Here is a 72,089-nt window from a genome sequence, read left to right as displayed (position 1 = left end):
ATCCAACTCAGTAGACAACATCTTCAGAACTTGGAGTCCATGGAAGAAAAATCACAAAACAAAATTTTGGTGGTGAAGAGGAGGAAGCTCTGTTTTATTTTCTTTTTTTCTTTTCTTTTCTTTTCTTTTTTTTTTTTGAGATGGAGTTTTGCTCTTGTTACCCAGGCTGGAGTGCAATGGCGCGATCTCGGCTCACCGCAACCTCCGCCTCCTGGGTTCAAGCAATTCTCCTGCCTCAGCCTCCTGAGTAGCTGGGATTACAGGCACGCGCCACCATGCCCAGCTAATGTTTTGTATTTTTAGTAGAGACGGGGTTTCACCATGTTGACCAGGATGGTCTCGATCTCTTGACCGCGTGATCCACCGCCTCAGCCTCCCAAAGTGCTGGGATTACAGGCTTGAGCCACCGCGCCCAGCATGGTTTATTTTCAATTAGAGGGTGTGACTCACTTCCTGACCAGAAGCTTATCAGTTACTTACTAAGATAAATAGAAAAATTATTACTAAGTGTAGTTGATTTATTGACAGTATGTTTAAACATATGAATATGACTTTATGAGAAAAATAAGGTAAGATAACCTTGGTGATGAAGAGCTGAGGATTTTCTTTTTTTATTTTCTATCAGAAGGCACAAGTCTTTCCTTCAGTCTCCTCATGGCTGATTTCATTTCATGGTTCCTCAGAGTGTAGATCAAGGGGTTGAGCAGAGGGGAGATGACAGTGAAGGTGACAGAGATGGCCTTATCTGTGGGGAGGGCAGTGAAGGGCCGGGCATAGACATAGATGCAGGGCACGAAATGCAGGGTCACCACAGTGATGTGGGAGGTGCAGGTGGAGATGGCTTTCCGCCTGCCCTCCCCTGCTTGAGACTTAAGTAATGATAATATGACCATGTAGGACACCAAGAGCAGGAAAAACCACAGTGTGGTGAGCAGTCCATTGTTGGAAATCATTAGTAGTTCAAGTATGAAAACGTCTGTACTGGCGAGTTTGAGGAGCTGGGGGACATCGCAGTAGAAAGTGTCGAGAACATTGGGTCCACAGAAAGGGAGAGGGAGCAACAGGGAGATCTGCACGACGGAGTGGACAAAGCCCCCCACCCAGGCAGCCACTGTTAGCCCAATGCAACGGTCTCTACTCATGATGGTCACATAGTGCAGGGGCTTGGTGATGGCCACATAACGATCCAATGCCATCACAGACAGGGAAAATACATCTACCCCTCCAATAAGATGGAAGAGAAACATCTGAGTGAAGCAACCATTGAAGGAGATGGTCTTTGTCTCAGATAGAAGGTCCACCAGAACCTGATGGAGGAGAAGCAGATATCAGCAACAGATAAATTATGGAGCAAAAAATACATGGGCGTGTGAAGGCGAGATTCACAGGTGACAGTGACCATGATGAGGAGGTTTCCCAGCAGAGTCGTCACATACACCAAGAGTAGAAAAAGAAATAGGACCAAGTTTGCTTCCTGATTCTGGGTTAGGCCAAAGAAAATAAATTCTTTTACTCTGGTGCAGTTTTTCATCTCCATTCAATCATCCTCTTTTTTTCTCTTTTGTTTGAAGCCATGTCATATGAAAGCACTGAGATATTTATTTTGTTGTCTTCCTAAGCATAAAAAATGCAGTGCAGTAATTCCCCATGTGGTTGTAGTTTTGGCAATTTGTTGCATTGTTCACGTTTTTCAAATTACAGTTAGTTTGGTGATAAAATCAAATTATCACATGTAGAGTCATTCAATAAGTCTTCTCCTATAGAACTATTTTGGGAAAGAAAATATGTTAAGTAGTGACGTAGTGCATTAAAAAATCAATTACCCGAGTTTAATTTGATGTTTTTGGTACAAAACTCCCAATGTAATAAATCTTTTTTTCTCTTTATTCTGCTTTAAGGACATCTTTTCATCTTTTCTTGCCACTTATACTGCTTTGGAGGTTAAAAAGTTCTGGCTTTGCCAAAAGACATAAGTGAAAGTATCATCATCCAGGTTTTTGTTTATGTTGTGGCTACTCCTGGTTCATGGTCACTATTATTATTATCAGTTTTAATTTTTTTGCCCTGCACAGGAATACATTTTGCTAGAAACCAACAGAAGTTTTGAAAATCAGAAAGGTGATTTTTTTTTTCCCCAAAGGAAGAATTTCCTTGCTGAGAGAGGAAGTGGGATGTAGTGAAGAGAACTCTGGATTGAGAAGACTGGAGCATTGGTTCCACCTGGTTTTGATTCTGCCATCAACTAGCTGAATACTGTGGCTCTGACTCCTCAACTCTGCCTTGTGTTAGATAGATCCTGCATAGGTAATATTAGTTTGAGTCAGCAGAGAGGCAGGAATCTGATTCAAGGGAAAGATTCACTTGAGAGAATACAAGATTGAGTGAGGCAACATAGGGAGACTCTATCACTACAAAAAAAAAAAAAAAAAAAAAAATAGCCATGCCTGGTGGCACACACCTGTGGTCCCAGCTACTTAGGAAGCTGAAGTGGCAGGATCCCTTGAGCCCCAGAAGTCCAGGCTGCAGTGAGCTGTGATTGCATCTCGTACTCCAGCCTGGGCGACAGAGTGAGACCCTGTCTAAGAAAACAAAAAAGCATACTGAGTGAGGGATAGACCCTGGGATCTGAATGTTGATGCTGAATTTCAGGCTCTGTTAAAAGGTCTGACCTCCTGTCCTGTTTTTCTACCCCCTTTCCTGTCTTTGCTGACAGTAGATCCAACTGCATGTGGTTGGGAAAAAACCACCCAGAGAGCCTTGATGTCCCTGCAATCCCCATACCCCAAGAGATAAACTGTTTTGTGAATTATTCTCTTATGTATCCCTGTAAAGAAGGTTTCTTTAAAAATTTCCCCGTACAGATAAAGAAATGATCTTCAGAAAGGTGGGCTCATTTTCTCAAACTCACAGCAGTAGTAAGGGGTGGAACCGGACTTCAGATGTGATTCTGTTTACCTCCAAAGCTTACAACATTGCATGTGTTACAACGTATGATCATTGTTTAAGAATTCAGTTGATCAGTTATTTCTTTCTATTTACTTTAGTGTAAAGGCGGAAGAAAAACAACCTCAGATGCACTGCTCACTTAAAATTATAAAATTTTCAGGTAAGTTTGGATCGGTATAGGTTCCGCCCAGTGTTCCACATCTCTGCAGCACTTTCAATAAGATTGTGCTGCAGAAATTGATGTTATTAACATGGAACCTGACTTCTTTTTTTTTTTTTTTTTAGAAAGAGAAAAAGAATAATAAGAAAAAGAATAAAGAAGAGGAAGAAAGAGAAAGAGGAAGAGGGAGAGAGAATAGAGGTATTGCTTTGTTGCCCGGGCTAGAATGCAGTCTAAATATGGGTATGCCTATAATTATCCTTAATAATGGAGACATGAAAGAAAATGAGGGAAGAGAGTAACAAACAAGGAGCCAACCAACATTTCGTTTAAACTTCTAAGTTGATATGATGTGGTACTGATAAGAGTGTATATTTTGTGTAAAGTGGAGAGTTCTATAAATGTTAATTACGTTTACTTGTTCCAGATCTGAGTTCAAGTCCTGGATATCGTTGTTAATTTTCTGTCTCATTGATCTGTCTAATATTAATGTTGAAGTCTCCCACTATTATTGTGTGGGAGTCTAAGTCTCTTTATAAGTCTTGTATGTCTGGGTATTCCTGTATTGGGTGCATATATATTTAGGACCTTTAACTCTTCTTGTTGTTGCATTGATTCTTTTATCATTATGTAATGTTCTTCTTTGCTTCTTTTGATCTTTGTTGCTTTAAATACTATTTTATCAGAGGCAAAAATTGTAACTTCTGCTTTTTATTTATTTATTTTTGCTCTCTGGTTAGTTGGTAAGTCTCTCTCCATCCTTTGTTTTGAGTCTTTGTGTATCCTTGAATGTGGGATGGGTCTGGATGCAGCATACAGTTTTAGTTTTTTGTCCAAATTGGCTGTCTGTCTTTGAATTGGGGAATTTAGTCAATTTAAATTTAGAATTAATAATAATATATGTGAGTTTAATACTGCCATTTGCCCATTAGTTGATATAAATTCTTCATTATATTAATGTTCTTTACTTTTTGGTATTTTTTAGAAAGGCTGATACTGTTTGTTCCTTTCTATGTGTAGTGGTTCTTTCAGAAGCTCTTGTAAAGCAGGCCTGGTGGTGATGAATTCTCTGAGTGCTTGCTTGTTCACAAAAAACTTTATTTTTCCTTCACTTATGAAGCTTAGTTTGGCTGGATGTGAAATTCTTGGTTGAAAATTCTTTTCTTTAAGGATGTTGAATATTGGTCCCCACTCTCTTCTGGCTTGTAGGGTTTCTGGTGAGAGATCTGCTGTAAGTCTGATAGGCTTCCCTTTGTGGGTAACCTGACCTTTCTCTCTGGCTGCCCTTAGTATTTTCTCCTTCATTTCAACCCTGGTGAATCTGACGATTATGTGCCTTGGAGTTGCTCTTCTTGAGGAATATCTTTGTGGTGTTCTCTGTATTACCTGGAGTTGAATATTGTCCTGCCTTACTAAGTTGGGAAAATTTTCCTGAATAATATCCTGAAGCATATTTTCCAGCTTGGATTCATTCTCTTCGTCACATTCAGGTACACCTATCAAGCGTAGATTATGTCTTTTCACATAGTCCCATATTTCTTGGAGACTTTGCTCGTTCCTTTTTATCCTTTTTTCTCTAATCTTGTCTTCTAGTTTTATTTCATTAAGTTGGTCTTCAACCTCTGATATCCTTTCTTCTGCTTGATCAGTTCGGCTGTTAAAACTTGTGCATACTTCACGTAGTTCTCATATTGTGTTTTTCAGCTCCATCAATTCACTTATTTTCCTCTCTAAATTTTGTATTCTTGTTGACATTTCGTCAAACCTTTTTTCAAAGTTCTTAGTTTCTTTAGATTGTGTTAGAACAAGTTCTTTTAATTCACAGAAGTTTCTTATTATCCACGTTTTGAAGCCTGCTTCTGTAATTGGAACACACTCGTTCTCCATCAAGCCTTGTTTCGTTGCTGATGAGGAACTGGGATCCCCTGCTGAGGAAGCAGCGTTCTGATCTTGGGTATTCTCAGCCTTTTTTGACTGTTTTCTTCCCTTCGTTGTAGATTTATCCATCTGTGGTCTTTATAATTACCGTCTTTGTAATTGGGTTTCTGAGTGGACGTCCAACTTACTGATTCTCAGCGCCGAAATCTGAGCAACCCACTGCACCGACTAAATCAGCGGCGTTAAGATTGATGGTGCTTTTCTGACTCTGCACCGAGAACCGACGTTCTGAGGCGCCGGCAAAACCGCCTCGCCGGTCACAAGAGTTGCGCTGGCGACTCGTGGGGCTCCTCCGCTGGGAATCTCCTGGTGCCTGAGCAACAAGAATTCATGTGAAGGTGTGGCGTCCTCTCGTTCTTTGCGTTTTCACTGGGAGCTACATTCCCGAGCTGCTAGTGATCAGCCATCTTGGATCTCTCTCCGAACCTGACTTCTTAATGTTGGATTTGATTACATTCCTGACCCTCCATTTATTAGGCCAGTGAGAAGTCTTTTGTTTAGCCGGTGAATCCTTCAGTCTTTTGGCACACATTTTGTAATCCCTAGAGTGTGGCTAGGATTCTGCTAGTACTAGCAATATACACATCGGCATAGCAAAGGTCTTACTCTGGAGCAATTTCCACTCTGATGGAAAATATAAACACGTAAGTACATAATCACACATCGGAGATGATGCTGGTACCAATATAGTGCTGTGGAAACACACAGTGCTCTAGCTGGGACTAGTGCAGGAAGGCTTCCTAGAGGAGGGGAAACTTTCCCTCAATTTAGATGAATTTTCAGGAAATAGAAGCAGGATGTATATGCAAAGGAAACAGCCTAAAAAATGTGTCAGTGGTGAAGATGACATGCTTATATAGAGAACACTGGAAAATTCAGTGTAGTTGGCACAGAAGGATTAAGTGTGGAATGGAAGGAGATTTTTGTTAGTAATAGAAACTTCATTAATAAAAGATTTATATTACATTCAGTGGTGCCTAGGTATTGTTTGTTTAGTGAATAAATGGTCTAAGCCTACTGATCTCCGTGTTCTCCTAATCAGAATAGGAAAGCCTGAAATGTTCATCCATGGCAGGTGGGGACAATGCCCTTTGACTTCTTTACTCTCAACTCTGATCGATGAACTAGTATTAAATGCAGTGGGGTGTTCTGGAAAATGGTGATGGAAGGTTATGGATCCTGCTTGAGTGTTGGGGTGAGAAAAATACAGTGACTCCCTTCTGGGAGGCCACCGATACTGTGTCATCACACTTTCTTCTGCTCTATCCCTCTTTGGATCAAAGCTTAGTAGGTGGAGGGGGTCACACAGCAATGAGAGTCATTGTCATCTTTAGAATAATGCCTATGTTTATCAGCTGTCATCGATCATTTGAAAGCAAATTTATAATTATTATTACTTGTGCCACCTTATACATAACTAGTGGACATTTATCGCAATCTTCAAATGTATAAGGATAAGTTGGGCCACATTTCTAAAGTGTTTACAGACCAACAGAAATGGAAGATTTATGCAAATAAGTGAACATGACATATGATAAAAAGTGAGATGTATTGTAAGAGAAGATTTGGGTGACATAGCACATATGGTAGGAGATAACATTTTCGGCAGAAACAAAATCCGCTATTTGAGCCTTTTGTACATGTGCGGTGGTATAAAAACTTTATTTAATTCTCATCACCACTCATTAGATAAGTCTACACTAGTGGGTTTTTTTTTTTTTTTTGAGACGGAGTTTTGCTCTTGCTACCCAGGTTGGAGTGCAATGGCGCGATCTCGGCTCACCGCAACCTCCGCCTCCTGGGTTCTGGCAATTCTCCTGCCTCAGCCTCCTGAGTAGCTGGGATTACAGGCATGCACCACCATGCCCAGCTAATCTTTTGTATTTTTAGTAGAGACGGGGTTTCACCGTGTTGACCAGGATGGTCTCGATCTCCTGACCTCGTGATCCACCCGCCTCAGCCTCCCAAAGTGCTGGGATTACAGGCTTGAGCCACCGCGCCTGGCATTTTTTTTTTTTTTTTTTTCACTAGTGTTAATCTGGTCTTTCATATGGAATATAGCATGAATCTTTGTTGGGTGAAGAAAGGATGTATGAAATGGAAGGTATGGAAACAGGTTGGAAGATACAATATTTTATTTCTTCCCCAAGTTCAGTCATTATAGGTCGTAACTTTGTATTGCAAAAACATTTGAAAAAGTCTTTCTGAAAGTAAGCGTTTGGCAGAAAATGGCTCTGGAAGCCCTTTTTGCATTGACCTTAGGTTGAGGTGACCTCACATGTAAGCAACTCAGGGTCACAAGTGAATGCGTGGTGCCTCCTCTCACACCAAATAGATCACATTTCTGGCATCTCTCTGAACACAATATCAATTTTTCCAATATTTAACACCCACCTTTGTTGTTTCTGTCACTGAGATGATTATTTTTACTCTGAAGCATTTGATATACCTGGAAAATATTCAAAGTGAAATTAGTCACACATAATCAATAACATCTCAATTTCACTATGCATAACCTTAACCTTAGCTAGATGTTTGTCTTTACCTAGTTCCTTTGATCATAAAACTCCAACTACATATTGGATGCTATTAGTTACAGTGCATAACAGAAGACTACTGACATTAATTCTTGAAAATCTTGTCTAAAGGTTAAGCCCTTTGCAATGCTAAGTATCTTAGTGTCTTTGCTTCACTCTTGGAAAGAAAAGTCAGACTCAAGGAATCACATCTTTAAAAGTTCTTCCATTGTGTCCTTGACTTATGTTAAAATCTCTGAGGCTCATGCTTAATTTATGAAGTGGAAAGAATATTATTGAAAGACAGAGTAGAAGTCAAGTGGCTGATTTCGCTGTTGGTGATGGAGTTTCAATGGGAGTTATTAAAATATTACCAAAACATGAGCGTGTATACACAGACGCATACGGGTACATTTTGGTTGGTGTCCAAATCCTCTAGAGGCAATATCTCCTTAACCACAGTTCAATAAGAACTTTGTTAATACATGCCAAATGCTATGCCAGAGAGACTTTGAGTCCAATTTTTACAGCTTGCAAGGCTCAGAGGACATCATTTACCTGTGGGTTTCAATTAGATTGCCAAAAAACTAGGAGAACTGGACCTCAAGTAATTTGCTACTAGTCCAGTTTCTAATTAAACACAGAATGAATCTAGCCCCATGATGCATGTTTTTGCTTTTTTCACACATGCAACACACACAACATACACACACACCCCACACACACACTACTGTTCATCTCACTTGAGTATGACCATGATGTTTTAATAAATGTTCATATAAACAGAAACAACTTAAGTGATATTTGGGGAATATATATTTTTCTGTTTCCAACACTCTACTTTTGTGAACTCTTTCAATTTGGACACAGATGAGTCAGTGTAAGATAATAAAACATGCACATAAATGCAATACTTACTTTAGTCTAACTCAATTTATTGAAAGGTTTAATTTTACATAGAACCCACACCTGCTCTTTCCAGAATGACAAACAACCTTTTGATCCAGCAGTTCCACAGCTGGGTATATAGCCAAAAGAGAGGAAATCAATATATTGAAGAGGTAACTGTACTCTCATGTTTATTGCAGCACTATTCATAAAAGCCAAAATATGGAATTGATATAATTGTCTATTAATGGATGAATGGATAAAGAAAATATGGTAAATATACACAGTGAAATATTATTCGACCATAGAAAGAATAAAATCCTGTCATTTGCAGCGACATAGAAAGAACTGGACATCATTAGATGAAATAAGACAATCACAGAAAGATAAGTATCACATATCTCACTAATACGTGGGAGCTAAAAATGTGGATCTCATGAAGATAGAGAGTAGATTAATGGTTATCAGAGGCAGGGAAAAATAGGGGGAAGAACGTTTGATTAATGAGGACAGATATGCAGTTTTACAGAAGAAATAAGACCTAGTGTTAGATCAGTAGAGTGACTATATTTTACAATAATCTATTGTGTATTTCAAAATAGCTGAAAGAGAAAAATCCAAATGGTTGCAGCATAAAGACAAATATTTAAGGTGACAGATATTCCAAGTATACTTTTTAAATCTTTATAAATTATATAAATATATTAAATTATCACATATGCCCTAAAACTATGTTCATATATTATGTATAAATTACAAAGTTAAGATAAATAAAAATCAATTTTTTGAATAGATATAGAGCTGTTTAGACAAAATAATCTTATGTCAGCTTTGATAATTTGTGTCTTATGAAGAATTTGCCCAATTTATTAATTAATTTATTTAATTTTTTCATAAGTTATTGGGGTACAGGAGGTATTTGGTTATATGAGTAAGTTCCTTAGTGGCGATTTGTGAGATTTTGGTGCACCCACCACCCAAGCAGTATACATTGCATCATATTTGTAGTCTTTTATCCCTCACCCCATCCCACTCTTCCCCCCAAGTCCCCAAAGTCCATTGTATCATTCTTTTTTTAAAAAAATGTATATTTTATTACACTTTAGGTTCTGGGGTACATGTGCAGAACATGCAGGATTGTTGCATAGGTATATACATGGCAGTGTGGTTTTGCTGCCTCCATCCCCTCGCCACCTATATCTGGCATTTCTCCCCATGTTATCCCTCCCCAACTTCCTATTCCCTGCTGTCCCTCCCCTAGTCCCCTACAACAGACCCCAGTGTGTAATGCTCCCCTCCCTGTGTCCGTGTGTTCTCATTGTTCAGCACCCACCTATGAGTGAGAAAATGCAGTGTTTGATTTTCTGTTCTTGTTTCAGTTTGCTGAGAATGATGGTTTCCAGCTTCAGCCATATCCCTACAGAGGACATGAACTCATCATTTTTTATGGCTGTATAGTATTCCACAGTGTATATGTGCCATATATTCCTTGTCCAGTCTATCATTGATGGGCATTTGGGTTGGTTCCAGGTCTTTGTTACTGTAAACAGTGCCACATGAACATACATGTGCATGTGTCTTTATATAGAACAATATATAATCCTTTGGATATATACCCAGTAATGGGATTGCTGGGTCAAATGGAATTTCTACTTCTAGGTCCTTAAGGAATTGCCACACTGTCTTCCACAAGGGTTGAACTAATTTACACCCCAGTCAACAGTGTAAAAGTGTTCCTATTTCTCCACATCCTCTCCAGCATCTGTTGTTTCCAGATATTTTAATGATTGCCATTCTAACTGGCGTGTGATGGTATCCCAAATGTGGTTTTGATTTGCATTTATCTAATGACCAGTGATGATGAGCATTTTTTCATATGCTTGTTAGCCTCATATATGTCTTCTTTTGCAAAGTGTCTGTTCATGTCGTTCACCTGCTTTTGAATGGGTTTGTTTGTTTGTTTTTCTTGTAAACTGTTTTAGTTGTTTGTAGATTCTGGATATTAGCCCTTTGTCATATGGGTAGATTGCAAATTTTTTTCCCATTCTGTTGGTTGCTGGTTCACTCTAATAATTGTTTCTTCTGCTGTGCAGAAATTCTGGAGTTTAATTAGATGTCATTTGTCTATTTTGGCTTTTGTTGTCAATGCTTTTGGTGTTTTAGTCATGAAGTCTTTGCCTATGCTTATGTACTGAATGGTTTTGCCTAGATTTTCTTCTAGGGTTTTTATGGTATTAGGTCTTATGTTTAAGTCTTTAATCCATCTGGAGTTAATTTTAGTGTAAGGTGTCAGAAAGGGGTCCAGTTTCTGCTTTCTGCACATGGCTGGCCAGTTTTCCCAACACCATTTATGAAACAGGTGTTCCTTTTCCCATTGCTTATTTTTGTCAGGTTTGTCAAATATCAGTTGGTATAATACTGATACTTTGTTAGGCAGCATAAGGAGTAAATGTGGTCATGTTTGTAAACAGTAGTAGACATTCAGTTAACTTGGTTTCCTTCCCTTTCTCCTAAAACCGAATCTTTCCTGCCTATCACGAAAGGTTATTTATAAAGATATTTGCAAAATATAAAATGCTATTCTGTGAAAGAACAGCTTCTCTTTGAATCAGCTTGCTTATTTTTGTTTCAGTGAACATGTGTGAACTGACCAAGTGGAACCAAGGCTTCAGCACTGGGTGAATGGTTTTGGGAATAGTCTGTCTTAGAATCAAAGAGAAACGACACCTAGTGAATCATGGTCAAAGTCTGCATATGGAGCTGACTTTGAAACCTTCACAGTTGTTAAGGGACTTTGAGGTTAAAGTCGTGTTTTTGTAAGGAAGCACCTATTTTTTAGAAAGAGCTGCATGATCCTCATGGACAAACCATAAACAGAAACAAAACCTGCTCTTTTCTTTTTCTTTTTTCTTTTATTTTTACTTTAATTTGTTTTTGGAGACAGAGTCTTATTCTGCTGCTCAGGCTGGAATGCAGTGGCATGATCTCTGCTTACTACAACCTCTGCCTCCTGGGTTCAAGTGATTCTTGTGCCTCAGCCTCCTGAGTAGCTGGGACTACAGGGGTATGCCACTATACTTGGCTGCTTTTTTGTGTCTTTTTAATAGAGATGGGGTTTCACTATGTTGGCCAAGCTGGTCTTGAACTCTCAGCTGAGTTCAGGCAATCCACTCATCTTAGTCTCCCAAAGTGCTAGGATCACAGGCATGAGCCATCACCTGGTCTTTTTTTAAAAAAATCAAATACAAACTGCCTTCTCTTTTATCATGCTGACCCATTACAGTGGTTTTTTGTGAAGACATTTTCATTTCTCAATATTTAACATCCATTTTTTTGGTTTCCTGTTGCTAAAGTTTTCAACTATTTTTGCCATATCTTATACACTTGACACATTTTTCATGCTCATCATATTCATGTATAATCCATAATATCTCATACTCTGACAGTTTAATATTCTTACCTAAATCCTTCAGTGTCCAACCATCAATTTACACCATCTGAGACTGGGTAGCTGGGCCTCAGCCTGTATAACGGTGGGGAAATATGGTGCTTGAAGATAAAGTCCTTCTGAAGATAAATTATACCAGATTTCAATGTCTTCTCTTCAGCCTTCATGTTGGAAAGGCAGACTAAGAGAATTACATAATTGTTGGCTCTTCTGCCTGGCTCAAATGTCCTTGCTGCGTGCACTAATCTCTCAGGCTCAGGCCTAATATGAGAATTAGCAAAGGAAATTTTATCGGATATAAGTGTTGAAATAGAATGGGCATTCTTCTTGTAGTGTCAGAATTCCAGTGGGAGTTATTAAACAGTTTCCAAGTTATTACTGCAAGCAAGTTCACACATACGCGCATACACTGCCACTCCCCTCCCCCAAATAAAGGTGCCCATATTTCTCTGCTTTCCAAATTCTTTCAAGGTCCCAGAAGACATGGACATGAATCTGCCTATTCTATGTTTCTCTGAGTTTTGGGAAAATATTGGTATCTGGAAACATCTAATGTCATATAATCATTCATACTCAGTGAAAGCCTGGCATGCCCAAAGAGACAACAATTCGTTCTCAGGGGAGTAACAAAACTTGTATATTACAATAATGTATGGCTCTTCAAAAGGCCTCAGTACATAGAAATATATACTGCATGTTTTTGTTTTGAATTTCCTTGTAAGGGAGCAATTAGGAAAAATGCTAAGAAAGTTCCCTGAAGGGGCCAATAACTCTGTGTGTGTGTGTGTGTGTGTGTGTGTGTGTGTGTGTGTGTGTATGTAAATAAGGTCTTGCTGTGTTGTCCCAGCTAGTCGCCAATGCCTGGGCTCAAACGATCCTCCTGCCATGAGTAGCTGTGACTCTAGGCCCTTGGGGCTACAGGGGAAGCTGATTAGGAGTCTTGGTTCGATATCTCTGTCTTGTAGGACTCAGGGAGGATCACAGATGTATGTCAACTACTAGGATTTTCTTGGCCAAATATTAATGCATTGTAACAGTTTGGTACCTTGGAAAACTTTTTTTCAATGTGGGATAATTTTTGAACTACTGTTGAAGGGTGGATTTGAAGTGAGTATAGAGGGAGAAGGAGCATTCATTATTTCTTTACATATCTACTCTCTTAGAATCCTTCCCTTGAGAGACAGGCGGATTCTAACACAGACTCAGTGGCTATTCCTAAATGACCCTGAATACAATGTGTTTCTTTTCTCTCCTGGAACAAAAAATGGGCCATGAAAACATAAAATGCATTTATCAGATAGGTTTTGTTTTCTTGAACTACCATGACTTGTCTTGAATTGTCTACCCTTACATAAACAAAAACTATGGTTTTATTCCAGTCATAAAAGCCCCAAGGGTGAAATGTAAAGAGGGTATAAAGAAAAAAAGGAAGTTCAGGTTAACATAAAAAAATTGTCTCTGTGCTTATATGTCCTCAAACTATACAAGTATCTTTTAAATTTCAGTAGGTAAATCAGTAGACTAGACTTTAGAACAGGAAATACTTGGTCCATGTGTAAATTTGTCCATTTATATATTTGGCTTACAATTAAAAATATTTCTTCACTTTTCACTAATTGGTGAAATATATTTAAGATTCTATAATTAAAATATAAAACCAAATGATTTTAATAATTGACTGAATATAGCAGAGTCATCAGAGAAATCATATATGAAATAAATGTATATAGTCTATGTATACGCATTTAGGAATAAAGGGATAGGTAATAGGGAATGTTGATTGAATGCCGGATTAATGCCAGGAGCAGTGCTAATCTTCACAACTATCATCCTCACAGCATCGATCACATTTTATTGTTTTGACAACCTTGTGAGCAAGTAATGTTACTTTCATATTACGGGTGCTAAAAGTGAGATAAGTGTTGCTATGAGTCACAGATAACACCATAAAAGCATTTAGAGTATTGATTTCAACCTTATTTCTCCTTCTTCTTCCCAGTCCACAAGCTGATAACTCACATTGTTTAATCTCATTTCTTCTTTTTGTTTGTTTACTCCCTTCAGTAGAATTGAGTGGTTATCAAGATATACAATGAAGTGGTGGAAGAAGAGCTAGCTACCTGTTACTCTTAGGCTAGCATTTTGAGAAAACTAAATCAGATGGACTTTCACTCTCCATCTGACTGCTCACCCCCATTTTCTGTTCTCAGAAGGCCCAAGCCTCCTCTGCAGCCTCTGCATGGCTGACTTCATCTCTTGATTTCTCAGGGTATAGATGATGGGATTCAGCATGGGGGTAATGACCGTGTTATTAATGGATATGGTTGTGTCCATGGGCAGCATTGTGAAGGGCTGGCAGTAGATGTAAACGCAAGGCATGAAGTGAAGAGTCACCACCAGGATGTGAGAAGTGCACGTGGAGAGGGCCTTGTTCCGCCCCTCCCCAGAGTGGGATCTCAGCATCACCAGAATGACGGTGTAGGAGCCCAGGAGCAAGAGGAACCAGAGCAGGGTCACCAGTCCATTGTTAGAGATCATGAGAAGCTCCAAAGCAAAGGTGTCAGTGCAGGCCAGTTTTACCACCTGGGGCACATCACAGTAGAAGGCATCCAGTGTGTTGGGGCCACAGAAAGGGAGTGGGAGCATCAGAATTACCTGGACAATTGAATGCAAACCACCACCCAACCAAGAAGCCACCACCAAAGCCAACCACACCTCTTTCCTCATAATGGTCACATAGTGCAGGGGCTTGGCGATTGCAAGGTATCTGTCATAGGCCATCACAGAGAGGAAAAAAATATCTGCCCCACCAGCAAAGTGGAAGAAAAAGATCTGTGCTATGCAGCCCTTGTAGGAGATGGTTTTCCTCTCTGACAAAAGATCCACCAGGAACTTAGGGACGGTGATAGATGAAAAGACGATGTCCAGGACTGATTTGTTCCGCAGGAGAAAGTACATGGGCATGTGCAGGTGGGACTCACAGGTGATAGTGACTACAATGAGTGCATTTCCCAGGATGGTTGCTACATACACAGCAAAGAAGACCACAAATAAGAAAAACTCCAGCTCCCGGGAACGAGTAAGTTCCAGGAAGTAAAACTCCTTCACATTAGTGTGGTTGATCTGGTCCATGATGGGGATGACTCTTCTCCAGGTCCTACCTTGGGCCAAGATATGTTAGGGGTTGGATTATGGTGACATGAGGTTGCAAAATCATTGATCACACACTACTTTGAAGCCTCTAGGTCATTATGACTACCCAGAAAAACTGGACCAGTCTTCCCTTTGTGGTCTGGAAATTCTTCATCCACATGGTTCTTCTTTCTTATTGTAAATAACCTGGGTTGACAGAAAAAAACCTCATCACCTGTCTATATCCTCACTCTGACTAGAGAGACAGGGATGGACTGTGGCCATTTACCTGTGGTTTACCAAGGGCTTTCACCTGCCATAGCTCGTCTTGATTTTGATTCTCATGAAGTTTCTGAAGAGTCTTTAGAATGGTTATCTCCATTTTATATATGTGGAAACTAAAGCTTTAGAGCAGTTAATGACTTCTTCACATCTGCATAGTCACAAAATTTGTGAGTTGTAAATCGAGGATTCAAATCCAAATCATTTTTCTGACCTGAGAGAGATTCCCTCCTTGACCAAATTTTGGTTAGGCTCCTCTGAGCCCTTTTCTTGACTATGACTCAACCTTGACCTTCCATGTCTGTCTTTGCTGAGACCAGTTTTAGTAGGAATCTTGCCAAGTCAGTTTAATGAGAATTTCCCACTGTTGATATCTAATCAAATTCCTTACCCTTTTATATATTTATTATTTTTAACCTCCTCCCTCACCCTCAATATCTAAGTCCTTGTGTCTAAATCCTTGGCCAGTCTTTAGGAAGAATTCTTTTATGCCAGTTTAGGAAGAATCACCCTACCTTCGATATCACTTCTTAGTAATTTTCAATTCACTGACCTCCCTCACTCTGCTCATTGCTTATAAATCTTCACTTGTTTTTGCTATATTTTGAGTTGAGCTCAATCAACTCAACTTTTTCCTTCTATTGCAAGAGTTTTGAATGAAATCTATCTTCCTGTCTTTAATAATTGTCTGGTGAATAATTTTTCTTCAACATAACAGGCTCCAGAGGTTTTTCCACTGTACCACTCTGAGAAATCAGAGTCTACTTTGGCTTACTAGAATTTTAGCGTTTATGTAAGGCTTAAACAGTTTACTGAGTAGCCTGACTACCTAACCCTCATCTCATCCCTTATAAAAAGAGAAGAGTTAGACCCTTTTAAGTACTCCTCTTTGGCACTCTGGGACGCCTGGACCTTGCTATTGACACACAGGGCTCTTAGCAAAGTATAGAGCTACAGTCATTATTCAGGGCATATTTTAGTATCGCAGAAAAACTGATCATTAGAGCTTCACAGGGCTTTAGAGATGAATTAGTCTAATTCTTCTTACTTTAGGGGTGACTGGAGAAGGACATTTATTTTTTGAGAATCATAGTTTGAATTGGTGAAAGAAATAAAACTTTTTTTTTTTTTTAAATGGAGTCTCACTTTGTAGCCCAAGCTGGAGTGCAATGGTGAGATCTCAGCTCACTGCAAGTTCCGCTTGCCAGGTTCAAGTGATTCTCCTGCCTCAGCCTCTTGAGTAGCTGGGATTACAGGTTCCCGCCACTATACCCGGCTAATTTTTGTATTTTTAGTAGAGACGGGATTTCACCATGTTAGTCAGGCTGGTCTCGAACTCCTGACCTCAGACGATTTGCCTGCCTTGGCCTCCCAAAGTGCTGGGATTACAGACGTGAGCTACCACGCCTGGCCACGATAGAGAACTTTAACCAGGTTTACTGACTCAAATTCCAGGGCTATTCTACTATTGCTATATGATAGCAATTTACTATATTAATACTGCTTTTTCCCAAATCAGAAATTCAGTCATGGGAGGACAAACTTTTTTCAGTAAGAATATCTGCATGATCCAGGTGCAGTGGCTAATGTCTGTAATCTCAGCACTTTGGGAGGTCAAGGCAGGCAGATTGCTTGAGCTGAGGAGTTTGAGACCAGCCAGGGCAACATAGGAAGATCCCATCTCGATAACAACAAATTAAAAAAAAAATTAGCTAGGCATGGTGCTGTGCACCTGCAGTCCTAGCTGCTCAGGAGGCTGAAGTGGGGGGATCGCTTGAGCCCAGGAATTCAAGGCTACAGTGAGCTATGATTGTGCCATTGTACTCCAGCTTGGGTGACAGAACAAGTCCCCATCTCTACAAAACAACAACAACCCCACACCGAAACCATTTGATACAGCAGGCATGTGAAACAAAAGAGTATCTGTATGTCCTAAAGACTCACATTCTACATAATGTGAAAAAATTTAAACAACTGAGATGACCAAAATCTAATTCAACAACAAAAAGTAGGCAATTGGCATTTGAAAAAACATAACTATGTCTGAAAAAGATAGGATAAGAAGGAAGAGAGTATACCAGATGAAAAAAGGATAGAGCACTTTCCCTGAAATAAAAGCAAAAGAAAGTATTCCATAAACAACATAGTTCTTAATTTTTCTTATTTCTGTTCTCTTACAGTTGAGTCTATTTTATTTAGTTTAGTTTGAGCAGTTAGAACATGTAGAAGTCCTCTTAAACAAAAATCTTGTGATCTTCTTAGATCTCTGATGTTTTCACCATTAGAATAGTTTCATTCCTGTGGAAGTAAGTTGCCTCTTTTATTTTTATTTATTTTTAATTAAAAACCTTTTAATAGTGTTTAAAAAATTGCACCTATATAAGGTATACAGCCTAAAATAAATCTTAATTTAATATGCCAGCATCCAATAACACACTAACTGGTACAAGGTATTTGGAATTGTGTTATTGCCTTTTATCAGAGTGTCTGCAAGGAAGAGCATCTACCTTTGGACTGTACTCAGGGCAGGATCTATTCATGTCTCCCCAGGAGACTCCAAAGAAGACATTTATCCTAAGTGCAAGGCAGAGCTCCCCTGGGACATCAGTGAGAATTCTTTTCTTAGACAATGAGAACTACGTAACTGACTATGCGTGTGTGTGTGTGTGTGTGTGTGTGTGTGTGTGTGTGTGTGTGTGTGTTTTAAACAGTGTCTTGCTCTGTTGCCCAGGCTGAAGTGCAGTGGTGCGATCTCGGCTCACTGCAACCTCTGCCTCCTGGGTACAAGTGATTCTCTTGCTTCATCCTCCTGAGTAGCTCAGACTACAGGTGTGCGCCACCATGCGCGGCTAATTTTTGTTTTTTCAGTAGAGACGAGGTTTCGCAATGTTGGCCAGGCTGGTCTGGAACTCCTGACCTCAGGTGATCCCTCCACTTCAGCCTCCCACAGTGCTGGGATTACAGGCATGAGCCACTGCACTGGGCCCTGACTATATATCTTTGCTTTGGCTTTCATACATTCAAAAACATATGTGTGACTTAATTTCCTACCCCATATTTTTTCACATGTAGCATCTTAACAGTTCCTTACGTTTTATTGTTTTATCGCATGTAGTTTTTTGTTGTTGCTGCAAGATCTCCCTGATCCTTTGTGGAATGTGATGGGAAATGCATTGGTTACTAAGGTAGAGACAGGTTTTCATAGGTGTGTGGGAATCAGGCAGGTGAAGAATAAGCATCAGTCATGAAGGCTAAACTGGAACGAGACACTAGCCAGGAGAGCACAGCAATCTGGGATTCAGGACTTGAGACAGAGAGTATTGAAACCAGGGTGAGTGGGTGGCATTGTGAGTAAGGCTTGTAGGATGTACAGGAAGTGAGGGGTCACAAAAGTCTACCTTGATCTCTTCAGTTGCCTAGTCAGTTCCTGATTAGTGTTTTTGAATAATCCTGCACTCAACACTTTGTAAATGCATTTTCATATGCATCTATAATTTATTTTTAAGATATATTCCCTAAAATGAACTTACTAGGTCAAATGGTATGTTAGTTTTCTTATATTAACTGATGATAAAGGTATTGTAAAGAGCTGCTGCACAGCAAAAGAAATGATCAACAGAGGAAACAGACAACCTACACCATGGTAGAAAATTTTTGCAAACTATGCATCCAACAACTGTCTAATATCGAGCATCTATAAAGAACTTAAATAAATTTTCAAGAAAAAACCCAAATAACTCCATAAAAAAGTGGGCAAAGACATGAACAGACACTTTACAAAAGAGGACAACAATCATATGAAAAAAAGCTGAACATCCCTGATAATCACAGAAATGCAAATCAAAACCACAATGAGATACCATCTAATACTAGTCAGAATGGTTACTATTAAAAAGTAAAAAAATAACAGATGCTGGCAAAGTTGTGGAGAAAAAGGTACACTTAAATACTGTTAGTGGGAATGTAAATTAGTTCAGCCATTGTGGAAGACAGTGTGGTGACTCCTCAAAGATCTAAAGACAGAAATACCATTCCATCCAGCAATCCTATTACTAGATATACACTCAAAGAAATAGAAATCATTGTATTATAAAGACATGCACATGTATGTTCATTGCAGCACCATTCACAACAGCAAAGACATGGAATCAACCTAAATGCCCATCAATAATAGATTGGGTAAAGAAAATGTGGCACATATACACTATGAAATAATACGCAGCCATAAAAAAGAATGAGATCATGTCCTTTGCAGACACATGGGTGGGGCTGGAGGCCATTATCCTTAGCAAACTAACGCAGGAACAGAAAATCCAATACTGCATGTTTTCACTTACAAGTGGGAGCTAAATGATGAGAACACATGGACACATAGAGCGGAACGACACATGCTGGGGCCTTTTGGAGAGTGGAGAGTGGGAAGAAGGAGAGGATCAGGAAAAATAACTAATGGATACTAGACTTAATATCTTGGTGATGAATTAATCTGTACAACAAACCCCATGACACACGTTTACCTATGTAACAAACGTGCACTTACACCCCTGAACGGAAAACAAAAGTTAAACAAAAAAAAAAAAAAAAAGAAAAGAAACAGGCTGGGTGTGGTGGCTCACACCTTTAATCCCAGCAATTTGGTAGGTGGACATGGGCAGATCACTTGAAGCCAGGAGTTTGAGACCAGCCTGGGCAACATGGAGAAACCCTGTCTCTACAAAACATATTATCTGGGTGTGGTGGTGGTGTGTGTTGTAGTCCCAGCTACACAGGAGGCTGAACTGGATGAATAAATTCTGCCCAGGACATCGAAGCTCTGCAGTGAGCTGTGATTGCATCACTGCTCTCCAGTCTGGGTGACAGAGCAAAAACTTGTCTTCCAAAACAAAAAAGGGCACAACCCAACTCCAATTGCGTTTGAATGTTTAATTTCTTTTTATAGATAGATACTAGGAGCTGAAATAAGTTACAACACTTTTTAACCTCTCATAAAAATGGAAGACAAAAAGATTTTGTCATCTTAATAATATAATAATATTATACCCAATATAATAATATAAATAACCAAAATTAAGAAATCAAAAATTAGAATAAAACTTAGGTAAATGTTTTTATAAATTTGGAGTGGAGGAGCATTACACCAATGATTATATTATTATACTTGACTAAGTAAACATATAAAACTTTCAGATTTTAAAAGCATGATAAATAAGCTTAAAACTAAATATAAGTTAAAAACTCGGGACAATATCTAAAAAACATAATATAAAACAAGCTTAACTTCTTTGATATATGAAGAGCTCTTATAAATCCATAAGACACAGACATTTTGATACTTTAAAACAAAAACAAAATAAGTCACGATTCACAGAAAAATACAGTGGATGAGCCCACATGTGAAAAGACAGTCAGGAGTTTGAGATCACCCTGGGCAACATAAGAAGAGCCTGTCTCTATTAAAAAAGGAAAAGAAAAAAAAGGAAATGTAAATTAAATTGCAATGAGTTATCATTTCTCATTTATAAGGTTATCCAATGTTGAAAAAGTCCACTATTGGCATAGATGTAGGGAAAGTGACACCTTCTTATATGGTTAATAGAGTGCACACATGGGCAAAATTTCTGGGGTCATTTGGGAAATATGTGTCAAAATAGGAAATGTGCAAATCCCATTACTCAAAAATTCCACTTTAGGAATTTATGCTAAAGAGTTAATAAACCAAATGCATAAAGTTCATCACAGTGCTGTTCCAAATAGAAGAAATTAGAATTTAAGTTAGCATCTGATACAGAAAATTTGTTCAATAAATATGGTAGAATAGTGCAATTAAATATTTGCAGACATTCAAATTGATAATGTAGAATTGTACTTTTAAACATGGCAAGACTTCTTTTTAGTGACAGATTAAAACACTGAATATGTCACATGATGTTATTTTTGGGAAAAACATCCACATGTTTAGAAGTCTGGAAAGATGCATTAATATATCACAACATTGGTAGCCATTACCTGTCAGTAATTGGATTTTGGCATTTTTATTTTAAAAAGATATTCTGTTGTGTCTAATTTAAAAAAAATGATTTTAAATCACTTCTGAAGTCAGAAAAACTCATACACCTATTTACAATTTGAAGTAAAAAGTTTTCTCCATTAATTTGAGCTCTGATATTATATATCTTGTATTTTTCTTTTCTTTGTTTTTAAAATTGTTCCAAGTAAGCTGACTTATTATGGAAAAGGGCATGTGGGAAAGACACCCCTAATTTTTCTTGTGGTGTGTTATGGCTCCATGAGGCATTGGCTGGAGGCACCCAGAGGAGAACCTGGGACCAGCCAACTCAGGTCTCTGGGACTGCGGCCAAATCTACTTATTGTTGACTTCTCTTTCAGATTAATATTTTCCACCTACTCTTCTGGCTAATCACATTAGAAGGTTCTGGACTGTGAGGCTCAATGTCAGGTCAGGATCAAATGATGGCCTTTCTATTTTGTAACCTTGGGGTTGCATTATTGAACCTAGAATGAGCTTGTTCAAAAGAGTGCAGCCTTCGAAGTCAGGTTCAACTATTTTAAACTGTGGCTCTTGTAACCTGGAGCAAATTAACCTTTACGAACCCCAGGATATTGTTCCATAAAATGGGGAACACACACCTTACTTTGCAGTGAGGTTTGCTTGTGGTACTCTAGCACTTTTTACTCCCTACCTTTATGGGTCTATGTGTGTCTGCCTTTTCCTCCAAATGTAAACCCCTGAAGGCAAAGATTTCTTTTGTTACTATTGTATCCCCAGATGCTACCTGGCACATAGCAATTATTTGATAATTCTTTTTGACGATGAACAAAAAAATGGGTGTCCAGCTCCTGATGTGCAGTATTTCCCCAACAAGTATTTGTTTTCCTTTACACCATTTTCATCTTCATTTTACATTCCCTATTCACTTATGTTATTGTATAAGTCAATTAAATGGCTGACTGCATATGAGAGCACACTGTAAACTTCGAAGCATTATACAAATGTAGGGTATTAATATAATCATAATCCTATCATTATACAGTTGTTTCTCTTTCTGTTGCCAGCTAACTTTTAATCATTTTTAAAGAAAGAGATGATGTCAGTTATTATTATTATTATTTTTACAAATTGTAGGGGCTTAGTAATGTTTATGGAATGAGTTTTAATTTTTGAAAAATTACCTTATTTGCATGTGTCTTAAGAAGTCCACTATTTTAGTAAGAGGCAGGAGATCTCAATCAGCCTGAAGCTCTTAGTTCAAGATGACATATATTTCCAGAATTGCAAATGGACATTTTGCCTTTCAGAAATGCTATCGAAATCATGAGGTTGTAGGTGTGAAAAATTTTTAGGATGCCGTCACCTACCTTTGCATTGGTAAAGTGAGCCTGACAGGTTCCCCATCATCACTGCTCTGTCCTTCTTCACCCAAGCACATAAACAGTTTACACTGTTCCTAACTGACACTGAGTTGGAAGCCTACTATAATAATTGGCATAGGGAATAATGTAGGGTATTTGTAGGAAATATAATTTTCAATGGAGAAGCTGGCAGTTGCAGATGCAATGGGAGTTATTAAAAAGTTACTAAGCAACATGTGTGCATATTTTTCTCTCCTTTTGACACACACACACACACACACACACACACACATATCTATTATGATAACACATCCAATAATGAGGTGATGAAACTGTGCAGGGAAGTCTGAGAATCTCCAAAGGCCCCTTCCCTAACCTATATCAACATCAAATTTGATGCAAAGTCCTTGTATAATAACCATTAAAGCAATTTCATCAACAATATTATAGTTCAAGAGTCAATTACATGTGACAGTGTTACAATTTTGGTCACATAATTGATTTTCTTCAAACTTATCAACGATAATAATTGATTAAAATACATATTTGTTGCTTTCTGTATATTAGGCACAGTTGCAGATGCTGAGAATATATTCATGAAGAGACAGATGTGCCCCCCACCACATTTTTTCATTCATCTGGACACCCATTTTTTCATTCATCTTCAAAAAGAATTATCAAATAATTGCTATGTGCCAGGTAGCATCTGGGGATACAATAGTGACAAAAGAAATCCTTGCCTGCAGGGAGTTTACATTTGGAGGAAAAGGCAGACACACATAGACCCACAAAGGTAGGGAGTAAAAAGTGCTAGAGTACCACAAGCAAACCTCACTGCAAAGTAAGGTGTGTGTTCCCCAGTTTATGCAATAATATCCTGGGATTCATAAAGGTTAATTTGCTCCAGGTCACAAGAGCCACAGTTTAAAATAGTTGAACCTGACTTCGAAGCTGTAAGTTGCATGTACTTACAACTATGATGCTTCACACCAAAGGACGAGAATGAGGCAAGATTGGCCTAGGGATTTAGTAAGGTGCAGGAAGTCTGAGAATGCTGCTCTGGGAGAAGCAGCATTTGATAAATAATAAGAATCCCTGTTATTTATATAAACAAGAATCCCTGGTGTTTATGTAATGTTTTAAAATTTTTCTAAGAGATTTCTAAAAATTCACTTTCTTTTCTTGGGCTCATAATAATCCTGTAAGATCCAGGCACTGGATGTGAACAACATCATCACAAAGAAGCCTCAACTGAGACCTGGAGATACTAGCAAATTGGATTCCACTAGATGAGGCCTCCTGGTCTGGTGGTCCCTCATAGTCATGAATGGAACTTCAGTTTAGGGTATCTTAGAGGATCAGGGTGAAGGAACCTTACATATCTTAGTATGTGTATGGGGAGTCCCGTCCCTTCTCCTCCTGCTTACCTGAAGAGGGACTTACACTGAAATGCCATGCAGGTTTTGTGCCTCCTCCTTCACTCAGTTCTTTTTAGGAACGTAGGAGTGATGTAAAGCAAGCTTGTCCAACCCGCAGACCTCAGGCTGCATGCAGCCCAGGATGGTTTTGAATGCGGCCCAACACGAAGTATAAACTTCCTTAAAACCTTAAGAGATTCTTTGCGATTTTTTTTTTAAAGCTCATCAACTATCGTTAGTATGTTTTTTTGTGTGACCCAAGACAAATTCTTCTTCCAATATTGCCTAGGGAAGCCAAAAGATTGGACACTGTGATTTAAAGGAATAGTGAATCTGGGGAAAAAATTAGGCAGGAAACTTGGCCTCCTGATCTTCCTTCTCTTTCTTTGGGATCTGTCTCTTTGCAGAGAGCATGTGGATTGATTTTTCTCTCATCTACGCAATTAGCACAATAGGGCAAGCCTGCTTCTCCTGGGTTAGCCTGTCTAATTCTGGGGTATGGTGTGGGGAGGCCATAGGGTGAGATCAAAGCCATGTCCTTCAACAGAACATGATCTGTTGGTTTAACATTACTAAACTGATATTTTGATTTTTGTCTACCTGCCTCCTACTGTTCTCTACTACACAATAATGCCTGAAGAGGCTAATGATATAACTGCAACCTAATAGGGATGAGGATCGGAGAATCTCTCCTTCTCGTATTCTTTCTTGAGTTTCCCTCATAATGGCAAAATGCCTGTACGTTTTTGATCAATTTGCTTACATTTCTGTAAAGTACCTATCCCTTAATATACAGATATATTTTCAACTTTTCATTCCTATAATTTTACTGACTTAATTGCTACAATTTCATACACCAGCCTGACCCCAACAGCAATTGTTCTGTAGTTCTAGGCATAACTGTGGCCTCTGCTTCTGAGCCTATATTTTGGAAGATGTGCAATAGAAAAATGAAGGCATGGGATACTTCCAGTAGACAGAAAAGTATTTTCCATGGGTGTTATATCTGGCTGCCACTATGAAACCCACCCCCTTAAACCTAATCATGGGCCCACTGGGAGGAAATGTCACAAAGTGTTGACAAGCTTAGTCTCAGGAGCCATGCTGAGTCAGTGTCCACTCACTGGCTGTGTGAGTGGGGGTTCAATGGGTTAACATGTATGAAATGTTCAGAAAAGGACTTGAAACTTAGTAAGCACTCAGCAAATTTCAACTCTCTCTCTCTGAGTACCTATATATATGATTTGTAGGAGTCATTCTATGTTTTATTGGCCATGGATGGGAATGAATTTCGAGGATGAAGAACCCAGGAAACCTGAGACAGGAATTTCTACTTTCCTATGCATTGTTTACATTCTTCTAGATACGGAGGAAATAATTAATTCTCTTTTATGAACAATCAAATTAAATATCTGCTTATCCAGTTGACCCACACCAATGGAAAAGTGAGTGTGTAGCAAGTGGCCAGAGCCACAGAGAAATGAGAGAGAGATTTACCAGCAGAAATAGTTCTGTGGGACAACTCCACTGTAAGTGCCTGAAATGAAAGGGTAATTATCTGGAGGTGGGAATCTGGGATATGCCTCCCTGAGATGATGGTAAATAAATTACACCCAATGTAAGCTGCAAGGCTTAATTTGTTCAAGATTTTACAGAAGCAATGGGTTCAGATAGAAGATAGTGAGGGGAATTCAGGGTGTGGTGATCAAAAAGGACACCAAACTGTGTGGAGGCAGGTCCTGAACTGGTGAAGGAATGGTATGGTTAAAATCAGGGAGGTAGCATAGCCAAGACAATCCTAAGCAAAAAGAACAAAGCTGGAGGCACCACACTCCCTAACTTCAAACTCTACTACAAAGTTACATACAATATCCAAAACAGCATGATACTGGTACTAAAACAGACACATAGACCAATAGAATAATATAGAGATCTCAGAAATAAGACTGTATATCTACAACCATCTAATCTTTGACAAACCTGACAAAAACAAACATTGGGAAAGGATTCCCTATTTAATAAATGGTGCTGGGAAAACTGGCTAGCCATATACAGAAAATTGAAAATGGACCTCTTCCTTATACCTTAGACAAAAATTAACTCAAGGTGGATTTAAGATTTAAATAAGGCAATTGCATCAAAACCAAAAATTGGCAAATGGGATCTAATTAAACTAAAGAGATTCTGCAAAAGAAGCTATCATCAGAATGAAAAGACAACCCACAGAAAGAGAGAAAATTTTTGCAGTCTATCCATCTGACAAAGGTAACTTAAACAAATTTACAGGAAAAAACAAAAACAAAACCAAACAGCCCTATCTAAAAGTGGACAAATGACATGAACAGATACTTCTCAAAAGAAGACATTTACGTGGACAACACACATATAAAAAAAGCTTAATATCACTAATTATTGGAGAAATTCAAATCAAAAATTACAGTGAATTACCATCTCATGCCAGTCAGAATGGCAATTATTAAAAAATCAAGAAGCAACAGATGCTGGTGAGGCTATGGAGAAATAGGAATGCTTTTACACTGTTGGTAGGATTGTAAACTAGTTTAACCATTGGGGAAGACAGTGTGGCAAGTCCTCAAAGACCTACAAACAGAAATATCATTTGACCCAGCAATCTCATTACTGGGTATATACCCAAAGGAACAGAAATAATTCTATTATAAAGATACATGCATGTGTATGTTCATTGCAGCACTATTCATAATAGCAAAGACACGGAATCAACTCAAATGCCCATCAATGATAGACTGGGTAAAGAAAATATGGTACATATACACCATGGAATACGATGTAGCCATAAAAAGGAAGGAGTTGGTGTTCTTTGCAGGGACATGGACAGAGCTGGAAATCATTATCCTTAGCAAACTAACACAGTAACAGAAAACCAAATACCACATGTTCTCACTTGTAAGTGAAAGCTAAACAATGAGAACACATGGACACAGGGAGGGGAACAACACATACTGGGGCCTGCAAAGGGGCAGGGAGGGGGGAGAGAATCAGGATAAGTAGCTAATGCATGTGGGGCTTAATATCTAGGTGATGGGTTGATAGGTGCATCAAATCACCATGGTACATGTTTACCTGTGTAATAAACCTGCACATCCTGAATATGTATCCTGGAACTGAAAAAAAAACCATAATTGAAAAGACAAAAAATATAACATTTAGTGAAATATTAAAGAAAAATCAAGGAGGTACTGATTAAGTAGGCAGTTTAGGGGACTGAGACTGAGAAAAGAAGAGTAATTGGTGTGACACCATTGGACTCAAATTTCCCTGGCCCTTATATAGCTGAGATAGAGAGAAATGGCAGCCAAGGGGAATATCCTTCAGCATTTGCTTAGCAAATTACTCAGTAGCTATACTGGGAATTCAACAGGGAGATTCTAGAGAGAGTGTTTGATCGGATAAGCATCTTGTTCTGGTAATTTACCTTAACTACACACAGTGTATCTTTTCAGATGCTGCCATATGCCAGTAACGAGAGTTATGTACTTGTACTACTTTTGGGCTATTTTTTGTTGAATGTGGAGTGCAGCATTTGGGCAGACTGTGGGCTCTGGAGTCAGGAAGACCTTGGTGTGAAATCAGAGAACTGCCCCCTCTCCTTCATGACCCTGAGCAAGTTAGTTTTCCCTGCTGACACATTGTTTCCTTATTTTGTAACACAGGGATAGTGCAATGTGTATTTTAGTACTGCAGTGAGTATTTAGTTAAATAACTTCTGTGCCTGGTGCATAGTAACTGCCCAATAAAGGCTAGTTATTGTGATTATTTTGAAAATAGGCTATTCTGGGGAGGTTATTGTTTTTTTATTTTTTTGTTTTTATGTTTTTTTCCCCCCTGAAGAAATTCCTTCTCCTTTTTGGCTATCTATGGCCTATGGCACAGTCAGTAGACAAGTGACCATGAAGAAGAGTGAGAGGAACCTGGAGGGAACAGTCTCCACTTTCAGATAAGAGCACCAGATGTCTCCCTTGCCTGAGGCAGAGGTGGAGGTGAAGCCTTGGATAGTTTAATTCTCCGGCAGTTTGGATAAATTTCTACGCATGACCTAAGAAAACACTTTCTTTTTGTCCAACACCTTCCACAGGGCATTCTTGATCTCTTTGTTCCTCAAACTGTAAATGAGAGGATTCAGCATGGGGATCACCAATGAATAGAACACGGACACTACTTTGTCCCTGCGTGGTGAGTAGCTGGAGCTGGGTCGCAGGTACATGAAAAGGGCCGTACCAAACAGCAGAGTCACCACAATCAGGTGCGAGGAACACGTACTGAAGGCTTTCCATTGGCCCTCTGCTGAAGGGATCTTCAGGACGGCAGACACTATGTAACCATAGGAGATAAGGAGGTGGAGGAATGATGTCCCCCCAACAGCGACCACCACGAGGAAATTTATCACTTGACTGAGGAAGGTGTCAGAGCAAGACAGAGCCAGGATTGGTGGGAGGTCACAGAAGAAGTGGTTGATGACATTGGATCTGCAAAAGTGAAGCCTAAATATGGAGCTGGCCTGGATCAGGGAGCTCAGGAAGCCACCAACATATGCCCCAACCACCATGCGTGTACAGAGGCCCTGGGACATGATGGTGGTGTAGAGAAGGGGGCTGGAGATGGCTGCATATCGGTCGTATGCCATAGCGGTCAAGAGAAGGCACTCAGTCAGACCCATGCCAACAAAGAAAAAAAACTGAGCAGCACAGCCCACAAATGATATAGTCTTCTGCTCCCAGAAGAAGTCAGTGAGCATCTTGGGAGCCACAGCAGAAGAGTAGCAGATGTCAATGAAAGATAAGTGGCTTAGGAAGAAGTACATGGGTGTGTGCAGATGGGTGTTACCTCTGATCAGAAGTATGAGGGCCAGGTTCCACGCCAGGGTCATAAGATAGATGCCCAGGAAGGTCACAAAGAGGATGGCCTGCAGTTCTGGATGGTCCGTGAATCCCAGGAGGATAAACATGGTCACTGATGAGCTGTTCCAGGCCTTGGTTATGGACATGCTTCTCATGGCCCACAGGGACGAGACGCAGACCTGAGATAGTAATGACAGTCCACATTACAGGTGGTATTAGGAGATAATTACAAAATGTATGAAAGGGAGGGCAGAGGATTAGAGGTTATAGCTTTATGCAAAGACTCTCTTTCTCAGGCCCCCCCGCCCCCAACTCTCTCTCTCAAAGAAGGCAATTGCAGTCATCATCTTAAATATTTAGGCAGTATAGTGTAGCTGATCTGAGTTTAAACTTTGGATCCAAAATCCAAAAGTTGAGGAGGCAGGTAATATGAGTTTAAACTAGGGATTTTGGATCCAAAGTTTACACTCATATCACCTGCCTCCTCATCTCCTGCCTCCACCGTTTTTACTAGTTGTGTCACTTTGGGTGAGATCGCCAACATTTCTGGCTTCAACTTCTTTATCCTTAAAACTGGATCATAGCAGTTACTTCACTGATTTAAGTGCCTGACACACAACAAGTGACCAGTGAGTAATTATTAGGACAGTTCTGTGTGCCTCAGGTGAGTCAGGTCATGCTTTGGAATAACTATTCACCTACTTTACCTAAGTTTCAATATTAGAAGGAAAAGATCAATGGAACTAGATTCAGCTATGTAGTTGTGAGATGACCAATTAGAATGTTTTTAAGGCAACGGATTAGGTCACATGTATATCAAAATGCTCTTAATTGTCAAATATTCGGTCCAAATACACTAATATAGGTCAAATTTCAAATTTGTCTCAGTCTGAGCTTTCTGACTGTTTAATTGCTGAGTGTGGGCTCTGGGTCTAGACTGCCTGGATTCAACTCTCAGCCTCACTTAGTCAATGTGTGATGTTGGCCAGGTCACTTAACTCTCTCTGTCTCTCTATAAAATTAGAGATAATAATAGTATCTAGTTTGTTATAGGATCTAATTATCTATCTATCTGTGTATCTATCTGTGTATCTATCATCTATGTATCATCTATCATCATCATCATCATCATGTAATCGTCTTAGAACATGCCTTACCCATATAACTGTTCCATAACAATTGTCTTGTTGCTGTTGTTGTCATTTTAAGCCTAAGTTACAAAGTATCCTCAATCAAATTCTTTGAATTTTCAGTACTTGAAGCATCTTTCAAGATCAGGGACTTGATTTTATCAAATCCACACCAGTAAGGACTCCCATCGTCCCTCATACATCCACACTGAGTCTCAATGCACATTAATCAGGAGAGAACTGCTGTCATCAGGTCTCTGAAACTGGGTCCCTAAAACTACAGAAAGTACCAGGAAAAAGGTGGACAGAGGGCCATGTGGCCCATGGTGAATGACCCTTAAAGGTTTGGAACATATCTTGATCCTTCTTCAGTTCTTAACCCAAATAATTTGGAAATCAATGAAATTATTTTAATTGGCTTTTAAAGAACTGTGAGATATTTTAATTAATATGGTGAATACACAAATGTGAACTATTGAAACAAAAACTCTTGTTCCTGATTAATAAAACTGAACATTATGATCTATCTCCTGAAATAATAACTCAACATTTTTGTGTATACTTTTTATGTACAAGTATATGTTTATGTACATAGGTGCTTGTATCATAGTACACAAACCTTTGTAACTTGTATATATTGTAGAAATCATTGCAAGTCAATAGCTTAACAATTTGGGAAGTGATACTATCTCTATTTGTGCAGAATTTTTCATGCTCAATTTGGGAGAGCCACTTTATTCTGACATCCTCAATTTTCACAAATCAATCCATATCTACTCATTGCCAGTAAGGTCTCATTGACCTTCTTAATGTTTTTTTTTTCCTGGAACTTACACAGACAGATGCCCTTGAAATTGGGGCCCATTTTCTCCCCTCTCAATAGTTCCTTGTGCATATTTTTCAGTGCTAAACCTCTTAAATTTGGATAATGGGAGAATGTGAAGCTCCTTTTGGCTATCACCATGCCATCATTTGTGCAGAGTTTTAAATATTTATCACATTAGTCACAATCTCATTGGTATGACTTTAAGCTTCATCCCATATTCTAAGGTTTTGCACCTGTTTGTGAAAGGTTTGTGAACTTGCTAGACTCAAGAGAGGGTTCTTTACCCTTTAAGGAAAGAAAAGAAAAACCCGCAGCAAACTCTGCGTAATTGAGTGCAGATGTAGAGCCACACGCAGAAATTGAGAGCTAAAACCACATGAGCTCTGCTGGAGTACTCACACGTTCTGGAGAGGTGCAGCCATTTAGCAAGGTAGAGGCCTGAAGTCTGTGTTGTGATTCAGGGTCATTTGGGGCAGCTATTCAGGTTAGAAGAAAGGGGAGTGGGAGAAGGTAGTGGTTTGATCCTGGGTAGGCTTTAGAAAAAGGCTGGTTCTAATTCTGACTCTGCCACTTGCCAGCTGTGGGATGTTGGGCAACTCATTTAGCTTTTCTGAGTTTCAATTTCCTCATTTATAAAATGAGAATAATTGTCTAGGCACGGTGGCTTATGCCTATAATTCCAGTATTTTGGGAAGCAGAGGCAGGAGATTGCTTGAGGCCAGGAGTTCAAGACCAGCCTAAGCAACATGGCAAGACCTCATCTCTACAAATAACAATAAAAATGAAAAAAATTAGTCAGGCATGGGGGCGTACACCTGTGGTCCCAGCTATTCAGGAGGCTGAGGTGGGAGGATTGCTTGAGCCTGCAATGTGGAGGCTGCAGTTAGTTGTGATCATGCCACTGCACTCCAGCCTAGGTGACAAAGGGACACTTTGTCTTAAAACAACAACAAAACAAACAGTAACTACTTAACAGAACTTGAAAATTGCTTAAGATAGTGTATAAAGGGCTCATGATGGGTCTTGAGATAGAATGTTTGCTTAATAAACTGGAACTGTGATTGTTATCAGCAGCAAGTATTTCTTAAATAATTATTGATAGAACCAACCATTAATTTTGAAACACTTCCTCCTTATGTAATAGGTTGAAGTATGCTTATGTTAGAGGAATAAGAAGTGCACTAATGAACCATGCAAGTTTGTAAGAAGTGTTTACAAGTGAGGTTGAGAACTTAATAATACGAGGTTTCATGGGTTAATTCAAAGTCTGTTTTGAATGTTGACATCAGGAGGGGGAAATTTTGTATTTAAGGATGAGATTTCCCAGCCCTGGAAACAGAAAGTGGAGCTGGACAAATTGACACAAAAGGAAAATATGTAGAATTTTATTTTAGAACATTAGAGAAAAGGTATCTTAAGGGTTGTATGGAGTGTTTTATGGTGTAGAACTCTATTCACAAAGAAGGGCTTCTTCTCTTGAAAGAGAAAGGAGGTTTTCTTCACTCTTGCAGCAAACTTGGGGAGACTGTTTGGTCTGAGCCTGGACTCCCTACTAATCTACGATAAAGGTATAATCAACACCAGGTCTATTTTACACAGCTCAAAAGGAAGAGTCTGAAAGGCTCAGTGACCTCATTAGACTCATAGATCCAGTTCCAGCATCTTCGTGAACTCCACTATCCTCGATGGTTACAGGAACATAGTAATATAGTAAAATCAAGAACTTAGCACAGTCCTCTGCATGTAGAAGATACAGGGTAATTGATGGGTACTCGTAGACTTGATTTATGACTCTGTTCATTTCCCATCAAATATATCTGGAAGAAGTGTTAAACTTTATAACCAAATTTGCCTTATTTGAGCTTCACAGACACAGCTGGTGATGGAGGAAAATATGAAATGATGAGAAGGATCTCAGCCAATTTGTGAAGTTGGAGGTGTTCCATGAATTTCCCCATTGATCCTGATCTGAGCTGCACATCCTTCACTTCGTGATGCTGTTTCTCTCACCCCTGCAGGTGCCTGGTGCCCTCAAGATATTGCTGTTCCATGTCTTTCTTTTATCTGAATGTACAAATGACTGATGAAATTAGGAGTTCCTCTCAATGTAAGGTGACAGTGCAAAAGAGTTCAAGGCTTTAATTCAAGAATTAAGATTCAGATGGTGTAAATCACAGCATTAGTGAGAAAAGAGAAGGAGGGTTTTGGAGTTTAGAGGCCTTTGCAGTGTTTGAAAAATCTGCTATGTAAAGAGTGTCTGGATTAGAGACCTTCTAAATTACTTTTTGGATGACTTACTAATAATTGTGGCTGTGTTTAAGGGCATAGCCATAGAGGTTCCTTCAGAAGTGTCATTCCCTTTTCATCACGTTGGTAGTTGCAAGGCTTAAATGCACTTCAGTAAGCTCATCACAGGAGCAGTAGAGAAGAATCAAGATTGGGCTGTGATTTCAGAATCAGGCTCTTAAATGCCTCACTCAGATGATCACGATGAGCAAATTTCCCTCCTTACAGTAACCTTGGTTTTTGAAAAGACCGGTTTCATATTTATTTTACCTTAGCTTCTAATAGTATGCTGGGTTTACCTTTCACAAAATTTGTAGTGAACAGTTAATGCATTTATAAAGCCAATAATTCATCATGATTTTCTGAAGACTTAAAAAAAATGCTACTGAATATTTAATAGTCAACTGATTGCCATTCAAAGAGACCATGTGTTTCTTTTAGCTTTCTTTTAGTAATGTGTCCCATTTAAGACAATATGGAATAGGGTATTAGGCCGTTTTTCGTCACTATAAAGGACTACCTGAGGCTGGAAACTTTATAAACAAAAAAAGGTTAATTGGCTCACAGTTCTGCAAACGGTACTAGAAGTATGGTGTTGGCATCTGCTTCTGGTGAGGCCTGAAGGTAGCTTATAATCATGGTGGAAGGGGAAGGGGAAGCAGATGTCTCACATGGTGAGAGCAGAAACAAGAGAGAAAGAGAGCAGCAGAAGGGGGCCAGGCTCTTTTAAGCAACCAGCTGTTGCCTGAATTCACGCATCACCAAGGGGATAACACTATGCCGTTTATGAAGGATCCGCCTTGTGGTTCAATCACCTCCTACCAGGCCCCACCTCCAGCAATGAGGATTACATTTCAACTTGAGATTTGGAGGAAACCAACACTCAAACTATATCCAACAGAGTCCAGCTTATAGTATACATCAATTAATAAAACATTGTGCTGGGCATACTGTTCAACTGATAAATCAAGAGCATAGAGTTATCTGAGACGGCAAAATTGAATGTAAATCCTAAATTTCCACGTTATCTTGATTTTAAATTTTGAACTGGAGAAAGCTCAAATGTGAAAAGAATAATGCACATTTAAAAAACTTTGGCAAAGCCGGGCACGGTGGCTCATGCCTGTAATCCCAGCACTTGGGGAGGCCGAGGCGGGTGCATCACAAGGTCAAGAGATGGAGACCATCCTGGTCAACATGGTGAAACCCCGTCTCTACTAAAAATACAAAAAATTAGCTGGGCATGGTGGTGTGTGCCTGTAATCTCAGCTACTCAGGAGGCTGAGGCAGGAGAATTGCTTGAACCCAGGAGATGGAGGTTGCGGTGAGCTGAGATCGCACCATTGCACTCCAGCCTGGGTAACAAGAGCAAAACTCCGTCTCAAAAAAAAAAAAAAAAAAAAAACTTTTGCAAAAAAAATCCTTAAATTCATATTTTTCATATTCGAGTTAAGTACGTAAATGACTGCAGAGAACGCTTGGAAACAAAAAAGTATACAGCAGACATCTTGAAAAGCAATAGCACTGAAAAGAAATGAGCTATCAAGCCAAGAAAAGACGTGGAGGAACCATAAATGCATATTACTATGTGAAAGAAATCAACCTGAAAAGGCTACGTACTGTATGAGTCCACCTATAAGACATTCTGGAAAAGGCAAAACTATGGAGACAGTAAAAAGAGCAGTAGTTGCTGGGAATCAGGGAGAGGGAAGGATGAACAGGCAGAGCACAGAGGGTTTTTAGGGCAGTGATGCTATGGGTGATCCTGTAACAGTGGATACATGACTTTATACATTTGTCCAAACCCACAGAACGTAGAACACCAAGAATGAACCCAAATGTAAACTATGGATTCTAGGTGATAATGTGCCAATGCAGGTTAATTGATTATAACAATGTACCGCTGTGGTGGAGGATGTTGATATTGGAGGAGGCTGTGCATTTGTAGGAGTAAAGGGTAAATAGGAAATCTCAGCGCAATACAGACTCTATAACTGCTCTAAAAATGTCTCCGCATCAGTTCCATGAGGGTCGCTGTTGTGAAGGAGTTCGAGACCCGCGATGGGAAGTTGGTGTCCGACTCCTCTGACATCCTGGCCAAGACAGACAGCTGCGGCAGCCCCTGCCAGCCTGCTCCTCCCGCGGCTGCCTCAGAGCCTCGGAGTGAGGGAGGGAGGGAGGCCGCCGGGCAGGTGCAGGGGAGCACAAGGAACAGGAGACCCACCTGAGGCTGAGTCCTCGCCCTCAGCCCACCCGCGGGGGAGTTTACTGCCTGGGAAACCCACTTGCCCATGTCTCCAACTACAGAACAATCCAATTGCTTTCTTTCTTCTTCTTCTTCCTCTTCTTCTTCTTCTTCTTCTTCTTCTTCTTCTTCTTCTTCTTCTTCTTCTTCTTCTTCTTCTTCTTCTTCTTTTTTTTTTTTTTTGTCCAAAATAAAACCTCAGTGAGCTCCGGAGAAAAAAAAGAAGTCTAGTTTTTAAAAAGTACAAAAACCGATTTGGTTGAATTTGGGGAAAAAGAAAATAGCATTAAGAGGTGCAGGGAGAAAAACTAAAAGTCAAAGAACTTCTTGGTTACCTATATGGGCTTGTGGATACAGGGAATTCCATCATGTGAGATTAATATTGGCATAAAGACAAAGAGTAAAAGATGAATGACTGCACTTACCCTGTTGCTCCTGCTCTGTCTGCCCTTTAGTTGATACCTGTCTTCTGCTTTGGAAGGAGTTTAATCGAGTTTCAGTGGCTGCTTCCAATTCCCAAAGTGCGAATGAGTTTAGAGAGAGCTTGGGGCTGGTTTTATTTATTTATTTTTTGTCAAGGATCAGTATATCCTTTTGGTGCCCAGAAGTTGAGTTTTGGGGCAGAATGACGGGGAAAAGATATATAAAGAAAGGACGGAGGTTGTAATCTTTAAGCAGCTCTTCTGATATCAGCTAACATCTGCATTTAGGGTCATTTTGGGAAAATATTTCAAAGCTGGGCTTGGGGTGAATTGGGAAGAGGTTTTTTTTCCCCATCTCTCCTTGGAAATGTTTCCTTACATTCGCCCTTGAGGATCTTTTTGAAAGAGAGGAATGTATCACCCGAACTTCACAGCTGTATGGTTAATTGCTCTCTGGGGTTGTCTAGAACACAACTTCTAAAAGCTCCAAAACTGATGCTTAGTAAATTCCCAGAGGCTAGGGCCTCCATTCTCCCAAGACCAATCAAGGTATTTTCTGGTAGTACATGACGAAAATCTCAGGATAGCAGCGGAACATAAGGACAGGATAAATACCACTCCACAAAAGAGGGCATGATTGCCTATCTATAAACATACATGTACTAACTCTTGCCCATTACTTAATAGAAACTATTTGGCCAGAAGTATGTTAAAAGAATGGGATCTTAACCCTTTCTGAGCTCCTACCATGTCCTAAGCACTATACTGCGTGCCTTATGTGTATTAACTCACTGAGTCCCCCCAAATTCCCCTTGCAGAGGAGGAAACTGAAATTCAGAGAAGCTAAATGAATTGCTTGAAATTTTATGCTAGCAAGGGATTGATCCGATATTCGAACCCCGTGTAATACCAAACATTGCGTATGAATGTATGGCACATGCGTTTATTTTGAAACTCACATAAATGTGTTGATATGGCCAATCATATCCCTCAATTCATAAATCCATTTTATTTCCGCAGAAACCTACTATTTTCCTTCAGGAAAGAGATATTAGAAAGGGGGCATTTTTTTTCTTAAAAGATTTTAAAAAACTTATTCTGCTATGGTATATAAGGGTGTAATATAAAGATGTAGGACTTCTATTCTATGGAGAGCTACATACAAATAAAAATATTGGGCCACACATTTAACAAAAAGCAAGCGATTAATTAATACGTGTGCTTGAAGGTAAAGGAGAAAAAGTAAAATATTTGATTCTTTTGTTCCTTAAGCTGACAATATTGAAATTCGGTCTTTTCAAAGTAGCTACAATAAATAGTAGATGATTGATCTCAATTCCATGGCTAATTTAGGGAGAGAAAGTTATCCAACCAGGCAGAGAAAAAAAGGATGGAAAGACACCCAGGATAGACTGAGTAGAATTCAAAGGAAAAATATAGATAAGGGAGAAATTATTCATTCATGAATTCCTTAAGTATGTATGTATTTATTTATTGAGAGTTAGGTCTCTTTATTTATTTAAATTGACAAATAACAAATTGTATTTATTTATAGTATGTAACATAATGTTTTGATATATGTATACATAGAATGATTAAATCAAGCAAATTATATCCATCAGCTCACCTTTCTGATGAGAACATTCTAAAATCGACTTTCTCAGTGATTTTCAAGTATACTGCACATTATTAATTACAGTGGCCATGCTGTACAGCAAATCTCCAAAATTTATTTCTCCTAACTGAAAGTTTGTTGTCACCTTTTAAAGATGTCACTTAAAGATGTCACCTTTTAAGTGACATCTCCCTGCTCCGCCCACCCTTGCCCCTGGTAACCATCTTTCTACTCTCTGCTTCTATGAATTCCATTTTATATATCACATAATTGAGAGAATGCAATATTTGTCTTTCTGTGCTAGGATTATTTCACTTACCATGATGTCCTCCAGAGTTATTAATGTTGTTGCAAATGACAAGATTTTCTTCTCTTTTAAGGCAGAATGGTGTATGCATACTATATTTTCTTTACTCATTCATCCATTGATGAACACTTAGCTTCATCCCGTATCATGGCTATGGTGAATAGTGCTGCAGTAAATATGAGAGTGCAGTGATCTTTTTGACATGTTGATTTCATTATCCTTGGATATATACCCAGTAGTGAGATTGCTGGGTCATACGGTTGTTCTGTGTTTAGTTTTTTGAGGAATATCTATACTGTTTTCTAGATAATGGCTACGTTTACTATATGCTACTTATTTTTTATTTTTATTTTTTGACATTTAATAGATATAAATGGAGTTTAGTTTTGATTTTAATTTCCATTTTGTTGATGAATAGTGGCATTGAGTATCATATGTCCATCCATATATCTATTTTGCTGAATAATATGTTGAAATATTTTGCCCATTTAAAAAATTTCTAAAATGTAATACTTTGTTTTGAAAGTTCTTTATATATGCTACATAAAATTCCTTTATCAAATACGTGGTTTGAAAATATTTTCTTCTAATCTGTAACTTGTCTTTTCATTCCATTAATAATATTTTTTGAGAGCAGACACCCTCACTTTTTGCGATGTCTGTTTTGCTTTTGGTGTAGCATCTAGGAAATCTTTGTATAATGCGAAGTCATAATGATTTTTTCTATGTTTTCCTCTAGACATTTTATAATTTATATTTTACATTTATTTGTATGATTTATTTTGAGTTGATTACTTGTGTATGGTAGGAAGTATGAACTATTTCATATTTTGGCACAATGACATCTAATTGTCCCAGCACTATTTGTGGAAAAGTATATTCTTTCTCATTTGAGCTGTTTTTGCATCATTGATGAAAGTCATTTGATTGTAAGTATGTGGGTCTATTTCTGTTCTTCAGAACAGAACCGTCTATTCTGTTTCACTGAATTATGTATTCTTTTCTTTCTCCAATATTATACTTTCTAAATTATTGTAGCTGTATAGGTAAGTTTTCAAACAAGTATGTGAGTCACTCAACTTGGTTCTTCTATATCAAAATTATTTTGGCTCTTCTAGTTCCTTTACCTTTCCATAAATATTTTATTTTACTATTTTTATTTTTTTCAAAGTGATCAGCATCAACTCACAAATTTTAGAATCAATTTGAAAATATCTACAGAAATTCCTATTGATATTTAATTTAAAATGTATTGAATAAAGAGATCTATTTTGGGGGAATTGATATTTATTATGGCACTACATTGAGTCTTCTAATCCATACACATGGTATATATCTCCATATATTTGGATATTTGATTTCTTCTATCAGTGTTTTATAGTTTGCTGCACACAGATCTTGTACTTATTTCATTAGGTTTATACCTAAGTATTTCATGTTCTTTTAGAGTGTATTGTAAATGATACATTTGATTTCAGTTACTAATTATTTATGAATAGCGTCCAATTACTAATTGTTCATTACTAGTTCAATTACTAATTGTTCACTACAGTTAATTTTTATAATTCGTTTATTGGGGCACTGTTTAACCTACTTATTAGTTCTTGAACTTATTCTGTAGATTCTTTGGGATTTTCTACCACCATATTCTTTGTGTATGATATGGTCAGGCTTTGTGTCCCTGCCCAAATCTCATCTTGAATTGTATCCCCAAGTGTTGAGGGGAGACCTGATGCGAGGTGACTGAATCATTGGGTCAGTTTCCCCCACTCTGTTCTCGTGATAGTGAGTGAGCTCTCATGAGATCTGATGGTTTCATAAGGGGTTCTTCCTGCTGTGCTGCCTCACTCTTCTGTCTCCTGCTGCCATGTGAAGAAGATCCTTGCTTCCCCTTCAGCTTCCACCATGATTGTAAGTTTCCTACAAGGCCCCTCCAGCCATGTAGAACTGTGATTCAAGCCTTTTTTCTTTATAAATCACCCCGTATTGGGCAGTTCTTTATAGCTGTGTGAAAACAGACTATTACAGTGTATATAGGGAGTTTTATATTTTCCTTTGCAATCTATATAATTTTTACTTATTTTTCCTGCTTTATTGATAGGAACTCCAGTAGAATGTATAAAATGAATGGTGAGAACACACATCAGTGCTTTTTTTCCTGATCGTAGGAGAAAGACATTTAGTCTTTTATTACTAAATACAATAATAGTTGTAGGGTATTTTAGTTATTGACCTATGAACTACATCAGGTTACAGATTTTCTTTCTAGTCCTAGTTTGCCAAGAGTCTTTATTATAAATGAATGTTGCATTTTGTAAAAGATATATATTGAATTGATTGATTTTTATACTTTTTCTTCTTGATTTTCACTTTATCGATAAAGAGGGATTCATTGAGTGATTTTAAAATGTCGAACCAGACTTACATATTTTTGGGGATAAATCCAATTTGGAAATACGCATATAAAGTATACCCCTAACCAGGTAGTTGGATTTGAGAGAAGGTAATTCCCAAGCAACCAAATTCTAAGAGAGATAACAGAACAAGAGCTACACAGTCAATCTTCAGGAGTGCAATCCTAAAGCAGAAGCAGACGGAATTTTCAATTCTAAAAGCCAAGGTAGCCATGGGAGGCAGTTCAATAAAGATATAGTCAGGAGTTATTCTGGTACCAAGGAGGAGTCACCAGCTGCATTTGCTTATTATGTTTTGCCTTCAGCTCTCATAACTCTAGGTGAAAATATGGTGTGTGTGTGTGTGTGTGTGTGTGTGTGTGTGTGTGTGTGTGTGTTAGGGCAACAGAATGGACATGAGAGATGGTAGGCTAATTATAATCTTCAAAGACTCTCTCTCCCTTTATACCCTTACATGCGGGAATATTCCTTGAAATCTTGTCTGTGGTCTATTTTGCATCCTCTACACATTTTACCTAGGCTATTTACTCTTAGAGTTGAAATTAATAATGCTATGTATAACCACTGTTCTTTCTTTCCCATATCAGCTGTAAGACTAAAACATAATCACAAAAACAGTTATCAAGACAAAGTTCCCAGGGTGTCTTGCTACCCCAGATTCCTTTGAATTCCTACTATATCCACATAGTCCTCAAAATTTCTCCTAGTTCTGGAAGCCATCAGGAGCGTCTCACATACTCTTCATATAATAATATACTGTTGTGTTATCTATTGTTTTCCCTTTTTTCTGTTATGGGTCAGGATGGTACTTCCTGCAGATATTTACCATGTCACTAGCTCTACTGAACAACAGTGTCTCATGGCTGAGATGCTGAGATGCTGGCATTGAAGACAGATATCTGCATTGAGAGCATCATACCTTGATGCCCAAAACTGCTGGCATCAATACTACTCGCACTTCAATACTCTTTCAGTTTCTTTTTACAAGCGTTCTTTCCCCAGTCCCTTTGGGCCAGGACTTGGGAATGTGTCTTTGGGCTGGGCTGAAGGATAATTTAAGTGATAGAAAACTGGTTCTTTCCAGAATCTCCTTTCTCTTCTGAGGTCAGGTCATTGTTCTGAAACTAGATGAGTACCTTGTGATTCTTTTCTTTTGGGATGCTTCCTTTGAGAGTTCCTGAGGGAAATTAATTTCAGTGGATGTTTAGTCAGAGCAATGGTCAAAGCTTTCTTGGAAAATTTACACTCACGATGTCATCAATTTATATGGGTCCTCAGATATCTTGATAAGTAGAAAAAATTGTGCTTTATTTTTTGCATTAACATTATTTTAAATCTTCACTGCAACTCTCATTATATCAATGATTAAGCATATTTTCATTTTATTTGGAATTAACACTTAAAATTTCCTAATGGTTAATTTTTTAGTTTAAGTCTTACCTGGGAATTTCAAGAGTTTAATATTTTCAATGGTTATTCAGGAACATAAAATTTACATTATTTACAAATAATTAGGGCCATTATAATATTAAGTACATGAATAATAAAAATGACCCTGATAGCTAGGGTAATTGCATATTAAAAAACACTGTGTCAAGATTGGCTAAAAATGAAAGTTTTTAGAAGTCATATCCAACTTAAATGACATTTTAATAAAAACACATAGCCAGCTGGTATTTAATAAAAACATATTGTTAGCCAGGGACAATAATAATATAGATTATCATGCTTTTTCTAATAAAATAATTAGCAGAATATTACAGCTAGAAATGTTTCTTCTGAGACAAATGGGCAATTTAAAAATCAAAATGATAACCCCTCATGTTTGAATAGATTATATAATGTTTTTCATATAGATTGTATATTATATGCTCTTCACACAACTGTGAAATGTTGATACATTTGGTGCAATTTCACAGATAAAGAAAAAGCTTATGTAAGATCAGCTGAGGCATCCAGGCCACACGCTGGCAATAGGATAGATTTCAACACATTATGTGTGGCCCCGCTACCAATTATTTTTACTTCTGGTGTCTACTCTTCTCATTTGCTCTCTTGTTATGTTATTGCATCTATTTTTAAATATTTTAAAATCTGATTAAAAAATACTATGAATGTAAACTTATGACTTACCTATTATCAGTTACATTACCCTTATCTATATATATTTGCTTATTGTTATTCACCATTTACATTACTATTATCAGTATGTTGCCCTATCTTTGATCTGCTTTATTTCTAAGAATTGAACTTCATGATAATATTGAGTTCAGGCTCTTGAGAAGCACATTACAGTGCTTGGAGCACACACAGTGGGCATGTAATATGTCTGAAGATGATCAATCACTGTCGTAACTGACCATACAATTTGGGCATACTTCCAGTAGGTGGCAGCAACATTCCATAGGGATCAAAACCAATAGGCGCTTGGTTTTGATAGATAATGGTCTAGTAACAATCTTAGCTGTAATCATGCTATTTGAGTTTTTAGAGATTTTCTATTTTAGCTCTTTGGTTTCAGAATAAAAAAAATTAAAGTCAAGAGAGGGGTCAAGAGATGTCAACAGCCCAATTTGCCACAGTGGAATGGAAATGAGAATTCAGGTCCTATGATGTCTTTGTGCTTTCCTTCTGGTATAAATTGTTAATGACTTCTAAAATCTTTAAATGTACCTTCACTGTGGGTTTGTTAGGGATGCCTGGCAAAAAGACTTTTGATCTATATAAGGTTGAAATTTTTACTAATCGTTAGTGAAAGAAATGGTCTCCGAGATAACTTTTCAAACTCCAATTTGAGAATTAAGATATTTTATTAGTAACCACGTTTGGATTTTTTTCTGGGTTTTCTTCGAAATAATTCAAGTAAACTCATTAAAATAGCTATGCTAAAATGTTAAGCTAAAACAAAAGTAAATCAAATTTTAGGAAACGCTGTCAGAAAACAAACTCTAAGATGCGTAGAATCCTAGGAACATAAATTTTGAGTTGAACCTCAAAGGACTTCCAATTCTAAACATTTATAATTCTATGTGGAGTTTATTTGCCTTTATGTGCTATTTGCTTTCATATTTTTTTTATTGTGGTAAAAAGCATATGACATTAAATTTACCATCTTTATTAGTTTGGGTTCTCTAGAGAGACAGAACCAAGAGGATGTATTAATAGACAGACAGACAGCTTAATAGATGGATAGTTATTAACAGATGGATAGATGAGAGTGGGTTTATCAGGAGAATTGGCTCGTGAGATTATGGAGGCTGAGAAGTTCCATAATGTGACATCTGCAAGCTGAAGAATCACAGAATCCTTTTTTCCTGAGCATGGTTCAGTCTAAGTCCAAAGGCCCCCAAAACCAAGAAAGCCAATGATGTAACTCTCAATATGAGGCCAAACACCTGGTAACCTAAGGGGTGACTGATGCAAATCCAAGATTCCAAAGGAGATCTGGAGATATGACGTCAAAGGATGGGAGAAAGGTATCTCAGCTTCAGAGGACAGAGGGGGAATTTGCTTTTCCACTGCTTTTTTGCTCTTTCCAGGCCCTCAATTGACTGGAAGGTACCCACCAACATTGAATTAGGGAGGATCTTCCTTACTCAGTCCACTGATTCAAAACATCCTCTGTCTTACAGGCATACCCAGAAATAATGTTTTACCAGCTATCTAGATATCTCTTAATCCAGTCCAGTTGACACCTAAAATTAACCATCACATCATCTTAATTATTATTATTATTTTTCAGATGGTGTCTCACTCTGTCTCCAGGCTGGAGTGCAGTGGCGTGATCTCGGCTCACTGCAATCTCTGCCTCCCGGGTTCAAGCGATTCTCCTGCCTCAGCCTCCTGAGTATCTGAGACTACAGGCACTTGCCACCAAGCCCAGCTAATTTTTATATTTTTAGTAGAGACAGTGTTTCACCATGTTGGCCAGGATGGTCTTGATCTCTTGAACTCGACTTGTGATCTGCCTGTCTTGGCCTCCCAAAGTACTGGGATTACAGCTGTGAGTCACTACACCTGGCCTTAATTATTTTTTAAGTGTACACTTGAGTAATGTTAAATATATTCATATTGTTCTGTAACATATTTGTTTTGATACTTTCTGATGTTTACTTGAACCTGATCAAATTTGACTTTTTTAAAGTAAGGGCATGAAGATTTTTTAAAAGTAAGGGCATGAAGAGTTAACGAATTTTTTCCAGATAAATTTAATAGGCTGATTTTCTTCCTCACTCTCAGATTTCTTATAGATTAGGTTAATAAATACATTATGAGTCTTCATTCTGCATTTTTCTGTCCAATGCAGATATTGTTAATTTATAATTTGTTCTTTTTTAAAAAAAATTTCAATAGCTTTTGGGGTACAAGTGGTTTTTGATTACATGGATAAATTCTGTTAGTGGTGAATTCTGAGATTTTAGTATACCTGTCACCCAAACAGTGTACATTGTACCCAATATGTAGTATTTTATTCCTCACCCCACTTCCACCCTTCCCCTTGACATCCCAAAGTACATATCACTCTGTATGTCTCTGTGTTCTCATAGTTTAGCTCCTACTTATAAGTAAGAATATACAGTATTTGGTTTTCCATTCCTGACTTACTTTACTTAGAATAATGGCCTCCAGCTCCATCCAAATTGTTGCAAAAGACATTACTGCTTTTTATTCTTAAGATCCTCAATCTTACTTTGTAGGTAGTCATTATCACTATGAAATCTATCACTACCCAATCTTATCAGCCTTTTCTAATCCTAGAAAAATGTGTAGATCATGACTATGAGATTAATCTTTTAAATTAAATCTTAACTCAGTATCAAAACTCTTTCATAGTTAGTTGGGGTTTACTCTTCCAGCATCAGAATTTCCTAGGACAGTTTATCTCCAAACCTAGATAAGAATGTTTCTCTTGAGGAAGAACTTCCTTGCCTTTTCATGTTCCCAGTTGATTATTGAAGCCATTTACCTCCTTTTCTTTCCACAATCTTAGTTGATAAATTTCTTCCTTAAATTAAGTCTATTACCTTGTATATCAAGAATCTCAGTAATTATTCCTTCATATAGAGACTTTTCTCTCAGTTATTTTTTTTTTCTTTTGAGACAGAGGATTGCTAACTTTGTCTCCATGAAATACATTAACTCCTTTTTTCCAAACTTTATTCCTGAAGAAAACATTTCAAAAAACAGGAAACCAATGTTTTAAAACATTAGACTTTCAGGGCTGGATGAGTTCTTTGAGAGTGAGCCTAATTCACTCAGGCTGGAGGGGTTAATTGACTTGCCCACAGTGACACATCCAGGTAGTGGCATTGCTGGGAGTAACACCCAAAATATTAAAAAGACAAAAGAGGAGTCCCATCAAGCCCTTCATCCAATCCTGCCTCATTAAAAAAAAAAAAAAGAAAAGAAATATTTTCATCATAATGCAAATAAGTCACAAGAAAAAGATAGAAAGAAAAGACACATTTTTGGCCAGGACCCAAGAAACAGCTAATGATGTCATTAGTTTACATTTGTTGAGTGATTTCTGTTTGTTAGGCACTGTGCTAACCCTTTCTTATTCACAGTTTATTTAATTTTCACAACTCTTTTGAGGTGGGTATTCTTGTTACACCAGTTTTACAAATGAGGGAGTTGACAAGTTTAAGAGATTAAACAGATTGATAAAAGGGCAGAGCCAGAATTTGAACCCAATTCTCTGAGTTGGAAACCTGTGTTTTTAACCAGTGTATTTCAGTATAAAGCTTGGTATGTTTATGTGTGGTTTTCTTCCAATGAAATTTCTTTTAAGCAAAAGGCCCTCTACTAACCCAGCAGGGAATCTTCCTGGACTCAAATCAGGGAAAGCTCAGAGAAGAATAGGTAGGGGGATGGAAAGAGGCTCCCAGGATGAGTGGTTGGCCCCTTTCACCACCACTCCAGGGAACAATTAGTGCTCAGGAATGTTTAGCTCTAATGATTGCTGGGCTTTTTACGTTGGACCCTGGAGTGAGTGGCAAGGGCAGCCTCTTGGAGAAAGAATGTGGCTACCCCTGCCCATTAAAATAATGAACTCCCACAGGCCATTTATTTGGAAGACTTGTTAACAAAGGAGCAGGGATTCCAGAAGCATGTTTTACTATTTACATGAGGCCAAAGCATAAGAAATTGACGGAACCAGAAACCAGGCACGGAGAAGTGGGAAATGCAGACGACCTGGTTTGCAAAAGATGTTATGGCAGCAAAGCCACCAGTGTTTCTTCAGTTGTAGCACAAGATTGTAGGACCCTTCTGCCCAATGCAATGCAGTAAGTCCAGCTCATTCTCTCCCACTTCATCCATCCAGCAGCAAATCACAACTATAAATTTACAGCCTATTCTACCTTTTATTTGTAAAAGGGGCAGAGTAACGCTGCCACTTCTTGAGTCTATTAGGAGAATTAAATGGGTTTATAGAAATCAAGACTTTAGAACAGTACCTGGCACACAGTAAGTACCAAATAAGTGTTTGATTATATGATTATATTATGATTGTTATTACATTATTTTTTGTGGTTATATCATATATTACATGTTTTGTTATTATAATAATAACAGGCCAAATATAGTAAGTCATAGGCCAAACACTTCCGCCAAACTCTGAGGATAAGTGGTGGAAAACATCTATTTATTCAATAAAATATTTTTTTTTTTTTTTTTTGAGACGGAGTTTCGCTCGTTACCCAGGCTGGAGTGCAATGGCGCGATCTCGGCTCACCGCAACCTCCGCCTCCTGGGTTCAGGTAATTCTCCTGCCTCAGCCTCCTGAGTAGCTGGGATTACAGGCACACGCCACCACGCCCAGCTGATTTTTTGTATTTTTAGTAGAGACGGGGTTTCACCATGTCGACCAGGATGGTCTCGAACTCTCGACCTCGTGATCCACCCGCCTTGGCCTCCCAAAGTGCTGGGATTACAGGCTTGAGCCACCGCGCCCGGCTCAATAAAATATTTACTGAGTGCCTATGTCCTTCCTAAGCCCTATTCTTGGTACTCATGATGAAACCGACTTTGCAAAATTATAACTGAGGAAATTATGACAGTCAGAGAAATTATACCTAATTGACTCCATCTTGCTTCTAACCATTAAGCTATCTTTTTCCATTCTTGGGCATAGGCTGAAGTAACTTTGGAAAGAAATTCAGTTTATGATTTGACTCCGAAACAAAATTAATAGCAGCCCTTTCCTGAAGAGACCTTCTTTTTGCCTGGGGACCAGTCTGCCTTTGCAAGACTAACAAATTAGCTGCAAGATTAGAAATTACAGTTTAGGGGTCATGCAGCCTCTGACTCCAAGAGTCTGAACCTTTCTGAATTACTCCTGGCGATAACATCACTATTGTAAAAGCTAGTATCAGTGCTTGAGATAGTTTGCAGCCCCTGCACTGGAGAGATCAGCTGACACCACCCAGACCGGTGAACTGGCTCAACCAGCTCTGCCATCCCACTCAGGAAGAGAAGACAGCAAGAAAAGCTCAATTGGACGCGCTGTGATTTCATCTCCAACTTGACCAATCAGCACTCTCCACTTCCCAAGCCCCTACTCGCCAAATTATCTTTAAAAACTCTGATCCCTGCATGCTTGGGAAGACTAATTAGAGTAATAATGAAACTCCAGTCTTCTGCACAACCGGCTCTGTATGAATTACTCTTTCTCCATTGCAATTCCCCTGTCTTGATAAATGAGCTCTGTCTAGCCAGCGGGCAAGGTGAACTCTCATTGGATAGTTACAAGGATAGATCAATAAACCAAATGGACAAAACTCCCTGCCTGCCTTTGAGTAACTGACATTCTGGTAGGGAAGATTTCACCAAGCTAAGAGATACCAAATTCATCTTTCTTCCTTTTTGATAGGATTAAATAGATTGATGTTTTAGTGAAGAGCAAGCTCGGCTCTTCTTGGTTTTGACTGCTTGACCAGTGACTTGTGAGATTAGAAATTTGTAAAAAACACAAAACTAGGGGCAGTTTTTAATACGACTGATGACAGAGAACCACAGTTACCATTGGGTGCAAACATGCATGGGCAAACAAATTCCATACAAATGATAAAATACAGCAACCTTAATTTCACCACTGAGTCTTTCTCTGGGCACTTCTGCCTCTTTATACCCATTTGTATTTCCTAATTTTTTTAAAACAATTTTCTTTTTTTTGAGACAGGGTCTCACTCTGTCATCCAGGCTTGAGTGCAGTGGCGCCATCACAGCTCACTGAAGCCTAGACCTCCTGGGTTCAAACGATTCCCCCACCTCAGCCTCCCAAGTAGCTGGGACTAGAGGCACGTGGCACCACACCCCGCTAATTTTTTTTTTTTTTTTTTTTTTTTTTTTTTTTTTTTTTTAACATGGACTCTCGCTGTGTCACAAGGCTGGAGTGCAGTGGTGCGATCTTGGCTCACTGCAACCTCCACCTCCCAGGTTCAAGTGATTCTCCTGCCTCAGCCTCCCAAGTAGTTGGGACTGCCATGCCACCCAGCCCAGCTAATTTTTGTATTTTTAGTAAAGACGGGGTTTCGCCACGTTGCCCAGGCTGGTTTCAAATTCCTAAGCTAAAGCAATTGGGCTACCTCCACCTCCCAAAGTCCTGGGATTACATGAGTGAGTCACTGCACCCAGCCTGTTTTCTTCATTTTGATCTTGCATCAGTGCCAGTCTGTGCTTCTTAACTGCCAGATATATATGGGCTTATCTCTTGTCTTCTAGTGATCATGTGATTTGGCCTGATCACATCAAAGTTGTCCCTTGCTTATCACTGTCTTTAAATACTGAATGAACTTTCTCCTCCCTGCTGCTTTTCTTGCCCAGGAAATATTGATTGCTGTTGGTTCTTGACCAGCATGCTCAGCCCATCTCAGTCAGCTTAGGTACTGCTCCCTCTTCCCTTTCATGGAGACATGTTCATATCCTTTCTTTCCTATAATTGCCCTGACTGTGCTAGTCCAAATTTTGATCATTCTATGAATTTTGTGCAATGACTTGTATTAAAAACATTACATAATTAGAATAAATTTTCTGGTCTTAAGCATAAGTGTGTGTGTATATATGTATGCACAAACATATACATATATACAACTATCCCTGCATGCATACATATAACATACATACATATACACACAAATATGTACACACACACATGCACACACACACGTGCACACACACACATGCATGCACGTGCACACACACACACACACACACTTTTTTCCACCACTTAGTTTTACTACCTAGAAGAATAGATTGTTAGACTGCTGCCTGGATTTCCTCCCCCAAAATGGAACATGTCAAAAATTATAGCCCATTGTATTCAGTTCTCTTCTTTTGGGTTATTATACTAAAGATCTATAACACATAAAATGCCTAACTTTACTTTACTTTATTTATTTATACTTTATTTTCAAGTCAGAAAGACTAAAAAAGCCACAAGAAGCCCAAGTTCAAAGCAGCACTTCAAACTCATCTGATTCAACCATCTCACTTCCCATTTAGGAAAACGAGAATCTGAAGAAGTGACCTTTTCAAAGTCCCAGCAGGTTTATGAATGGAGCTGAAGACAAAACTCAGGCATCCAACTTCCAATCACGGATTATCTTTTGGTCAAGAAGCATAGAGCATATGGATTATTCTAGACTGACTTCCTCTGAAAAGTCTTGGCCTAGCAGGTGGCTGGGCTTTAACTGGGTGTTGTTTTACTGGGTGCTGACTGTTTGCATGATCTTCCAGGAAATATCCACTCTTAAAATAACAAACAAAATCTAACTAATCACAAGATTCTTCTTTCCTTTATGCAGGAAGCAGGCCTATGGCTGTAGGAAAGAACAACACAATTGTGACAAAATTCATCCTCCTGGGACTTTCAGACCATCCTCAAATGAAGATTTTCCTTTTCGTGTTATTTCTGGGGCTCTATCTCCTGACGTTGGCCTGGAACCTAAGCCTCATCGCCCTCATCAGGATGGACTCGCACCTGCACACACCCATGCACTTCTTCCTCAGTAACCTGTCCTTCCTGGACATCTGCTATGTGTCCTCCACTGCCCCTAAGATGCTCTCTGACATCATCACAGAGCAGAAAACCATTTCCTTTGTTGGCTGTGCCACTCAGTACTTTGTGTTCTGTGGGATGGGGCTGACTGAGTGCTTTCTCCTGGCAGCTATGGCTTATGACCGGTATGCCGCAATCTGCAACCCCTTGCTTTACACAGTCCTCATAACCCATACACTTTGTTTAAAGATGGTGGTTGGTGCCTATGTGGGTGGATTCCTTAGTTCTTTCATTGAAACATACTCTGTCTATCGGCATGATTTCTGTGGGCCCAATATGATCAACCACTTTTTCTGTGACCTCCCTCCAGTCCTTGCTCTGTCCTGCTCTGATAACTTCACCAGCCAGGTGGCGACCTTCATAGTGGGTGTTGTCGTTGGAATAGTGTCTGTGCTAGTGGTCCTCATCTCCTACATTTACATTGTTGCCGCTGTTCTGAAGATCAGCTCAGCTACAGGTAGGACCAAGGCCTTCAGCACCTGTGCCTCTCACCTGACTGCTGTGACCCTCTTCTATGGTTCTGGATTCTTCATGTACATGCGACCCAGTTCTAGCTACTCCCTAAACAGGGATAAGGTGGTGTCCATATTCTATGCCTTGGTGATCCCCGTGGTGAATCCCATCATCTACAGTTTTAGGAATAAGGAGATTAAAAATGCCATGAAGAAAGCCATGGAAAGGAACCTCATAATTTCTCACAGCCGACCATTCATTTTTATGAACTTGGGCTGATGTTTACAGGGAAGCTGTGAGCTGGGGCAGTTGTGCAGACATTTATGTAATTTTGAACTAGTTGATCTATAGAAGGAGTTATTGTGAATTGGGGCTTTTTCCCACTTCCTAAGATTTCACTAATAGTTTGCCTGTTGGCTTTTAAAAAACAATTTGGCCATTGTTGCCTTGTAAAATGAATAGCATCGTACAGTTTGAGGTTTTAAATGCTCTGTTTAGCAGAAAACTTCACCATGACAAAAAACATCCTGGAATATCAAAACAGAGTTTGTTTGTATAGCAGGAGAATCATTGAAAAAATGTTAGTCCAGCATTTAGTGTGGTGATCTTTAGGGTATGACATGGTATAATGACCTGAAGAGGATGATGCTTTTTCTAAACACTGTTTTCTTTCTTCCGAGATTCTCAAATGCTTTCATTAGAGCTCATGAAAACCACAGGCAGACACCTTCCCATGTTTCAGAATCATGGCCGTATGAGCCCCTGTGACTGATGGGAGAGTTTTAATACTCTTTAGCTGCATGAAGGCAGGAATTCTGATTTGGGCCTTGATGTAATTTGGATATTTGTCCCCACCCATATCTCACGTCAAATTAGAATCTCCAGTGCTGGAGATGGGGCCTGATGGGAGGTGTTTGAATCTTGCGGGGTGGATCCTCATGGCTTGGTGCTATATTCATGATAGTGAGTTCATGAGAGAGCTGGTCATTTAAAAGTGGATAGCACTCCCCCCTGCCCCTGCCACTCTCCCTCTCCTCTAACTCTGTCTCTCTCTTTGTCTATCTCTCTCTTGCTTGGGCTTTTGCCGTGTGATGTGCCTGCTCCCCCTTTGCCTTCTGTCATGATTGTAAGCTTCCTGAGGCCTCCCTAGAAGCTGAGCTGATGCCAGCACCATGCTTCCTGCAAAGCCTGAACAACTGTGACCCAATTAAACCTCTTTATCAATTACCTAGCCTAAGGAATATTTTCATAGCAGTGCAAGAGCAGACTAGTATAGGCCTTAATGACTGAACAAACAACTCTTGACCAATTCAATCAATTATAAAAAGAGGTCACTAAAACCATTTAAATAAAACCAAGGAATTTATTGCTTAAGCCCAAAGTGACGGCTTTCTAACCAACAATTAATGTTTCCTAGGAATCTAAAAGGAAGCACACACTCATTTGGAATGAACGTTTCTCTATTTTTGCTAGGGTTGTGATAAATTCTAGAAGAGAACTTAGCTAAGGCATTGAAGAAAATGATTTTTCTCCTCTACATTTTCTCAGAACTTGTTATGTGTCCTTGAGCTGGCAGTAAAGAACTGGAATAAATTCATTCAACTGTGGCCTTTCTTGGGTAGGCCATAAATAAGTGAGTAAATAATATCTGCCTCTGTGTCTTTTAACTTTTTTTTATTATTATACTTTAAGTCCTGGGGTACATGTACAGATCATGCAGGTTTGTTACATAGGTATATACGTGTCATGGTGGTGGTTTGCTGCATCGATCATCTCGTCATCTACATTAGGTATTTCTCCTAATGCTATTCCTCCTCAATCCCCTCACCCCCTGCTATTTTTCCCCTAAGCCCCATCCCCCAGGCTCCATTGTGTGATATTCCCTTCCCTGCGTCTGTGTGTTCTCATTGTTCAACATCCACTTATGAGTGAGGATGTCAAACAAGGACAATTTGACATCCTCTCTTCCTATTCTGTTCTTGTGTCAGTTTCTGAGAATGATGGTTTCCAGTTTCATCCATATCTCTGCAAAGGACAAGAACTCATTCCTTGTTATGGCTGTATAGTATTCCACAGTGTATATGTGCCACATTTTCTTTATTCAGTCTATCATTGATGGACATTTGTATTGGTTCCAAGTCTTTGCTATTGTGAACAGTGCTGCAATAAACATGTGTTCATGTGTTTTTATAATGGAATGGTTAATAATCCTTTGGGTATATACCCAGTAATGGGATTTCTGGGTCAAATGGAATTTCTATTTAACCAATTTACACTCCCAGGAACTGTGCAAAATTGTTCCTATTTCTCCACATCCTCTCCAGCATCTGTTGTCTCATGATTTTTTATTGATCGCCATTCTAACTGGCATGAGGTGGTATCTCAAAGTGGTTTTGATTGGCATTTCTCTAATGACGAGTGATGATGAGCTTTTTTTCATATATTTGTTGGCTGCATACATGCCTTCTTTTGAAAAGCATTTGTTCATATCCTTTGCCCACTCTTTGATAGGGTTGTTTGTTTTTTCTTGTAAACTTGTTTAAGTTGTCCATAGATTCTAGATAGTAGCCCTTTGTCGAATGGGTAGATTGCAAAATTTTTTTCTCATTCTGTTGGTTGCTGGCTCACTCTAGTGATAGTTTCTTTTGCTGTGCAGAAGCTCTTAAGTTTAATTAGATCCCATTTATCTATTTTGGCTTTTGTTGCCGTTGCTTTTGGTGTTTTAGTCATGAAGTCCTTACCCATGCCTGTGTCCTAAATGGTATTGTCTAGGTTTTCTTCTAGAGTTTTTATGGTGTTAGGCATAATGTTTATATCTTTAATCCATCTGGAATTAATTTTTGTGTAAGGTGTAAGGAAGGGATCCAGTTTCAGCGTTTTGCATATGGATAGCCAGTTTTCCCAACACCATTTATTAAATATGGAATCCTTTCCCCATTGCTTTGTTTTTGTCATATTTGTCAAAGATCAGATGGTTGTAGTTGTGCAGCATTCTTTCTGAGGCCTCTGTTCTGTTCCATTGGTCTATATATCTGTTTTGGTATCATGCTGTTTTGATTACAGTAGCCTTGTAATATAGCTTGAAGTCAGGTAGCATGATTCCTCTAGCTTTTTTGTTTGTTTGTTTGTTTGTTTGCTTAGGATTGTCTTGGCTATGTGGGCTCTTTTTTGGTTCCATATGAAATTTAAGGTGTTTTTTTTTCCAGTTCTGTGAGGAAGGTCATTGGTAGCTTGATGGGGATAGCATTGAATCTATAAATTACTTTGGGCAGTATGGCCATTTTTACGATATCAATGCTTCCTAACCATGAACATGGAATGTTTTTCCATCTGTTTGTGTCCTGTCTTATTTCCTTGAGCAGTGGTTTGTAGTTCTTGAAGAGGTCCTTCACATATCTTGTTAGTTACATTCCTATGTGTTTTATTCTCTTTGTAGCAATTGTGAATGGGAGTTCACTCATAATTTGGCTCTCTGTTTGTCTGTTATTGGTGTATAGGAATGCTTGTGATTTTTGCACACTGATCTTGTTCCTTATCAGCTTAAGGAGATTTTGGGCCGAGACAATGGGGTCTTCTAAGTATACAATCATATCATCTAAATATACAATCATATCATCTGCAAACAGGGACAACTTGATGTCCTCTCTTCATATTTGAATACTCTTTATTTCTTTCTCTTGTCTGATAGCCTTAGCCAGAACTTCCAATAATATGTTGAACAGGAGTGGTGAGAGAGGACATCCTTGTCTTGTGCCAGTTTTCAAAGGGAATGCTTCCAGTTTATACCCATTCAGTATGATATTGGCTGTGGTCTTGTCATAAATAGTTCTTATTATTTTGAGATACAATCCATCTATACCTAGTTTACGGAGAGTTTTTAGCATAAAGGGCTGTTAAATTTTGTCAAAGTCCTTCTCTGCATCTATTGAGATAATCATGTGGTTTTTGTCTTTGGTTCTGTTTATGTGATGGATTATGTTTATAGATTTGCAGATATTGAACCAACCCTTCATCCCTGGGATGAAGCCAACTTGATTGTGATGGATAAGCTTTTTTATGTTTTGTTGGATTTGGTTTGCCAGTATTTTATTGAAGATTTTTTCATCAATGTTCATCATGGATATTAGCCTGAAATTTTCTTTCTTAGTTGCATCTCTGCCGGGTTTTGGTATCAGGATGATGTTGGTCTCATAAAATGAGTTAGGGAGGATTCCATCTTTTTATATTGTTTGGAATAGTTTAAGAAGGAATGGTACCAGCTCCTCTTTGTATCTCTGGTAGAATTTGGCTGTGAACTCGCCTGGTCCTGGAATTTTTTTGGTTGGTAGGCTATTACTTACTTTAACTTGAGACCTTGTTATTGGTCTATTCAGTAATTCAACTTCTTCCTGGTTGAGTCTTGGGAGCGTGTAAGTGTCCAGGAATTTATCCCTGCGCCTGTGTCTTTAGGCAAGTTGCTTTGACTCTAGATGCCTCAGATCCTCATCATAAAATACAAAGTAAAATAGTAATTTACTCCTAGGATTATTGTGAAGAATTAAATGAGTCAGTACATATAAATACTTAGAATACTGTATTGTGAATAGAAAATGTCCAAGAGATGCTATTACTATTATTATTACATAATGCTTAATCATTATCCAAATCAAGAAATAGTAGAGATTTCCTTAGTTCGATAAGAAATGTAATCTTGGCAATGGGTTTATTGCAATAGAAAGGATCTGGGGTGACTTTTGCAAAGAAGGTTAAGAATATTCATTTTTAAGTCATGAGATCTGAGATTATTAATTTCATCTCTACCACTTGGTAGGTACATAACCTGATCCAAGTTATTTACAAATTCTATTTTCCTCATCTGTGAAATGAGGGTAATTTTATTTAGCTCCTTGAGGACTAAGCTCTGATTTTTTTTTTTAATCTTACTGAAATTCCTTTCTAAGGAGTCTGGGGCATCATGCCCTGCAAACCATAAATTCTTGTCAGATGGATTTTATTTAACCCTATATATAGTGACTTATTTTCCAATCTGACTCTGGCATAACAAGGAAGAAAATCAAAATGTTTTACCCTAAAATACATTTCCTTGCCATACCTGGAAATTGCCCTGTGAAGTCTCTTGTGGAAAAAATCCACATTCTATAGAGAATCCTCTTGCCCCTTTGTTTTCCTTCTTTTCTTCCCAGATCCAGGAGATAATCAGCTAAAAGCCAGGCACCCTTTTTTAAGTCTGATAAAGAACAATTTACAACCTGCTCTCTCTGTTGTCTGCTATCTGAGAGGTTCCTCTGCACAGTAACACTTGGTCTCTATAGTCTTTTACCATAACCCGAACATTCCTTTCCATTAATCCCAGGCCTTCTGATAAACTCAACCGATTGTCTGCCAGAAAATGTTTAAATTTACCTATAGCCTAGAAGCCCCCACTTTGAGTTGTCCCGCCTTTCTGAATGCAACCAATGTACTTCTTGAACATAGTTGATTAATGTCTCATGCATCCCTAAAATATATAAAACCAAGCTGTACCCCGACCCCTTCGGAACATGTTCTCATGACCTCCTGAGGGCTGTGTCAGGGGCCATGGTCACTCATATTTGGCTCAGAATAAATCTCTTGAAATATTTTACAGAGTTTGACTCTTTTTGTCAATGTACCCCATAAAATTGGTACAACAATTAAGTGAGAATATGCATAAAGAGGGCTTAGTCCAGTGCCTGGCATATGGTAATACTTAGTACATGTTGACATATTATTAGTCAATACTTTTACTAAATTTATACAAATCAAGAAAAATTCAGAATAATGTGTTAAAAAGAGACCAAAGAAATAGGGTTAGGGTATCCACTCCAACTGAGACATATCAATCTCAGCAAAGAAGTACACTCATACTTATTATCTCTGTGATTTCTCTCAGAAGCAGTTCTTAGGGAATTAGAGTGAGCTCAGCTTCACGGATGTGGCCATTTGCCAACTCTATCAGCTATCTGGATGCCTCTCCCCATTTTCCTTATAGCTTTTTTTTGTCCTACACCTTTTTTGACCTGTGCTCCAACTCACTATCCTTCAGTTTATCAATTTTCAAAACTGTAGTTAATCTTAAGTCCTCCTAATGTCAAAAGTAATTGAAACAACACAACTAACTAAAAAAACTGTCTCATGGTTTGGATTTACATGGAGCTATTATTAAGTCTTATTCATCTTTAAACTTTTTTGATGAACGGAGATTCTAAATATAAAATCGTCATAAAAATTTTTCTTGTTCAACCACATATATATCTACCAGTAATGGAAATTTTCTCATTGCACTGAGAAGATATAAGGTACATTTGCAGTTTGCCCAACTACCAATAAGAATATAAGTCTTATTAATAGTGATTAATTCTAATGCATAAGATGGAGATTGGTTGTGAGACTTGAAGGTTTTGGGGTTTAGAGTAAGGCACATGTTAAATGTTTTCTAAATAAGTATATTTATTATGGGGCATATAATCAGACATACATTAAATGGAGTATTTTGGAATCAGGCATTTTATAGCCATCTGAAGCAGGAGGAAGTAAAACTTTCCTGGGAGGACTGGAGATAGAATTCACTTTAGTAAAATTATCATCATCCAGGGTGTGGCACTCATGTTTGCAACTTCCAAAAATCTTTTCCAGATGGACTGTAGCTAACCAAGCTCAGAATAGCTAGCTGCATATGCCAGAATGATAGATTTAATTTTCAGTGAAGAACAAAGCTGCCAAGCTTGTACTTGTGCCAGTGGTACGATTCTCCATCTGCCAGGAAGCCATATAGAAAGATAAATTACAATGAAAAGTCTATTTGGAGAGAAAGGGATCACAGAAAAGTGTATAAAGCAGATCAGTTCCTCATACATCCAACTCTAGGTGTATCAGGATACCCCAGCTCTATGGTCCAGGCCGGCTGAAGCCCTGGGCAAGGACACTACCAATTTTTCTACCCAAGCGTTCCCTTTCCTCTCTTTCAAGATGACTGTCCTCCCTCCTAATCAATATTTATAGATCGATGAATGTACAGTTTTTCCTGCTTTTGGTCTAAGAAATATATATATTTTCTCTAAAATGCTTCTGTTACACAGCTTACACACAGAGAGTGTGTAGTGAAACCATGGGCTGATTTTATGGTTTAAGTTTTAGTGTTTTGTAGACACTTTGTTGTCCTATCAACATTCACCTACCTTTTTTCTTTGTAGGTACATATAATTATGCATACTCATGAATTAATGATTGACGCATTAAAGGAGCTCTGATGAGATGCTTAACATTTTTATAAAGATGAAAAGTCTTGCCGGGCGCGATGGCTCAAGCCTGTAATCCCAGCACTTTGGGAGGCCGAGGCGGGTGGATCATGAGGTCAAGAGTTCGAGACCATCCTGGTCAACATGGTGAAACCCCGTCTCTACTAAAAATACAAAAAAGTAGCTGGGCATGGTGGCACGTGCCTGTAATCCCAGCTACTCAGGAGGCTGAGGCAGGAGAATTGCCTGAACCCAGGAGGCGGAGATTGCGGTGAGCCGAGATCGCGCCATTGCACTCCAGCCTGGGTAACAAGAGCGAAACTCCGTCTCAAAAAAAAAAAAAAAAAAAAAAAAAAAAAAGAAAGATGAAAAGTCTTCTATTTCTAGTCTTAAACATTGACAAACCTAGAGCTTGCCTATTCTGTGATCATCCACAGAAATGAGGAATCATTTACATTTCACTTGCTTGTGTTCAGTAATGAATCTAGATCCCCCTGACATAAAAGCAGGCAGGGGCAACCTGGCTATCTTGCATGTAAAGAGATATGCTTTGTATACAGGCACATTTTCCCATCAGCTTGATCTGTGACTAACTCCCTGATTTCCTAGTGACTCATCCTTATGTCTGTAACATTTTCAAATCCACTGAGGAAGACAAGCCAGCTGTTTGTGTTGACCTTTGCTGCCTTTAGTCCACCCTCTCTCATCTTGTGCTTCTCTCTCCCCTTATGCTGGTCAAGACCTCCTATATGCAATACTGCTTATGGGCCTGGCCAGGGATGAGAGTTCCCTCTTTCCTATAAGCAAAGAAATAGCCACACAAGTCTCTTCTTTATTCATGGCTTGGAACTTTTACAAACTAGGTATAGCAGCATCTCTCTTCAGAGTTGCCAGACCAAATGGCTGGCACTATCTAGTTGAAAAGAGTAACCACACACTTTGGGTGGGACCACATTTTATAAATAAACCAGCAGCTGGGACCCAGGGAGACCTCATAGAAAAACAGAGAATTCATCTCGTGCCCGAAGCCAAGTTCTTCTGAAATAGAACTATGATGTCAAACTAGACTTAAATGTCAGCATACACAGAAAAATTGGCAGGCATAAAGTATGACTTTGATATTGTATGATATATGCTTGTTTGTTTTAATAAAATGCCTTTCTTATTCAAAAAGAGGCTGGGTTGCTTTGATCTTAAGAAATTCTTAAGAAGCAAAATTGCTCTGCATGGTTTAGAAGGAGAAAAGTCTGTAAGTCAGACACAACACTGAAACTCATAGCTCATTTCCTAACAACTGAAAGCTGTGTATGTAGCCTGGCAGGGGTTATTTCACCACTCAACTTGACTCTTAGACTACAAAACAATTAGAAGTGAGACTCCATCTGGGGCTGAGGTGCAGCAGTAGGTGTTCTGGGAGACTCATCAAGAAGATGTGGGTTCTGAGAAGTCCTGCACCAGTCCAGTCATCTTTCTCCACACTTCATGTGCCCTGTGACAGATAGTACTGACAATTGCCTGTGTTGTCTGTACTACATGTATAAATGAACATTTTTTCTTCTTGAAAAGCAGAAGGCAAAGCAGGTATTTCTTCTCTGTTTAACACCTTCAGTATGAGTGGCTTTAGAGCTTGGAAGGTTGTAGAATTGTTTTGATACCTGCTATCCCTGGTAGTTTTCCAACAGAAGGCTGAAGATTTGCATGAGATTTTTTGCTGTAGCAAGTTAAACTTCTTTTTATTAGGACTTTGGCCTTTATTCATTTGATGTACCTTTTAAAAAAAATGTTACCTCTTTCTATGTTTTAACATTACAAACTATATGTAATAACATTTCAAAAACAAATAACTTTATCATGTGGTTTTATGTTTGCTTTTTAAAACTTCACATATATTTTTATTTTTATTGTTGATTTCATATCTCCCCCTTTAGCTCCTCCTCCACCTTCCACTCCCAAACAGCAGGAAAAGCCTGAAGGCTCCCAAGAACTCTCTCCCATTGGGTCCTACCTGGAAAGATTCACCTACTTGGAGAGTCCTTCTTATCACTTTTTTTTTTCCAGCTTTTGTTTTAAGTTCCAGGATACATGTGCATGTTTGTTACATAGTCAAACATGTGTGATGGTGGTTTGCTGCACAGATCATCCCATCCCCTAGGTATTAAGCCCAGCATCCATTAGTTATTCTTCCTGATGCTCTCCCTCCCCACCCCTGACAGGCCCCAGTGTATGTTATTCCCCTCCATGTGTTCATGTGTTCTCACCATTCAGCTATCGTTTGTAAGTGAGAACATGCAGTGTTTGGTTTTCTGTTCCTGTATTAGTTTGTTGAGGATAATGGCTTCCAACTCCATCCAGGTCCTTGTGAAAGACATGATTTTGTTCCTTTGTATGGCTGACATTTGATTTACTTCTACAATGAGCTGCAACTCACCATTATACTTAAAAAACTATAGTATTTTAATGGACAGATCATAATTATATGCATTTATGGGGTACAACATGATGTTTTGATATGTGTCAACAATGTGAAATGAGAAGTCAAGCTAATTAAAATAATTATTCTTATCCTTTTTTTTCTTCTTTTTGGTATTCGGCATGTGTCCCCAAAGCTGAGTTTGATTATATCCTTTCTCCATCCTCAAAAGGTAGCTTTTGTCTTGGAGGAGGATGAGAAGAAGTCCAACTGTATTAGTCTGCTTCCAAGCTGCTGATAAAGACATATCCAAGATTGGGAAATTTATAAAAGAAAGAGGTTTAATGGACTCATAATTCCATGTGGCTGGGGAAGTCCTCACAATCATGGTGGAAAGTACAAGGCATGTCTTACGTGGCAGCAGACAAGAGAAGAATGAGAGCCAAGCAAAAGAGGAAACTTTTTTTTGTAATCTTCCTGAGACCATTGTGACGTTTGGATTATCATCCCAGGTGGATGTGTGAGAAGCTGCAGATCAGAGAGGGGAAGTAACCTGCCTGTGCTCACACAGCACTGGAGCCCACTGAGAAGCTGGGCTTCAGATCCCATCCTGGTTCTGTGAGATCCTGAAGACTGCTCCTTTGGCAAACCCTGCCACTTGCCCTTTTCTCTTTCTCCCTTCCCTTGGTCTGTGTTTATGGTCAAAGTGATTAATTTTTACTCAAAGTGAAAAAATAACAGAATAGGAAGATACAATTCCATAAAGAACTATACATATCAATGCAATTGCTAGAAAATAGCTGCTGCTCTACCCAGCCCCTGGGGTGCTTCTCCCCTGCCTGTCATTTGCAGCAGAACCTGTGATTTTAAAACAAGTTCTGAATCCCTCGAGGAAGCATCAGAGATGAGAAGGATTGAAGGCTTTAGTGCCAGAGATGAGAAGGATTGAAGGCTTCAGTGCCCCCCTCCAGCTTCCCTCAACCCAGCCCCCACCACACTGACAGATCTGTCCCCAGCAGAAAAGCTGAAGTCAAGGGTAGGGGGACCTCAGGGGAAGGTGATCCCAACCCCCTCCCCAACCCCAAAAAAAGCCATCACATTTAGTGACACATATTCATTACCATGAGAACAGTACGGAGGAAACTGCTCCCATGATTCAATTAACTCCCCCTGGGTCCCTCCCAAAAAATGAGGTAATTATGGGAGCTACAATTTAAGATGAGTTGGGTACAATTTAAGATGGGTATACAGCCAAACTGTACCATTCACTTCCTGTGACATTATTACCTACCTGTCTTTTTTGGATTCTAAAGAGGAAGGGAAGATGTACTGTACTCTGTACACTCATAGTCACTTAGGCTTCTGTCATTGATAACAGGACTGCATCTGAACAGTGCCTGGCACATTAGGTATGCATTTGATCAATATTTCTTGAATGAATGAATAAACATTAGTATTTTAGAGCAAATCTTAGTATTTGGGTTCCTTCTGAGTCAAAATTATCCTATCACTTACATTCAACAAAATTCCTAAAAGTACTTGATAAAAAATAAAACAATTTATGTGCCAGGTAAGTTCTCAGTAGACCTCTTCTGCGGGAAATATGGTTATCAAGACTATATAATTTTTATGCTATATTATATTGTAACAACATATATTCTTTTTTGTTTTAGAAAGCATTAGCTTTTTATAGTGAAAATCAAAATTGTGTATTGATAGGCCTTGGTTTTTAGATCAATTAAAGTATGTTAATAAAGTTATTTATATTGGATTCTATGTTGAAGATACAGAATTTCTCAGTTTTTCAGTCCAATTTGACAGATGGAAATTTAATTTTTAAAACTATGATTTAATTATACTTTTAGAATGAAAGTAAAATGTGGTTTCCTCATATCTTTAATCTACACACATATATATATGTATGCTTATTACTCAGGAATAAGGTCTTAGGAATATTAAAACATGTTTTTATGAGCAATCAGTAGGCTATGGAAATTGGTATGATAACAGTGTAAGCTAATTACATTTTAATAAGCAAAGGCAATAGAAATTAGAATTAATCTGCTTAATAACATAAACATATGAATAAAAAGTTTTATTTCAAAGGTAATAAGGGAAAATTAAAGCAATTCTTCTACCTAATAAAATATCAGTCAAAAATATTAAAATAATTTAGAAATTACATTATTTGAATGTGGGGGAAAATACAGTAAGTGATAGTATATGGTCACTTATTTCTAAAGAAAATATAAAATGGTTGAAACATTTAAAAAATATAGTTGTGATATTTGATTAAATATTTGGGCTAAATCCACAACCTTGCCTTTACTTCCTCCTGGATCCCACCTAAAATGACAATAAAAGTTTTTTTTTTTTTTTTTTTTTTTGTGTGTGTGAAGGGTTTTTGTTTGTTTAATACATCTGAAAAGAATGCATATACAAAGAATTGCGACATGAGAAAGCATTGGTTCAACACTAATGAATCTACAAGAATTAGGATTGGGAAGGTGGGAACGATTACCTCAACATTTTTAAAAACTGGAAACTGCAACCAAAATAAGCTGATAAAATCCCTATTAACACTTATGAAGAGTCTTCATAAGACTCTTTCCATGATTTTATTAAGCTAGAGAGCCTCACTTGGCTGCTCTAGGGTTCCTCATATGTAAAACAAAAATAAGAGGATTCCCCTGACTGGTCCCCATGTTGTTAAGGGTTCTCCCCACCCCCACCCTACCCCCAGCTTCTTAATGAAGCAGGCCTCCATCCTCTTGAGAGGATGTGAATCATTCCACAGATGTCTGTCTTCTAGCACCACCCCTCGTATTTCCTCTACATACCAGGTCTTCAGCTGCATTCTAGGAACACCATATACTACTGAGTTGCAAGTCAATGCTAAGCATATAAGACAATGACTGACAGGGAAAAAAAAATTTTAATTACAAACTCAATTCATTTGGTGTATTTCGAAGGTGCAATACTTTTCTTCATTTATCAGTGAAAGAAGTTAGAAACTAACTTCCCCAAAAAATCAGCAATGGCAAACAAATGTCCTTGAAAGTCACAGTCATATATAGTGCGTCCTAGAAAAGAGGAGGGGCAAGACAGGCTCCACCCACTTTCATGAGTTTCATCAAATACTGGATCTACTCAAGGGTGGAGAGAAAAGGCAACTTTCAAAAACGAGTATGTTACTAAATGAGGCACTTACTATACTCCTTCCTAAGAGCACCAAGATGGGGAACATGTTTTCTAAACTAGATCTAGGAAGTGGAATGTGGAATCAATCCGTCCTCCTCCCCTTAAGGGCTAACCACTGGTTAATGAATTAAAAAAACAAGACTAAAAAACAAACCCCACACACACTCCCCCCAAAAAAAGAGAAGGGGAAAAAAAAACCACTAAGATGTCCCAGATTACTCTCCAGAGTGGAACCAGGGAGCAGCTTCAACAATTCCAATTAGTCTGTTACAGAGTCATCTACAAGCTGCCTTGCTTTAAAAAAAAAACAAACTTTTTTTTAAACAACGAAACAAAAACTAGTACTAATCACTTTTCTGACAATATACAATTACTCAAAATTAACTAGTACTGGGAGGGGAAGAGGGGGTCCATACCTATGGGGCTTGTCTCACACGAGTGCATGTGGGTAGGTGCAGGGCATTTGTCATTATTGCAAAAACGAATTTTAATTTTTAATCTTTAGTTTGATTTAAACATTGCTTTTAGTATGACGCTGACACCAGCTGTGCAGAAAGGGCTCTGAAGAGATGTTCATAGCAGCACACACCTGCGGCTCTTCTTCGGATCTGGAGGCTCCAGGGCAGCAAATATTGCTTCGTCAAATACATTCTTTAGGCCTTTCTGTGTGAGTGCAGAACACTTCACATACTTGACAGCCTTCAGGTCACGGGCCAGCTTTTCAGCAGTCTCTGGTGTGATAGGCTTCTGTTTGTTCTTGTCAGGTTTCTCAATAGTAGAGGAGTCATCTCTGAGATCAATTTGGGTCCCAACAAGCAAGAAAGGAGTCTTTGGACAGTGGTGAGTTATCTCAGGCACCCACTTTTCTTTCACATTTTCAAATGAAGATGGAGAAACCACTGAAAAACAGACTAGAAATACATCTGTTTGTGGATAACTCAGCGGTCGTAATCTGTCATAATCCTCTTGCCCTGCAGTATCAAAAAGTCCAAGAATGTATGGTTCTCCACCAATCATAACTGTGACTGCATAGTTTTCAAAAACAGTCGGTACATATTCCGATGGAAATTTATTTCTTGTGTAGGGTATCAGGAGACATGTTTTACCAACAGCACCATCGCCCACAACAGCACACTTAATTGTCTGCATTGCTGAAATAGTTTTGTATCCACTTTAAGTATTTCAAATCTGATGTTAATCTCAGCTTCTCCACCGGGGCGTTGGCAGCACTGCGCGGGGTCTCCCCGGCTGCCGGACAGGGGCGCCAAGTTTTTGTTTTTTAAATTGTAAAACCACCAGGATGTAGAGAATAGGAGAAGTGGTGACAAGAGTTGGAAGGTGGAAAGCAGATGTTTGAGGGGCCACCGAATCAGAATAAATAAATCAGGAAACTATGGGTTCTGGATGGGTTAGGGTGGAAGAGTAGGGAAGAAGCCATTTGATTGCACGACTTCAGAAAGGATCAGAAATGGAAAGCCCTAGGAACCCGCACAGGGTGGGTGAGGCTTAGAACTGAGTTTGGTTGAAAATCTATTAAGAAACAGCTAGATTCCTGGACCAGCCCCTCCCTTCCTCTTGGGTCTGGTCTGGCAACCTTTCCCTCACTATCCCTCCCCAGCTCTGCCAGAAGACCAAAAGTTTATTCTCTGGAGAGCTGAACCAGGCACTGTGGCCTTGGGCTATTACACATAGCTAAGGAGGAATGCTAAAAACAGAGGCACTACAATAATATCTACATAGAGAAAGGGGAGATTTCCTCAGTTTGAGCTCCTCTGTCCATCATGGACCTACTCCATTCACTCATTCAACTCTTGGAACACTCCTGAATTTCTATGTAGAGAAAATCCTGCTCAAGGGAACATAACTACTGATACTTACAGGAGGAGTCCATCTCAGCAATTGTGAAGTTCCTGCCAGATCACCTAGCAGAAAGTTTGCCAGAAGACTATCTCTGACCACGAACACCAAGCTTCAGAACTTGTTTTTCAATGCTCATTCTGCAATTTGAAAGCATACTCAAGGACCACCAGACACAGTCCTAAAACAAACAGAAAAAAAGGAACCCAATGACAAAAAGACAATCTAGGAACCATAAAAGTAGGAAATAAAATTCAAAAATTAATACAGTCAGATTAAAGAAGATATTGTGTCCTTAAAACGAGAACAGGGTGCTATATCAGGAACAAGAATGAGGATAGAACCAGAACTGTTTTCCATTTTAAGTATTAAAATTAACTTGACTTTTAAAACTATGTATAATTTACATTTATTAGATTGAGAGTTAAGTTACAAAAATCAGTGATTATTTATTTATTCATATACTGCTTATCATCCATAATCATTCTTTCTCAGAGGAGTGTCTTAATTTTTTTTATTTTTTCTTATAGTGGGGAAAGATGTTCTTTTCTGTTCTCAGCTGTCATTGTTTGAATAACTTTGGTTCCAATTCTAGGTTCAGAGATAAATCCTGATTGGCTTAAACCAATCAGCAATCAGCAATCAGCAAATATCATCCAACTGCTGTAACAACTAGCTTGGAGTATGAGTGGGTAATATAGCCCAATCAAAGCCAGAAAAATACAAGGAGATGCTTGCTAGGCATCTGAGAAGAAACCTTTCATCTGTGGTATCTACCAGAAGGTACGCTCTCTTCTTTAGGATGATGTGAGGAGAGACTGTGAGATCTGGAACTTGTACAAGAATTATGCTACTACTAGGAAAATTGGCCACAGGATGGCACAATTACTACATAAGGCACACTAAACTGAATAAAAGAAAGTGGCTATTTGGTAATATTGTTTGGGCTAGTGGATCAAATTTTCTCTGAATACCTCAGTTTTATGAGCTAAAAGATTCACTTTAATGCTTCATCTGGTTTAAATTATTTTTTCTGCCATTAAAATAAAAGATTCCTCAGTCTAAATTTAATCTTGTAATACATACCAAGAATCACAAAAATGTGACTCATTTTGAATAAGTTGTCTTAATTCCCAGGAGGATGTTAATTGCCTATTACCAAACAAGGAATTACTATAAAATGTTGTGGCTTGAAACAAAAATAGAAAAAAAATGATTAAATAAATTAAGGTATGGTCAATTGGTCTATTAAGATAGAAGATGATAATATATAATGCACTCAAGGGAATTTGACAATCTACACATTCTGGTATTCAAGAAACACAATTTTCATCATCATTCCATAACTATTTTTACTTTATGCTCTCTTTTTTTCTCTGAGGGAAAAAAATCAATTGAAGTTCCTTTTCTTCCCCCACCCCCCGATTTTTGTCTAAGTTCTACAGAACTTGACTGATGTCAGAGCACTGGGGACATCTGATCCTTGATCTCACCATACTAGAACTCTGAAAATATCTATCAGATATATCAGATCCCCAGTTGTCAAATCACAAATGAGTTGCTGTTGATTTCTGTTTATTCCTATCTTCAAGATCTATTAGGTCCGATGATTCTGATAAGCTACCCTTGTTTAGATGAAGATTGTTCTGTTGCTCCCATCCTCAATATTGCATAGGAAGCTGCAGCACTCAAATGTCTACCTGGAAGCCCCCATGACCCTATTTCCTTAAGTTTCTGCCTGCCAACCAAGATCTTGAACAAAAGATGGTTAGAAGATCTCTGCTTTTGGTGTCTCCTAACCTGGGTGAAAACTGTGATGTATCTCGGGCTTTGTCTATAAGCCATTCTGAAGACTCACTCATGATTTTGGTCTTATCACTTCTGCTTCAACTTCCTTCTGCTGTCACATTTTTTTTCTGAGGTTTGAGAATCTAACAACCTACCTGCCTGGGAGAAAGAAATGGTTAGAGATATGGGGAAAAGAATATTAGGTAAAAAGCTAGACAACATTTAAAAAATATTGTCTCATCACATACAGCTAAGGAAAATTTCTAACAAGAAGGTTGGATGTGGATAAAACAGATTAAATTCATGTTAGAAGTATGAGGAGAACTTATTTGCTAACATATTGCAACAGACTCTTTGGTCTTCTCCACAGCCCAGTCTCTGTTCTTCCCATATAATGTCCAGTGTATTTCTGAAAGAAAAACCAGACTTTCAGGAGCAAACAAAATAGGCTTAATCCCTGTTAGTATCTTGTGCTGAAAAACAAGAATTGCTTCTCTTCCTATTCAATCTGGAGAGAGAAGATAAAAAGCTAGGAAGGCCGGGTGGAAGGAGGTGAAAGGGTTCATGCTTGGCAGGTTGCGGTGGCTGAATATTATTTATCTTTTCAATCTTTCCTGCACACTTTACTCAGTTCTTCCTCTTTGCCTCCTGATAAAAGAAAAACTTCAGCTGAATGAAATTTAAAGCAGTTTATTGAGCAATGAAAGATTCATGAATTGAGTTGCTTCTTGAGCCAGAGTGGGCTCAGAGACTCCAGCACAGCCATGTGGTTGAAGAAGATTCATGAGCAGAGAAAGGAAAGTGAGGTACAGAAAACAAAAGTGAGGTACAGAAACAACTAAATTGGTTACAGCTTGGCATTTACCTTACTTGAACACAGCTCAGTTATTTATACTTGATTGGCCAAAACTCAGTGACTGGCACAAGTGTAGGCAATGGTCTATTTACACCTCCACTCTTTATAGTTCACAATGTACAGAAAAACCTTTAGGCTGAACTTAAAATATGTAAAGAGGCAGCTTTAGGCTAAACTTGATTTAACAATTCCCGTCTTTTTTTTATCGTCTCAGTTTTGAGAGCTTGAAACTTGAGTCATTGATGTCATTGTCACCATTGTAAATGTACTTATTTGGCATTGAAACCCACTGGAAAACAGTAGAAGAGTGGGTTTTATGAAGTAGGAACAAGGATTCAGTAGAGGGTTCCTCCTTATGCTGGAATGTCCTGTTTACATGAAAAAAACAAACAAACAAACAAACAAAAAACAAAAAACAAAACCTTGTCTGTTCAAGAATCTGTGTTTCCTTAAAGTCTTAGTTTGATTATGTCACATTTAGCATTAGTGACTCCATTTGTTTGGTCTGGTTTCTTGGCACCTACTGCATGAGCTTAGTCCAAAACAACGGCCTCCCATAATTTTGTTTAAAAATTCTCCCTTTTTGGTCAGGTTTTAATTTAGGTGAGAGTGTGACAAAACTTAGGGCCTTAGCTCCACTCTCAGTTACTGTCATTTTGGGTTTCTGGTCTCAGCGTGTCATTCATAGGTTACAGTGTCCTCATGGTCACACACTTCTGTCAGTTCTTCTCATTCCAGTTAAAGAGACATTCCAGAGATGGCTGCATGCAAACATTTAAAACTTTCGAGAGAATATAGCACACAGGGAAACTGCTATTAGGACTATCAGGAGGGTAATGCTAAGAGTTTGGAGTATGCTTCTTACCCAGGGTCCCCATAAAACAAACTACCTGAAATCAAATAGACCAAAGAATGAGCTAGATAGAGTTTACTCAAGTAAGCGGTTTCTTCATTAATCCTCTACAACTAAATCGCTATAATCTACATTTGATGTATTTCTCCATAGGTCACAAGTGCTGTAAGCTGCACAGATACTTCTGTTTAGCCAGTAAGTAATCTAGAGCTATCCTATTATGTAGCATAACTTTCATGAGAGAATGTAAAGTATGTTGTATAATGACATCCTTTACAGTAGAATCTTCTATAGAGCCTATCATGAGGGATACTTTTTTAAATCATTGCCTTTTTTACTTCAAATAATGGGAAAAAGGACTTAACAAATGATGCCCTTCTAGAAGAGTGAAGGCCTCCTGGCAAAGTTCTCTTTAATCCATGATGTAGGTCAGGCGTCCCCAAACTTTTTACGCAGGGGGCAAGTTCACTGTCCCTCAGACCTTTGGAGGGCTGCCACATACTGTGCTCCTCTCACTGACCACCAATGAAAGAGGTGCCCCTTCCTGAAGTGCGGCGGCGGGCCGGACAAATGGCCTTGGGGGCCGCATGTGGCCTGTGGGCTGTAGTTTGGGGATGCCTGATGTAGGTTAAGAGGAGTGAACCAATGTTCTATTTCTCACTAATTATGAGGCAAAGTATGTACCATTAACATTTCTCACCTATATTGGGGCCTTTATCTTTTATCTGTCAAGATATAAGGTTATCCATGTATAAGGCTGGGGGTTCAATACATGTTTATTTCTTTCCCCTGCACTGAAATTTCCCCCTTTGTTAATTGGGAAAGATTGATGCTTTCTCTTCTTTACATATATATATATAACTTTAGATTCTGAGGTACATGTGCAGATCTTGGAAGATTGTTGCATAGGTACAATCATGGAAAGGTGGTTAGTTGTCACCATCCCCCCATCACCTATACCTGACATTTCTCCCCATGTTAACCCTCTCCCACCCTCCCTCTCACTATCCCTCCTGTAGCCCCCTGCCAATGGACCCCAGTGTGTGATGCTCCCCTCCCTGTGTCCATGTGTTCTCATTGTTCAACACCTGCCTATGAATGAGAACATGTGGTGTTTGATTTTCTGTTCTTGTGTCAGTTTGCTGAGAACGTTGGTTTCCAAGTTCATCCATGTCACTACAAAGGACACAAACTCACTGTTTTTTACGGCTGCATAGTATTCCATGGTGCTACATTTTCTTTGTCCAGTCTATCATTGATGGACATTTGGGTTGCTTCCAGGTCTTTGCTATTGTAAACAGTGCTGCGATTAACATGCGTGTGCATGTCTTTATGATAGAACGATTTATAGTCTTTTGGGTATATACAAAGTAATGGGATTGCTGGGTCAAATGGAATTTCTATTTCTAGATCCTTGAGGATTGCCACACTGTCTTCCACAATGGTTGAACTAATTTACACCCTAACCAACAGTGTAAAAGTGTTCCTATTTCTCCATATCCTCTCCAGCATCTGTTGTCTCCAAATTTTTTAATGATTGCCATTCTAACTGGCATGAGATGGTATCTCAATGTGGTTTTGATATGCATTTCTCTAATGACCAGTGATAATGAGCATTTTTTTCATATGTTTGTTGGCTTCATATACATCTTCTTTGAAAAGTGTCTGTTCATATTCTTCACTCACTTTTGGATGGGTTTGTTTGTTTTTTTCTTGTAAATCTGTTTCAGTTCTTTGTAGATTCTGGATATTAGCCTTTTTCAGATGGGTAGATTGCAAAAATTTTTTCCCATTCTGTTGTTTGCCAGTTTGTTCTAATGATTGTTTCTTTTGCTGTACAGAAGCTCTGAAGTTTAATTAGATCCCATTTGTCTATCTTGGCTTTTGTTGCCAATGCTTTTGGTGTTTTAGTCATGAAGTCCTTGCCTATGCCTATGTCCTGAATGGTTTTGCCTAGGGTTTCTTCTAGAGTTTTTGTGGTGTTAAGTCTTATGTTTAAGTCCTTAATCCACCTGGAGTTAATTCTAGTGTAAGGTGTCAGGAAGGGGTCCAGTTTCTGCTTTCTGCACATTGCTAGCCAATTTTCCCAACACCAGTTATTAAACAGGGGACCATTTCCCCATTGCTTGTTCTTGTCAGGTTTGTCAAAGATCAGATGGTTGTAGACAGGTGGTGTTGCTCCAGAGGTGTCTGTTCTGTTCCATTGTTCTATGTCTCTGTTTTAATACCAGCACCATGCTGTTTTGATTACTGTTGCCTTGTAGTATAGTTTGAAATCAGGTAGCGTGATGCTGCCAGCTTTGTTCTTTTTGCTTAGGATTGTCTTGGCTATGTGGGCTATTTTTTTTCCAGTTCTGTCAAGAAAGTCATTGATAGTTTGATGGGGATAGCGTGAAATCTATAAATTACTCTGGTCAGTATGGCCATTTTCACAATATTGATTCTTCCTAACCATGAGGATGGAATGTTTTTCCATCTGTTTGTGTCTTCTCTTATTTCCTTGAGCAGTGGTTTGTAGTTCTCCTTGAAGAGGTCCTTTACCTCCTTTGTTAGTTGTATTCCTAGGTGTTTTATTCTCTTGTAGCAACTGTGAATAGGAGTTTGCTCTTGATTTGGCTTGCTGTTTGACTGTTATTGATGTATAGGAATGCTTGTGATTTCTGCACATGGATTTTGTATCCAGAGAGTTTGCTGAAGTTGCTTATCAGCTTAAGGAGAATTTGGGCTGATACGATCGGGTCTTCTAAATAGACAGTCATGTAGTCTGCAAATAGAGACAATTTGACTTTCTCCTTTCCTAATTGAATACCCTTTTTTTTTTTCTTGCCCGATTGCTCTGGTGAAAACTTCCAATACTATATTGAATAAAAGTGGAGAGAGAGGCATCCTTATCTAGTGCCAGATTTCAAAGGGAATGCTTCCAGGTTTTACCCATTCAGTATGGTATTAGCAGTGGGTTTGTTGTAAATAGCTTTTATTATTTTGTGATATGTTTCATAAATACCTAGTTTATTGAGAGTTTTTAGCATAAAGAGCTGTTGAATTTTGTTGAAGGCCCTCTCTGCATCTATTAAGATAATCATGTGGATTTTGTCTTTGGTTCTATTTATGTGGTGGATTATGTTTACGAACTT

At 38.6% G+C, this 72,089-nt stretch overlaps 4 protein-coding genes and 1 pseudogene across 4 annotated transcripts; 1 reads left to right on the top strand and 4 right to left on the bottom strand.

Annotated features, from left to right (window-relative positions):
- Window positions 1–611: 611 nt before the first annotated feature.
- LOC101037520 (olfactory receptor 4D10) lies at window positions 612–1,537 on the bottom strand. Its single transcript, XM_010335040.1, is given in 2 exon segments — window positions 612–1,309; window positions 1,312–1,537. Coding segments are annotated over 2 exon segments (924 nt in total).
- Window positions 1,538–14,083: 12,546 nt separating this feature from the next.
- OR4D6 (olfactory receptor family 4 subfamily D member 6) lies at window positions 14,084–15,147 on the bottom strand. Its single transcript, XM_003920169.3, has one exon. The coding sequence runs from the start codon at window positions 15,026–15,028 to the stop codon at window positions 14,084–14,086; it is 945 nt and encodes a 314-aa protein (XP_003920218.1). The 5' UTR covers window positions 15,029–15,147.
- A 13,027-nt stretch (window positions 15,148–28,174) lies between these two features.
- On the bottom strand, window positions 28,175–29,122 carry LOC101036891 (olfactory receptor 5A1). The gene has a single exon (XM_003920168.3). The coding sequence runs from the start codon at window positions 29,120–29,122 to the stop codon at window positions 28,175–28,177; it is 948 nt and encodes a 315-aa protein (XP_003920217.2).
- Window positions 29,123–50,038: 20,916 nt separating this feature from the next.
- On the top strand, window positions 50,039–51,013 carry LOC101035711 (olfactory receptor 5A2). The gene has a single exon (XM_003920165.3). The coding sequence runs from the start codon at window positions 50,039–50,041 to the stop codon at window positions 51,011–51,013; it is 975 nt and encodes a 324-aa protein (XP_003920214.1).
- A 13,146-nt stretch (window positions 51,014–64,159) lies between these two features.
- LOC101036024 (cell division control protein 42 homolog pseudogene) lies at window positions 64,160–64,849 on the bottom strand (annotated as a pseudogene).
- Window positions 64,850–72,089: the final 7,240 nt, after the last annotated feature.

Source organism: Saimiri boliviensis, chromosome 6 (assembly GCF_048565385.1).
Source record: "Saimiri boliviensis isolate mSaiBol1 chromosome 6, mSaiBol1.pri, whole genome shotgun sequence".
Taxonomy (NCBI): domain Eukaryota; kingdom Metazoa; phylum Chordata; class Mammalia; order Primates; family Cebidae; genus Saimiri; species Saimiri boliviensis.
The sequence above is the reverse complement of the archived record's forward strand: the minus strand, read 5'-3'. Positions and strand labels throughout refer to the sequence as shown.

Excerpts from the sequence above, each read along its gene's own strand:
- OR4D6 (XM_003920169.3), bottom strand. The coding sequence starts at position 15,028 with ATGGACCAGATCAACCACACTAATGTGAAGGAGTTTTACTTCCTGGAA.
- LOC101035711 (XM_003920165.3), top strand. The coding sequence starts at position 50,039 with ATGGCTGTAGGAAAGAACAACACAATTGTGACAAAATTCATCCTCCTG.
- LOC101036891 (XM_003920168.3), bottom strand. The coding sequence starts at position 29,122 with ATGTCCATAACCAAGGCCTGGAACAGCTCATCAGTGACCATGTTTATC.